The sequence below is a fragment of the Miscanthus floridulus genome, chromosome 10 (assembly GCF_019320115.1).
Source record: "Miscanthus floridulus cultivar M001 chromosome 10, ASM1932011v1, whole genome shotgun sequence".
NCBI lineage: Eukaryota > Viridiplantae > Streptophyta > Magnoliopsida > Poales > Poaceae > Miscanthus > Miscanthus floridulus.
In genome coordinates this window covers 34,102,921-34,175,009 of record NC_089589.1, presented here as the reverse complement: position 1 = coordinate 34,175,009, position 72,089 = coordinate 34,102,921, and the positions used below count along the sequence as shown (strand labels likewise).

The following is a 72,089-nucleotide window of genomic DNA, read 5'->3' as shown; positions in this document are numbered from 1 at the left end:
GTCAAGCTGGATCGCACAGGTCGCTCACAAAAAAGGCGGTGTAAACGACAGGGAAGGAAGTGGATCGAGCAGTTCCGCATTGTCTGCTGACTGCTGCTTCAGTCAGAACTCAGAAAAGGATCGCTCACCAAACTGCTTGGAGCTTATGAACTGAGCCACAGAGCCAGAGTGCAAGAACACAATCATTGGAGATCCATGAGACAGCAACAGCAAAAGTTGAAAAGTCAACTGATGAAGGTGCTGGTGCCCAGATCAAACATCTCCTTAGCAGGGGCGGACACAGCGGTGGGGCAGGGGGCTCAAGCCCCCCGACCCATACCGGAGCAGTGGAACCCTGTGGAGCCCGCATAAATTTTTAGGTAAAGTTTTATAGTGTAGGGGGTTGAGACTTAAAATCGAGCAGCAGTAGTTTTTTAGCCCCCCCTGAAATATTTTCTGGATCCGCCGCTGCTCCTTAGGTTTTGAGGCTCAAACCCGGAAACCAATTCACCTACAATTTTAAGGTTCAAAGTCACCAAACCCCCAGGACCGCATAGACAGTATGCAACCCCTCCCATATCGATCGTGTGTCCTCCGTGTCTTCATCCCGGTAGTCCACCAAATGCTTGAGATGTCTCGACTTGAATTGTTTCAACCCTGGTCATGACTTCGGCCAACAACGTCTTCATTATCATCTCGCATGTGCTTCTGCTCACCGTTGTGTTAGATGCTAACCATCCTGTGTTAGATGCTAGCTAGCCATCCTATAGTTTGCCCTCTGGCCTCTTGGTCCTTTGGTCTAAGCCTCATATTTGGTCGTCACCATCCATGGTCCATCGACCTGAACTCACCACTTGACATTTTCCATTGCTACTGACCGGCCACCATGATGAACTTAACACTTGCACATTCATAAGCCAAGAAATATATAGCATAATACACACCAACTCAACTTCCAAATCGCGCTGGAGAACCAACTCAAGCAAAACTCGGTCATCTTGCATTGACGATCACTCTATTGTCTAGGACATGGGCACATATCCACCATTTTATCTCAGTTATTTGGTAAAAGTACCGATCCATCCTACCATCCAGCTGTGGCACACTGAGCCTGCTGCATGCAGAGCTTCTCCAGCACTTTTTTTTTTAAAAAAAAAAACAAAGAATCCAGAGACGTGCTAGAGTACTAGTAGTACACAATTGTAGCTAGAATAACTTGTCAGGTGAGTTCTATTTTCAGTGCCCATGCCACACTAATCTAGCTTTTTCCTTCCTTTCCCGTTTCAGTTTGTTCTTTCGGAGAGTTCAGTGATCGAGCTTTAGCTCTGCATGAAAGCTGGACATGGCAATGGCAGTCACTAATCCCACAACTTACTTATTATTTCTATGACAGGGACAAAGGATCTACCGCGGGCAGTTCCAGTGTTCCATTTCATGAGCTAGCTAGCTAGTGTGACATGCATGCTGGTGGTAGAGACGACGCTCTCTTGGATTCTACGCAGCAGTATCATCGTTTAGTGGCGATAAGAATTCTTTTTTGATTTACGTTTTTTGAATTCCAGGCCCAGGAGAGGAGATTCAGTTCGCGTGCTGGTTTTGGCAACCAAGAGTATACAATGATCGTAACGTAGTGGCGGTCAGTTTCAGGTTCAGTAGTCGAGATCAGCAACAGGAATGCAGTAGTGAGTCCAAAATCAAGCTGGATCGACCAGTTCCGCATATATTGTCTGCTGACTGCTGCCTCATTCAGAAAAGGATCGCTCACCAAACTCCTTGGAGCTTACTTACGTGCTGAGCCAGAGTGCAATAAGACAATCATTGGAGATCCATGAGACAATAACAGTACTAGCAAGTAATCAAAAGTCAACTGATCTCCAATAGCAGTTTAGCGCAGCCTGCCTGATGTGAGCATGAGTGCATGAGCATGCATGCTTCCAAATGAAGGTAGCCCAGTCGGCCAGATCGCATGATCTTCAGAGGGCGTAAGGATGAGTAGCAGAAGTTGGTTAGGAGTTGCTCGATCTGGTCAGGTCAGCTGATGGTATAGTAGTAGTAATAAAAACATTTTGTGTCCCTGTTTATCCGTGCAACCAACCAATCACAAGCAGGGTAGTGGTTCGCCTAACACTAACAGAGGATCGGAAACCGTTTCTCGTGCGTCGAATTAAGATGGCTGCTCTGCTCCTGCTCTGATCCGATCCCATGGTCTGCAGGAGCCGTTCGTTACATTACAACCTAGACCTACGCATGGGCCAGGGGACAGACAGGACAGGAGCACGAAGAGTGCTCCCGTGCCAATCCAGCACCTGCTCGCCGCCGGCTGACGCCTGACGACGGGGACTCCCGGGCTGCGGCGGCGACTGCGACTGCGACGGGAGAGCAAGAAGAACGTACAGACGATCATCAGCGACAGCGCGCGTTGAGGACTCAGGAGACTGGAGAGTGAGTGAGTAGTAGTGTCGACCGAGCTGTCGCTGACTGCAAAAACCGCAACGGGAACACGGTAGCGATTCCAAAATCAAGCTGCATCGCAGTGAGGCACCCCAGATGGAGGACGAGGACCCGACGACAGTGGTCTCCCGTTCGTTGCGGACACCACCTCCGTGCTCTATTCACTGGGCAGTGGACCCACCAAACCTTACGGTGGATGTTGGCCCTCCTAGTTCATCGTCGGTGGATACCCATCCGACCGAGAACAATGACGACTCCGCCAAACGTCGTCTCGATAGTTTCATCAACGAAGTGATGCGTAAGAGGGACTCTCCACTAATTCGTGAGCCTCCAAAGCAGCCTCCTGCTAAGCCAGTGATGCCGTGGCGAAGCAGGCGGCTGGCGCCTCAGCCCCTCTCTCGAGGACCTGCTTTCAAGCGAGGTGAGGTGCTAATCATGCAGCATATGTGCTTCACCAAGGGTCTATCGTCATTGGAGCTAGAGGCCTATGACAGGCTCTTCGGCGACGACCTGACTGCGTCTGAAGCCGAAGCGCTGGACAAGCTCTTTCCGGCTGGACGAGTACATCCTAGGTCACACCATTGTGTCGGTATTGGTTGTTTTCCTGTAATGTAATATCGAATCTAAATATCTCTAGCTAGGATGGTCCAGCTATGGTTGTGTTAGGTGGTTGACCTCCTTTGGCGCTCGATGCAAGCGCGTTGAATGTTTGTCTAAACTCTTCTACTTAATACAATAATACGTAAAGCTTTTATGTATTTGAGAAAAAAAAAAGTTGCATCGCACACATCGCCTAAAAAAAGCCGGTGCAAGTGCGATGCAGACGACAGGAACGAAGTGGATCGCGAGAAGCTCCGCATTGCCTGCTGAGTGCTGACTGCTGCCTCAGTCAGAAAAGGATCGTTCACCAAACTTCTTGGAGCTTACTCCCTCAGTCCCAAAATATTTGCACATCTGGCATTCAAAAATTGTCCCAAATTAAAGTGCCATATAGGGTACCTAGGGTACAACATCTACTGACTACAGCAGCCACAGCAGGTACGACCGTGAAATAAAAAGAAAAACTGGACAAAAGAGAAAGCAACGTAGGATCCAGAAGTTTCCCCATCCACTCGTTTGGTTAACCCGTTTGGACTGCCGTACAACGCCACCAAGGCTCCAAATCAAGTCAGATGGATGTTTCTAGGGATAGCAGCGTCATTTTACGCTAGTCTTGATTTGCGTGTCTAAACCTAGATGTGCCAAAATACTGTTCCGGTCGATTGTTGGGAGAGAAAAATAATGTTCTGTCTAGAAACACTGTTCGCATGAACAGTGAAAGTATGAGTGGCCAGAGCAAACATCCCACTGTTGTTTGGAGTCGCAATTAGGCAATCAGCAAAGACTGCGTGATGCAGTGTCGTGAGGATGAGCACGAGCATGCATGCTGCCAAATGAAGTAGCTCAATCCGCAGGTATAGATAACGTAAGGATGGATGAGTAGCAGAAGTAGGTAAGGAGTTGGTCGATCCGGTCAGCTCAGCTGATGTTTTATATACCACTGACAGAAACATTTAGGGCCTGCTCATCAAAATTTGACATGCCTAAGATTTGACAACCAAAAATTGGGCAAAACAATATCGTAGATTTGGCAAGCCAAATATAGAAGGTTGATAAGTTTTTATAGCAAATTAAATAGTAGCCAAAATCATGGCTTAGCGAATCTTTGACATGGTAAATTTTGAAAGGGAACAAAGCAGGTCCTTTGTGTCCCTGTTCAAGTGTTTATTATCCGTGCATCCAAACAGGGTGGTTCGCCTAACGCTTCCAGAGGAATCGGAGCCGTTTCTCGTCCCGTGCGTCGAATTAAGATGGCTGCTGCTGCTGCTGCTCCTGCTCCGATGTCCGATTCCACCCCCCATGGTCGTCTGCAGGAGCCGTTCGTTGGATTACAACCTACGCAGGGGCCCCGCCGAGGCGCCCAGGCGGCCAGGGGACAGACAGGACAGGAACACGAAGAATCGTCCGGTGGAAGCCGAGCACCTGCTCGCCGGCCTACGCCTGACAACGGGGACTCCCGGACTGTCGTTAGAAAATAGCCGCTGCGGCTGCCGCAGCGCCCCTGCTACTGCTGACTGCGACGGGAGCGCAAGAAGAACGTACGGACGTCATCAGTGACAGAGGTGAGGAAGGCCATCAGCAAGCGGCGTCCACGTGATGGATACGCTAGCTCTACATTCTGTGCGTGGCCTCCGGTCCATGCGATGCGCCTGCGTGCCATCCGTCGGTGAGTCATGAGTGCGCGCGGTGCGGTGCGGTGTGGTGTACCGATCGAGGTGAACGGCACTCAACAAACACAGCGTACACACCTGCCAGGCGGGAACGGCATCTTGTAATATATACTCTCTATCTTACATGCACACTCGTACGTATTCGAGAAAAAAGAGTAGGAGTAATGTAGCTACGGAGAAAACGAACGGAAAAAGGAAGCAGTAAGCGCCCTGCTGCGTCATCTCCGATCCGTCCATTCAGATTTCAGGCTGCTGTTCTCTTTCGCGCGGCAATCAATCCGCAAATACAGCAACTCCGACCCGATCCAATGGCGGGGGCCGGCGCCTGTCCGGTCCGGCTCCGGCCGTCCCCACAGCAGGCCCTACCACTAACACGCGTGTGGCCCTGGCCGGCCGGCCGCCGCATCAGCAGGCTGTGCTGCTATGGCACCACAGTGCCACTACCACAGGCACCAACAACCGCGCGCCTCACCTCACCACCAACTAGGCGCATCGTACGCCGCGTACGATGCCAGCAAATCGTCAGGCGGCGGGCTCACTCTGTCCAGCTTCCTTAGGATTCAGGAAGAAGACGAGCGAGCGAGAAATTTCCAGGGCCTGTTTAGATGCCGAAATTTTTAGCAAAATGATATTGCAGCAGTTTTCGTTGTTATTTGTCAATTAGTGTCTAATCATAGTCTAATTAGACTTAAAAGATTCGTCTCGTGGATTTTGTCTAAACTGTGTAATTAGTTTTATTTTTTATTTATATTTAATACTTCATGCATGCGTCTAAAGATTCGATGTGAAGAGAAATCTAAAATTTGGCATTTTGGGAGGGAACTCAACGGTATCCAAGAAGAAAGGCCAACGCATCAGAGTAGCTCGGTGATGAATAATAACCGCTCCACTTGCTTCTACTCTTTGTTTGTTCCCCGAAAGTAAACAGATATACTCCCTCCGTCCAAAAAAAAATACAATTCTAGCTTTAAATTTGGACACGACTTGTGTTCAGATTCGAAGCTAAAATTTTGTTTTTTTTACAGAGGAAGTATGTTGCTTCTACTTCTACTTCTACGTCTACTCATCCTACTCTCTGCATACGCCATTGCCGCAACTGCAAGCTATCTAGTATGGTCAGTACATATGCATACGACTACTACGTATACGACTACTACTTATGACTGAGCACGGCAGCAAGAAGCTAAGGCCTGGTTTAGTTCCACCCCAAAATCCAAAAAGTTGCTACAGTACCTGTCACATCGAATGTTTGCGGCCCGTGCATGGAGCATTAAATGTAGACGAAAAGAAAAACTAATTGCACAGTTTGGTGGGAAATTGCGAGACGAACGTTTTAAGCCTAATTAGTCAATGTTTGGACACTATTTGCCAAATAAAAACGAAGGTGCTACAGTAGTCCCAAAATCCAAATTTCGCGAACTAAACAAGGCCTAAGCAAGCCGGCCTTGCGTCCCACTCGTCCTGCCTTCTACGGACAATACTATGGCCTTGTTTAGATTGAGAAAAATTTCAACCCGATGAATAGTAGCACTTTCGTCTTATTTGGTAAATATTGTCCAATCGTGGACCAACTAAGTTCAAAAGATTCATCTCGTGATTTCCAACTAAACTGTGCAATTAGTTTTTTTTTTTACCTACATTTAATGCTCCATGCAAATGGCTAAAAATTGATGTGATGGAGAGAGAGTGAAAAAACTTGGAATTTTGGGGTAATCTAAACAAGGCCTATATACAGGGCCGGCCACACGTCCCCATTGGGGTGCATGTATGTAGTATGTACCACACTGCCGCACACTGGAGGTCCTTAATACTGTATTACTACAGTACAAATTACAATAACGATTGTTCAAACAGTGCAGTGCAGTGCAGTGCAAATAAAGTAGTATAACAAAGACGACCTTACAGCCCTGTTCGGATGGTATGGTTCTGGAGGAATTTGAATGGTTTGGAGGAATTCTGGAGGAATTTGTAAGAGAAAAACACTGTTCCGGATGAAAAAAGAAACGGATTAAACCGAGTTTAAGGACACGCGAACGGGGCAACTAATTAAGGCTCTATTTGGATCCTCATCTTTAGAGTCTAGAGGTCTAAACTTTAGAGCTAAACCTCCAAACCGGTACTCTAGAATTAGAGCTAAACTTTAGTCCATCCCCTAAAAGTCCATTAGAGCATGAGACCAAAAATCTGAGCTAAAGCACGTGCTCTAAACTTTCCTTCTCCCTCGCTACAAGACACCGGTGCCCCTCTCTTTGACGCACATGAGCGACGGCTCCGTCCCTATTCGCGTGAAAACAAAAAAAAATCTCGACGCCACCTCACTCCGACGCTGCAACCCCGCGCATCGGTGCCATGGAATATTGTTTGAACCCTTTTCAGGTCTGTACGGTGCCATGGCTAACGGCTATACACAGGGGCAGATATGTCCTTGAGTTCAGTTAGCTCTAAAGTTTAACTTTAAATCCAAACAGCTTTATGGTCTAAAATTTAGTGGTTAAAGTTTAAAGGTCTAAAATTTAGTCCTAAACTTTGGAGCTCTAAAGTTTGGAGCTGAGAATTCAAACAGACCCTAAGTAACACGTGGTATTGCTAGATTAAGACCACGTACGCTATGGAACTGTACAAAGCAAGCCACACTTTAGTAACGACATTGTGCAACTGTATTAATTCCTCAAGTGGAAGTATATGTACCTGGAGACTATATGATAGAGGGAAGTCCATTTATTTTACAACATCAATATATAGCTCGAGTTCAGTTTTCATCTCTTATCTATGATAATTACAACAAGATTGACCTTTTCAGCCTTTGACTGTATAAACAGTTCACTTTCCAAACCTTCACTCAGATTTATAGTTATTTTGGGTGACATGGTATTGATGACGTGGTAACAGCTAACATAGCCAAAAATGTATTTGTATACATAATTGCTACGCGACAACCGAGTGTTTTGCCTTCAGCTGGCAACCAATTTTTTATTCCAAAATAGAAAAATATTTTTAAATTCAAATATATAAATAATACATTTCAGTCGTAGGATGCTGCATATAGTGTGTGTCCAAAAGGTTACATGTTTTTGGTACTCCTAACTTAGAAAAAGAACGAAAAGTGTTATAAACTTGATCTCTCGCCACATCAACGACGCCATGTCAACCAGCACCAACCTAATATATAGATTTCAGCCATAGTTGAAAAGGGAATGGCTTTGATAGTTAAGAGTTGACAAGTAAATGGTTTCATGGATAATAGTTGAAAAATGAACTCAGTCATCGTTGGTGATTGTAACTTGTAAGATCAACGTTTCTCTATATATTATCAGTATATAACACACGAGGTACATTTGTCGAAAATGCCTCGCTTCCAGCAGAAGAGATATAATAGAGACCAAAAACCTCCAAAGTCTCAACTGATCTAACGTACAGTGATTTTGCAAACGGAGAATGTAGTACACCCTTTTTGTTTTTGAAAGATATGGCATGATGAGCTTTGTCCGTCAGTTAAGATAGGAAAGAGAGTTTTATGTACAGCAGGCCAAGTGTTTTTCAGAGACATGGCAAAAAAATAAAAGACTTTAGGAGGAACACGCAGATCCTCCCCCAAGAAGTGCCAAAGGAGGAAAACGCACCCAAAAGGCACTATCTGTTGATGCTAGAGCCCTGTTTCTTCTTGAGGCAACTTGTTGCACTGTTTGGTAAGTATTTATTATAAAAAAAACTATAAACTATTGATTCCTTTTCTTCCAAGGTTCCACATTATGTATATGTTTGAAGCTCCATAAGAAGAGGCTACATATCTGTTTTTGTATATGTGTAACTGTTGGGTTCATAAACCTGGGGTCTCTAATGGGCCCACTTTCCAGCAAAAGCTCGGCCCGGCAGACGGCATTACGAACGACGCGCAACTCCTGGGCCGGCCCAGATACCTAACGACAAGCCGGAAGAGCGATCCAGTCTCCGACCGGAAGGCCTGGCCAAGGAGGGGACGGCACTCGCTTCTGACTCCAACCCGCTTCTTCGACCAGGAATATACCGAACCTCTGCTTACGGCTCCTCTCCGACAGACGCGGTCGGAGCCGACTAGGAACGACAGACCGGGGACGCCTGCTCGGTGAGGACCCAAGAATCACAGAGCAGATAAGGCAAGGCGATCAAGTCAACCGCAAAACCGAGGACCATACCTTGCACACCTGCAGGACAGTACCGCCAGACCATGCCAGAGGGTACTTTGCGACCTTTCAGACATGTCAGAAACAAACAGTGTTGTGGGCGTCGGCATTTGACCTACAGTATGGTAGGCGCTGACATTTGCCATACCAGAAGAACATGATGGAGCCTGCCACATGGATCTGGACGTCAACAATATTGTGGGCGCCGACAAACTGTCTTGTACCCGACGACGTGAGCAACAAGACTAGGAAACACACACTCTCTCTCCTAACTTGTAAGGCCGTCCCCTTCGCCTATAAAAGGGGATGCGCTCTCTCCTAGGAGGAGGTCAAACTGGTCATTCCGACTCCCTCTCTGCTAGCTTTAGATATTCTGAGCACTCGAACAGCTTCACAGCTCTAGAACTCTAAAGCTACACAGAGCATACGTTCTGATACTTAGCGCATGTAGGAACTCCCATCACTCTTGGCCCTTCAGTTCAGAGTCCGACCAGACCTCTAACACCCCCATCTTATTCCCACTCGTTTGTAACCCCAGAACAAACTTCGAGCACCTGGGCTCAGGAATAAAGTCACCGACCGATTGAAACTGGACGTAGGGCACGTTGCCTGAACCAGTATAAACCCTGTGTCATTGAGTGCTAGGCCACATGCGATCACAACGTACGACAAAACTATAAACATTTACTTGTTGGTCACTTTTCGCATCAACAGTTGGTGTCGTCCATGGGGAGGACGCCATACGTTCACGCTTTTGGTCATCGGATGGCCCACCTTTCTGCCATCTTTGTCATGACGAGCTCAAGCGATACGATTCACTTTGGCTCACTGGAGTTTCCCACGCTCCCACCTGTTGGGATGTGGGTTCCTCTCATCTTCGAGCCATCCTAGACCTTCCTCTTCGGAAGCCTGGACTTCATCGCCGACCAGCTCGGCATGCTTCGCCTTCGCTAGGAGGCACTTGTCCCGGCGCCCGTCGGAGGAGGAGCACCCTCCGTCGGCTCCGAGCCACTCGGCGACCTCAACGATGAGACACCTACGCTTCGCTCCAAGCCCACACTGGGCTCAAACCCCATTGTGAGTAACGTACATATTGTTCTTTACTCGCTATTTAATATCTTCCGCCAACTCCCTGGAGGGACCTCGTTGTCCCCACCGCGACCTCCATGCAACTGGTTCCCCTACGGCCTCGCATCGCCCACAGACGCGTACGCACGGGGGCTCCAAAAGATGCTGACGCCACCCCCTCTCACATCTAAATTTGTGGGGATGGCGGGGTACGCTCCTGCCTCTTTCCACGACCTCGTGGACGACGAGGTTGAAAGTGATGGCTCCAGCATCGTCGACGTCGTGGCACCTAGCCACCCTCTGTCCTAGGAGTGCACTATGGCAGACGCTCCGGGACAACCGCTGGTGGTAGCGGAGTCTCTATAGACTCACACCCCTTTGGACCCTCATGCGGAGGCCCTCACGCGCGCGCAGGAGCACGACGAAGAGTTACGACAAAGGCGGCAGAGACAACCACCACCTGCGCCGGCGCGCTCGGCGTAGCACATTGTGCCACACGTGCGTAACCCGGTGAGCGGCGCCCGGGGTCACGCCCATCAGGCCCAGTGCAACATCATGGACGGGGGGAATGATCCCCCACAGTTCGCTCGGACTGGCCAGAACATCGTCGCTGTGGCGATGCTTCTGATTGGCCTTCTAGATCCTATCGACCCTTAGGAGCAGGCAATCCACCGAAACCTCTGGGCGCTGGTGGAAATCGTCGCTGTTCAACAGGCAGAGAGCTTCGTGTCACGACACCGACTCATGGCCTCTCTCCCCACCAGGGAATGGGGGCGCACTAGTCAAATCGCTCCATCCGCTCACCACTATAGTCGTCGGACATGGAACAAGAGGTCGTGGCTACACCACGGCCTGACCCGGTGCCCGCTCCACACCAATCACCTGTGCGTGAACGCCTCGGGCCGAACCGAGATGCTCGCAGCATCAACAACAATCGGTGTCAAGCCCAGCGTGATGATGACATCCATCAAGGGGCGGTGAGAGTAGGCCACATGGGCCCCGGCCGGACCATCGAGGGGAGCGGGGAAACGCACCCCAGGCATGGTCGCCGATCGGACCACTAGAGTCCCAACCCAGATGGCCCAAGACCATGGGCCTTTGGCCATAGCATCTAGAAAGCATCGTTCCCACAGTGCTTCCAAACACCTACCAACATCGCCAAATACACTAGGGAAATGAATCCTGGTATATGGCTCAAAGACTTCTGGCTCGCCTGTCGAGCCGGAGGAGTGGATGATGACCACTTCATCATTCAATACCTCCCCATCTACATGTGGGAGCATGTTCATGCATGGCTCAAATTCCTCCCACCTGACAGCATCCGTGACTGGGCGGATCTCAAGAGGCTCTTCATTGGGAATTTCTAGGGGACATATGTCCGCCCTGAGAATTCCTGTGACCTCAAGAGCTGCCTGTAGGAGCCCAATGAGTCCTTGCGGGATTGCATCCGTAGGTTCTTAAAATGATGCAACTCCCTTCTTGATGTCATTGACGCGAACATCATCAGGGCATTCCTCTCTGGGACAACCTGTGAGTCCTTGATCCACAAGCTTGGATGTCTGAAGCCCCATACCACTCGTGACCTACTCAACGTCGCCACGAACCACGCCTCTGGTGAGCGGGCGGTCGGAGCAGTCTTTAGTGGAGGCCGGGACAAGGGAAAGGCCAAGCGCGAGAACCAAGACAAGGGCCCCTCCACACAAAGGGGCAAAAAGAACACGAAGGATCAGCGCCGACCGGCCAACTCCGCTTTGGTCGCTGTGGCCAATCGCGTAGGCAAGCAGACCCAGTAGGGCCAGTTCGACCACTTTGACAAGCTCATGGAGAGTCAATGCACCAACCACGCCTACCCCATCAAGCACCTCTACAAGGACTATGAACTCCTCAAGCGCTTTCTGCGACAAGCCAGTGGACCGAAAGAAGGAAAGGGCAAGGAGGCAGCGCCCAAGAAAGGAGGTGGGGTGGGCAAGGATGGGGATGGCTTTCCTAATCCTGAGGAATACCTCATGATCTTCAGGGGATCTGATGCCATCTACTCCAAGTGTCAGCACAAAGTGCGCTACAGAGAGGCATGTGTCGCTGAAATGGCCGTCCCCTCCTTCCTTAGCTGGTCAGAATCTCCGATCACTTTTGATTTGAGGGACCATCCTTCCCACGTCGCCAGACAGGGTCGCTACCCGCTCATCGTCGACCCCATTGTCCGCAAGAAGCGCCTCACCAAGGTGCTGATGGACGGAGGCAGTGGCCTCAACATCCTCTACGTCGACACCCTCGATGCCATGCGCATCCATCGGTCGGAGCTCCACCCAGTGAGCTCTCCCTTCCACGGCATGATCCTAGGAACGCAGGCATACCTGCTCGGGTAGATTGACCTGCCAATCATGTTTGGCCACCGAGCCAACTTTCGCTCGGAGGTCCTCTACCTTCGAGGTGGTGGACTTCCTAGGGTCCTACCACGCCATCTTGGGGCGGCCATGCTACGCCAAGTTCATGGCGATCCCCAACTACACCTACCTTAAGTGGAAGATGCCAAGACCAAACAGCGTCATCACTGTGGGTAGCACCTTTTCGCATGCCTACACGTGCGACCGCGAGCATTACGAGCTCGCCACTGCCATCATCAACTCAGTTGAGCTCCCTCAGCTTGAAGAATCATCGACTCCAGCAGTCCTAGGCTGCAACAAGCCAACCTCCTCGACTGCCTTCCACCCACTCGAGGAAACAAAGGCGGTAGGGATCAACCCCACCGACCCAACCAAGATGGTACAGATCGGGGCCCAGCTCCTAGCCAAATAGCAATGCGAGCTCACCGACTTTCTATGCACCAATCGTGATGTCTTCACATGGAAACCTTCTAACATGTCGGGCATATCGTGGGAGGTCGCCGAGCATGCATTACGCGTCATCCTGGGCTCAAAGCCCGCCAAGCAACGATTGCATCGCTTTGACGACGAGAGGCGTAGGGCCATAGGTGAGGAGATCGCCAAACTCCTAGTAGCTGGGTTCATCAAGGAGGTATACCACTCCGACTAGCTCGCTAATCCTGTTCTTGTTAAAAAGAAGACCGAGAAATGAAGAATGTGCATTGATTATACCGGCCTCAATAAGGCCTGTCCGAAGGACCATTTTCCTTTGCCACACATAGACTAGATAGTCAACTCCACCTCAGGATGCGAAATCCTCTCCTTTCTGGATGCCTACTCAGGCTACCACCAGATCGTGATGAAAGAGTCTGACCAGCTCGCAACTTCATTCATCACCTCATATGGTTTGTATTGCTATGTAACCATGCCTTTCGGTCTAAAGAACGCTGGCGCCACCTATCAATGGTGCATGCAGCGATGCTTCACCGACCAAATTGACCCGCTCGACAAGCCTGACCAAGTCGAGCAGCCAAAACAAACAATCGCCATCTAAGTTGATGACATAGTGGTCAAAACGGCTCAAGCTTGCGTCCTGATCGCAAACTTGGTCGCAACGTTCGCAAACCTCTAAAGGTTCAACATCAAATTGAATCTCAAAAAATGTGTTTTCGAGGTTTTGAAGGGGAAGCTGCCTAGATACATCGTGTTCGAACGCGGCATCGAGGCCAACCCTAAAAAAATCACGGTCATCTCCAACATGGGCCCTATACGCAATGTCAAGGGCATACAAAGGCTCACTAGCTGTTTGGCTGCCCTGAGCCGGTTCATCTCCTAGCTAGGCGAGCGGAGGATGCCTCTCTATAAGCTTCTCAAAAATATAGACGTGTTCGTCTAGACTGAGGAAGCACAGCAGGCTTTAGAGAGCCTCAAAGCGTCACTAACATTGGCCCCAATCCTCGTTGCTCCTGAACAGTTAGAAGCCCTCCTCCTCTATGTCGTGGTAAGCAACCACATGGTGAGCGCCGCCCTGGTCATTGAAAGGGAAGAGCCGGGACACCACCTTAAGGTCCAACGACCCATATACTTCATCGGGGAGGTACTCACCGACTCCAAGGTTCGGTAACCTCAGATACAGAAACTTCTATACGCCGTGCTAATGGTGACCTAGAAGCTCCTACACTACTTCACCAACCATGAAGTCATGGTCGTCACTTCATTCCTACTGGGAGACACCATCCGCAACCATGACGCTGCAGGATGGATCTCTAAGTGGGCACTCGAGCTAATGGGACATGACATCAGGTATATCTCCTGCACCGCTATTAAGTCTCAAGCTCTCACGGACTTTATCACCAAATGGACGGAGGTCCAGCTCCTGACCCCAGACGTCACCCACGAGTACTGGATGATGTACTTCAACGGGTCCATAATGGCACCTGGCTTGGGGCTTGGAGTGGTTCTGATCTCCCCAAATGGGAGCAGGCTATGCTACGTGATCTGCCTCCATTTTTTGGCTTCAAACAAAGCCACAGAATACGAGGCCCTCATCAACGGACTGTGCATTGCCATCGAGCTTGGCGCTATGCGGCTGTACGTCCACAGCGACTTAGAGTTAGTCGTTGATCAAGTCATGAAGGAATCCTCCTACAAAACCCCCCCTCATGGCAGCATACTACCAAGAGGTGCGCAAGCTCAAAGACAAATTCCATGGGATCGAACTGCATCATGTCCCTCGAAAGGATAACGATGCCACCGATTTTCTCACAAAATTGGCTGCCAGGCGGGTTCTGTCTCTAGATGGGATCTTCATCAACGACCTTCATGAGCCGTCCACCAGCATCCTGGAAGGTCTGATCTAGACTCACCCTGATGCCAACCTAGCATTCGAGGGCTCCGAGCTCGGTGCCTCCGTGACGACGTCGCCTACCGACGTCGCCGATGTAGCACTTGATCAAGCCGACTAGCGAGCACCGCTACTCGCCTACCTCCTCGAGGAGATTCTCTCACCTAAAAGGACTAAAGCACGATGGATCGCTTGATGCGCCAAGACGTTTGTCACATTCGGTAATGAACTTTACAAGCGAAGTTTGTCAGGAATACTCATGAAGTGCATCCCTACCGACCAAGGGAAATAGCTCCACCTCAAGGTCCATGCTGGAATCTACGGACATCAAGCGGCCCCGAGGTCGCTATTCAAAAAAGCTTTTCGACAAGGTTTTTACTGGCCCACTACACTACGAGAGGCAGAGGAGGTCGTCCGCAAGTGTGAGGGATGCCAGTTCTACGCTCGACAAACTGATTTGGCAGCACAGGAGTTCCAAACCATCCCCATCACCTGGCCATTCGTGGTCTTGGGCCTTGACATGGTAGGACCCCTCAAAAAGGGCCTAGGTAGCTTCACTCACCTACTCGTAGCGGTGGACAAATTCACCAAGTGGATAGAGGCGAAGCCCATCACCAACATTCGCTCAAAAGAGGCGGTCAAGTTCTTCCTTGACATTATCTACCATTTTGGTGTTCCTAACTGCATCATCTCTGACCACGGAACTAACTTCACTGGGAAAAGTTCATGGACTTCTGTGATGGATATGGCATCAGGATCGATTGGGCCTCGGTCAGACATCCACGTACTTACGATTAGGTCGAGCGGGCTAATGGCATGGTCCTCCAAGGACTCAAGCCACGCATCTTCAACCAACTCAATAAGTACGTCGGGCGATGGGTTGTAGATGTCCCAGCAATCCTCTAGAGCCTAAGAATGACCCCAAACCAATCCACAGGGTTCACATCCTTCTTCCTGGCCTATGGAGCTAAAGCAGTGTTGCCCTCTGACCTCGATCATGGCGTCCCAAGAGTGAAGGCCTTCAACCAAGACTGAGCCATGGAGGCTCAACCAGACGTGGTCGACCTACTCGAGGAGGCTCATGAGACTACCATCATCCGCTCTGCTCGCTACCAGCAAACTCTCTGCAGGTAGCATGAAAGAAAAATCAGAGGGGGATCCATGAGGTCAGAGACCTCATGCTCCAAAGAACCCAATCAACCAAGGAGAAACATAAACTCTCTCCACCATGGGAAGGTCCCTATACGGTGACCGAGGTGATCTAACCTGGCGCCTACCGACTGAAGGACGACAACGGCAATGTTCTCACCAACACTTGAAACATCGAACAGTTATGTCGTTTCTTCCCCTAAAACTTGGTCTTACCATTTTTTCTTCATTCAATGTTTGCTCCTACAAGCACCCCAACCCGAGCACTCTCGGCCTGGGTCACTCGATTGCTCCACGAGGGCACGATACAACTCCTCTTTTTTACTATCATATAGTAATGCTTTTTACCCAAATGAAAGGGTAGTCTGTTCATTTATTTACCCTACGTAACTTATGTTTGAAACTCCCGACTGATCACACCCTGCCATGACCTACGGTTACGAGCAGCTGAGCCTCACAGGCCATGCCTGGGTTCTTAAAGTTGTAGCCTATGGGTCAAACGAGCGGGTGCGAAAAAGAAAGGATAAAAACAAAGCTATGCTAGGGTAAAACAAAGAACGGATGGGACATGCTTCCCCTTATGAGTGATTCCATCACAAAATAAAACTGAAGTATTCATGAATTCAAAAAATTGTTCACACGGGGGCTCCCCCACGAACTTATCCTTTACATTTACTAACTTTTTCTACTCTAAATTCTATTGTGGCCACCCGGCGGCATTGGTTGACGGCGCGGTTGAAAGCTCTAGTTTGGTTTTGGTGAATTGATGAAACCCTAAGTGCTAACCTAGTTTATTAAGTAATCATGAGATAGGTAGCACACTCCAAGTGATGAAGCAAATGAAGATCATAGCATGATGATGATGATACCATGATGATGATCAAGTGCTTGGACTAGGAAAGAAGAAAGAGAAAAACAAAAAGCTCAAGGCAAAGGTATAAACCATATGAGCTATTTTGTTTTAGTAATCAAGACACTTAGAGAGTGTGATCACATTTAGGATTGATAGCTGCACTATTAAGAGGGGTGAAACTCGTATCGGAATGCGGTTATCAAAGTGCCACTAGATGCTCTAACTCATTGCATATGCATTTATGATCTAGTGGAGTGCTAACACCCTTGAAAATGTTTGTGAAAATATGCTAACACATGTGCACAAGGTGATACACTTGTGGTTGGCACATTTGATCAAGGGTGGTGAAGTTTGGGAGCAAGGGTAAGAAACTCCACTGATGCCCTAGACAGAAAAGACGGAGGTCACTAGGAGTGACCGGACACTGGCCACGGTTGGACTGCGCACGTTCGGTCAGATGTATCAGCAAAGATGCTGGCGTCGGTCAAACGACCGGACGCTAGTAGGGTGTGTCCGGTCAGTGCTGACGTACGCTGGCGTGAGACGCGTAGAGGAGACGTTGAATGACCGGATGCTAGGTGAGTCCGATCGAGCATGACCGGACATGTCTGGTCGTCAAAATCTGCGTTTGGAACCTTACTGGAAACGACCGAACGATGAGGTCCAGCGTCCGATCACTTTCTAACTGACGCGTCCAGTCATCTCTTGACCGTTGGGATCGGGAGAACAGTATTTGAAGCAGGGGACACGTGGCATGAATCACGTGACCGGACGTTGAAGGCCAGCGTCCGGTCGATCGGACCGGAGTGTCCGGTCACCCCGCGCTGTTCCCAGTGAAGGGGTACAACGGCTCTATTTTGTGGGGGCTTCTATTTAAGCCCCATGGCCAGCTCAAGCTCACTCTCTTGGCCATTTGCATTGACATAGCAACCTTGTGAGCTTAGCCAAAGCCCTCCCATTCATCTCCATCATTGATTCATCATCTTTGTGAGATTGGGAGAGAATCCAAGTGCATTGCTTGAGTGATTGCATCTAGAGGCACTTAGCATTCATGTTTCACTATGGGATTCACTTGTTACTCTTGGTGGTTGCCGCCACCTAGATGGCTTGGAGCAGCGAAGATCGTTGAGCGGAGGTTGGTGATTGTCTCTGGCTCCGATCATGGTGATTGTGAGGGGTCTTGTGCCTTCCTCGATGAAGAGCCGAAAGGTAACTCTAGTGGATTGCTCGTGTCATTGAGTTACCTCACTTGTGGGTAGGTTCTTGAGATGTCCAATTGTGTGGACGATGTTTGTGCAACACCTCTTAGCCACCGAACCACCAAGTGTTGGTCGACACAACGGGGACTAGCATGCCGGCAAGCACGTGAACCTCGGGAGAAAAATTGGTTGTCTCTTGCCCTTTGGTATTCTCCCAGTGATTGATTTAGTATTCATCTTATGATTGGTTCACTCCTCTACACGGCGGTATAATCACCCTACTCACTCATTTATATTCTTGCAAACTAGTTGTGGCAAGCTCTTTAGTGTAATTAGAATTGAGAGCTTGCTTTGTTATTTTAAGTTCATCTAGTGGAGCTCTTTAGAGTAGCAAGTTTGAGAGCTCTTAGTGAGTAGTAACATTGCAAGTTGTGTGACTAGTAATCATTGCAACTAGAATTGCTGGATAGGTGGCTTGCAACCCCTGTAGAGCTAGAGCAAGTTTGCATTTCGCTATTTGTCATACTAATCAAATTGCTCTAGTTGATTTGTAGATTTTTAAATAGGCTATTCACCCCCCTCTAGCCATATTAGGACCTTTCCACGGCCGACAAGGATAAGGGCTGCTCGCTTGCCGACGGGACGACGTTCGGCTCGGTCAGAGGTGGGACGATGCTCGTTTCAGACCCGATCTCCACTACATCCACAGGCTAGATGATGTCTTCCTAGCGCATGCCTTCAGCCATGCTCGCACGGTGAGCCTCCATCACCCACTGCGTGGAGACTTGCTCGGCAACCATCTATGCATATGGCACAAAGCTCTCCACGAGCACATTGATGGCATCCGCGCTCCAGCCATCGTCGTACCCTCTGCAGATGGCGGCGAAGTCTAGGTCTAGGTGGTGTGTCACCACTAAGGTCAGCACCCCCGACGTCCCATAGAACATCCCATCGGAGATGAGCGCCCGAACCTCATTCAGGACCTCCGCCAGCTGGATGGTGGGCGTGCTGGTGCTCGGCGCTGACCCGAACACCTCAGAAACGACCACCTAGGCGATGTTGCGGATCTAGTCAAGCTCCCCCTCGAGAGCACATCGCTCTTCAAGGGACTTGACTAGCACCTCCGCACTCCGACTGATCAACGTCTTGGCTGTCTCCAGCTCTCGCTCCAGAGAATCAACTTTTCCACCCAGCTCTAGAAAAAGGATGGCAAGTTCAGAAGTGAAGGAAAGAAAAAACCAAGGCATCAACCAAAGGCGGAACAGATACATACCAAGGCAGGAGCTTTCGAGGATGGAGAGCCCTTCCTCTTGCTGGGTGACCTTCTCGAGCAGTTGGGCGTTCAACTCCTCCACCCCTAGCACCTACCCCTAGAGCGTGAGCACTTATTAACCAGCCTCCGACTAGGCCTTCTACTCCATCTCCAGAGCCTCCAAGGACTTCTGGACCATCGCCTCGGTCTCCACCAGGTGGACCTTCGCTACATCGAGTCCTCGCTTGGCAGCAATCGCCCATTCCGCCGTGAGCAGTTCCATCGCCCACGCTCCCATCGCCTCGGCCACCCGGTCTTGGGACTCGCAGCGGGCAGATTCTAGCTAGCGCTCAAGCTCATCGACACGTCGCGACATCGTGGCTTCCCACTCCATCCGACCATGTTCCCCCCGAAGGAAATGGGATTTGTGGATCGACGTCGCCTCTAACTCTTGTAAAGAGAGAAGCAAGCACGCTGACACAACTAGTGGAAGACCAAGGACTCAAGGACAAACACTAAAAATGCAGAAAGCTTACCTCGGCGATGCGTGGTAGGTCGGCTGAGACCGCCTGATGGACGAGCTCAACCCGCTCCAAGGCCTCTTAAGCTTCACCTTGGTTTGGGCAAGATCGGACTCCATCGACAATCCTCTCTCCTCCAGCAAGTGCTAGAGCATCACCTCCTCCTCATCGCGAAGGACGAACGGAGCCTTCCTTGGGTCACCGGGGCAGGGCCACACTAGCTCATGGGTCGCCCCCAACCTGCTGGAAGATCCAGCCATCGCAATATCATGCGACGACCGGACCATCACCAACTCCTTCGGTGGTGGGATGGCTGGCGGCTCCACTCTAGTGCCTGCCTCACCAAAGAAGGGGATCTCCACTATCTCGACTCCATGGGCCACTAGCGGATGTTCTACCTCTGGCCTGGCCACGTCTCCTCCTGACCCCTCTAGCTCCGACTAGGAGGGCGAGCTGTGTGTTCCTCTACTAGGCGAGGCAGGGAGCCCGGTCTCCCTCCTCTGTTTCACCATCGCTATTGGGGGAGGGATTGCAAGGGTCACCTCTGACCCAACCTCTGCCATCACCATGTGGATCGCCGCCATCACCGCCATCACCACTAACGTTGTACTCATGACCGACTGGGAGGACGCAACCCCCAAAAGGGAAGGTCACACCACCGCTAGTCTGCTTCCCCCGTCGCTCGTCGTGACTCACTACAGGCTAGGTCTCCACTCCTCCTGCATGAGAGGTAGGGCGATGCCCAGTCTCGTCAGTCCCTGGCCTCTGTCAAATAAGTACAGGTCAGTCGTGTTAAAAAAACTCAACTGTGACATCAAAAGTAACATAGGTACATACCTAGATGAAAGGGGCAGGGCCCTAAAGCCCCGACCCACTGGCGATAAGCCCACGGAACAAGGACTGCTCATGGGTCGCAACCCGCACCCCCTTGTATCGACCGAGGGAGGAGCCGACCCGACCGGTTCTCGATTGACCCGCGAATCACTGTGACCGGCGACTTGTTGTGCACCCGCTGAGGCAACTAACGGGGCATCTCCCCATTGTGGGTCATGCGCACACACTGACCCCGAAGATGCGAGGGTATGAGCACGCTCCTTTGATCGGCCGACGTGCCCTGCCATGCTCGGAGCAGGGAGGGCGAAGCCGGGCATGGCGACCGCGCTCGCTTTGCCTCTCGCTCGACGGCGGCATCCGAGCTCACGGCGCGCTTCATTGATACGGTAACATCATCGCACCACTCTGCATCACGCCCAACGCTGATGGATGCGGCCACAGGCTCACGATGCTCCTCCGAGGTCGCAACAACGCCCCGGTCTCCTTCGTGCTCGGAGGTGCTCGCATCACCACCCATCTCCATGGGCTCCTCCGACTCGAGCTCCACCTCCACGTCACTCCTGTTTTCACTGGCCCGCACCCACCGGGTGATCAGCTTCTTCTCATGCCTCCTCCGGGCCTTCTCAGCTCTCTTCTTCTTTTTGGCAATCGCTGCCTCTTTCAGAGCGGCTTGCCGAGCTGCGCCCTCTGGCCCCCTCGGAAGATGAGACTGAGACTTGTAACGTGCGAGTCCCTATGAAATGGACGACTCGAAGTCAAAATACAGGAGAGCAAAAGGGAAAAAGACACGGAATAAGAAGAGGGGAGCATACCAGATTGGATAGCTTTGCGGCGTGAAGACGTCTGGGCTTTCCTTCAAGGGACTCTTTGTCCCTCAGTTACAGCTCCTGGTCGAGCTGACTCTAGACTTCATCCTTCGCTAACTCCTCCGGCGATGTGCGGTCGGGATCCGTTGGGCTAGAGTAGGCCCACATCAGTCGTCTCCTCTCCACCAGCGGGGCGACTCAACGGTGGAAGAAGGTGTGGAACACCCATAGCCCATCGAGGCCGTGCTGCACCAGCTTCTGGAGCTCCGCCTCGATGACCTCCAGCTTGTTCTATCGACTAGAGGGACCGCACGACTAGCTCTCCCGCCTCTCCGGCCTTCTTTCGGTGAATGGCGGGAATGGTGTCTCCGCTAGGTTCCTGATGTAGAACCACTCTCCATGCCACCCCCGATTGGAGTCATAGGGGGAGTATGCAGGGTAGGAGCCCGATGGCCTTAGCTTCTTCTACAAGGTGAAGCCCCCAACCGGCGTGGTTCTGGGTGGCTTCCCCTTCGATAAGGCTCGCCCGATGAAGATCTACAGGAAGAGGTCCACGTGCGGCTCCACATCGAGGAAGGCCTCACAGATGGTGATGAAACCAGCAATGTGCAGCACCCCAGTCGGATTGAGGTGCTGCAGCTCCAGGCCCCACTCCTTGAGGAGCCCGCGCAAGAACCAGTGCATAGGATATCCTAGCCCGCGCTCGTGGAAGGCAAGGAAGGAGACAACCCCGTTGCCCCGAGGTCGTGGAACGACTTCCCCTAGCGCAGGAGCCCTCCAATGCGCCACCTCCTTCGGCGGGAGCAGCCCCTTCTCGACGAAGGCGGCCAGCACCGCCTCATCTATGTTGGATGGCCTCCAATTCGACATCGCGCTCCGGATTCACGAACGGATCTGTGAGTTCTCCTCTCCCTCGCTTTACCCTCTTTCCCCTAGGAACCGCCGCGGCACACGAACGGGCTTGGCGAGAAGGAAGAAGGAGAAGCGGGACACGAACGGGCTTGGCGAGCATGATTTTCCACTGTTGATCTCAACTCTTGCCATACCTTTGAATTTATCCAGAAGCTTCAAAATGTTTCTCCACGAAAATGAACCTTTTTTAGTACTCCCAGGCAACTTTCCTGAATCATAATATTTTTTCCCAGATTAGAGAGACCCAAGGGGAAGGGCGGGCCTGGTGCAAGTATAGAGTCTTACCGCTTATGGCCGGAAGGTCCCGGGTTCGAGTCGCGGTCTCCTCGCATTGCACAGGAGAGGATAAGGCTTGCCACTGACACCCTTTTCTAGACCCCGCATAGAGCGGGAGCTCTCTTCACTGGATACGTCCTTTAGAGAGACCCAAGGGTGTTGTCTCTATTAAAGAATTTGTGAAGATGTTTAATCAGGAGGGCCTCATTTTAAAAAGGAGTATGTAGTGCCATCGTCCACACGGATTTGTATTCAATTCTAAAAGTTCAGTTTAAAGTTTTCATTTCTCAAATGGGCTCGTACCTTCGTGACAAAATCGTCAGAGAATAAACTAGGACTCGTTTGGAAAAAAGAAATTGCACAAAAGGCCTTCAGAAATAGAAAAATCTTCAAAACTTCATTTTAGGGCACGGAAGTTCATCTCGAATAATCTTAATAACACAACTCATTTTTTGTGTGGGAAGAGTGCACACTGTGTAAATTTCCAAGTGATCTAATACAAGTATACAACGCTCACTTGGGTCTTGACATCTTGGGTGGGGGTGGTGTTTGAAACGTCAATGGTAAATTAGAAGAGTCAAACTTTGTTTTTTTTTTATACAAAACAAACACATGGATTGAAGGGTGTGTATTCTACAAAATCTTAAGTATCGTACATGCCGATAGCTTCATTCGAAGAGCTGGATTCGAAAACAAGAAATACACAAGAACCAGTACTAACATTCTTAGTATAATAGGGAAGTCTCTGTTATGTTGAAAATGAGAAAATCAAATGATTTCTTAAGAAAAATTGCATCTTGATTCTAGATAGAAACAAAAGAAAATACAGAGGGTAACAAAGAGAAATCCAGCTAAACATCCAGATTTCGATAAAATACAGGGACTGACGCGCAAATCCGGTCACCGTATTTATGTACCGTCTTCCCCACATGGCCACACCTCGACTTCACCCACCGCCACCCGGCCATCACCGCACGCGCGCGCTCCTCTCCCACCCATGCCGACCGGCGAGACGCTAGCGGAAGCGACTCCATCACCAGAGCCGCCGCCGACTCTGACACGGACGGCGACAGCCTCGTCCTCCCCAGCGTCGACCCACCGACACCGACCCCGACGCCACCGCACCTTCTCATCCTCGTCCTCCTCGTCGTCCCACTCCACGGTGTCCTCGGCGGCATCCTCGCCGTCGCCGTCCCCGCGCGGCCGCGGCAGCACCACCAGCACCACCTCCGTGCCCTTCTCCTGGGAGCACCACCCGGGCATCCCCAAGATGCGCCTTACCCCCGCCAGCACGCCCTCCTCCTCCTCCGCGCCGACGCCACTCCCGCTCCCGCCGCCGCTGCGGGCGCCGACGACGACGTCAAGGCCGCGCCACCACCATCACGCCCGGCGCCGGCACACCAGCGGCAAGCCGCGGCCGCCGGCAGACGACTCGGCGGACCCCTTCGCCGCGGCGCTCGCGGAGTGCACCAGGGAGCGCGGCGGCGGCACGGGATCGGACGACGCCGGGCTCATGGACGCGCTCTTCCCCACGCGGGCGCCGCCAGCGCCCACCACCCGGCGGTGGTCGTCCACCAGCGGGGTCGTCGGGCTCCTGGACCTGTACGGCTGCAAGAGCGCCATGGGCATGGGCGGCGTCGCGGAGGGCGCCTTCGTCGTGCGCCGCCCGGTGGCGGTGGTCCGCGCCGTGCCAGCTGGCCGCGCGGGACCGGGCCGGGCCGGGCGCAGATGAGGGCCGTGGTGATGGGTCGCATCGATCGCATCATGGACCCATGGTGACGGGCTCAGTTATTATAGGTACATAAATAAATCGATCGTTGTGCACAAATGTTGGGATCGAAAATGAGGTGCAATCTTTTTCTTTTTTCAGTTTTATATTTATGTTTATTTTTTATTGGAGCTTTTTGGGTGGATGTGATGGATACCAATATATGAATGTTTGCAATAACCATCCACAAAACGATGTTGCGATGTAGATTGCTATATGGTAGTATATGATGCTGATGGTACTGTATTATAAGGATAATTAATAAGTATAATAATGCAGCATATTATATTGGCATCTACTTGTACTATTCTAGTTTAATTGCAAGAAAATTAAAGCTTTTCTTATTGTAGGCTAGTGCCCCAATCCTTTTTTCTTTAAAAATGGAGCATTGAGAGAAAGATAATTAATTTAAAATAAGTTGATTAGCTTCTTTCTAAAGATCATATATTTTTAAAGAAGAAGATATTAAACAATACTTGCTCCATGCATCCAAAAAGACTTGCAATTCTAGATTTGAACTAAGTCAATTTAATTTGTTTAAGTTGATAGAACAGTATTAGCATTTATATCTCTAAATAGATTTATTATGAAAATACATTCCAAAGTTAATCTAATGATTATTTATTTGCTTCTACAAATATCAGTATTTTTTTTGTATTGATTAGATCAAATTATGACTACTCGTACAGCGAGCGTTACGTGAGACGGAGAGGATTGGAGCCTAGTGAGAGTGATTTCTACTACCACCATGGCCAAGTGTGAAGCCTGTACCTATTCAAATACGACCAATATGCGCCGTCCAATTGACACTTTTTTCAAAATGCGTACGATATGAATGAATTTAAAAAGTGTGAAGCCACTAGCTTTTGGAATACGACCAAATGTGCACCATCCAATTGACGTTTTTTTCAAAACACGTACGGTATTACGAATTTAAAATTGCGGCCGATGGATGGATGGATCGGAAGGAGGGGTTTGTTAATTTAATTGGTGGGGACGTACGTAGGTGCATGTCGAGTAGTAGTTAGTTGTGGGCTGCTCGCACCATATATTGTATATTTGTAATAAGGTGAGAGTGGGCAGACAAGCCTATAATTTTAGCAATATAAACCCAATCGAGATCGATGGATGGATGGATAAAGATCACTCACCCGATCGATGGTGGAGTACGTGGCCAGTCAGGTAGCAGATGCATCTCTGATCGTCTGACGTCCCTACCAGCTAGCTGCTGAATGGGTACGAGTACGAATTTGATTCGATTCTCACATGGCCAAAGTCAGCAATTTCAGGTGTTTGCTTCCGATCCCGTCCGAGCTCTTCTCGGCTCGTATAAACTGTCAGTGGCATCCGTTTGGCTCCTACTGTCCTGTAGGTTGGATTGGCTTTTTACTCCTCTTCTGCAGAGGTCGAACTGCATGCAACTATGCGAGTTTAATACCACCGTTAATCACGGCCTTCATTTGTACTACTGCCATGCTGTGTTGGACTGTGGCAGGCACTCGATCAGAACAGCTTCAACAGTTTTACTGAGGAGCAACTGAGCAAGGCCCTGCCTGGTGGATCCATCTGTCTGTCTGTCTGTCCCCGAGGCTAGGTAGCTGCTTCAGAGTGACTGAGATGCATGGCACCTGAGTGAGATGCATGCATGCATGCGGATGGGGCCTGCAGGAATCGAAGTGGCAGCAGTGGAGGTGGGTGAGAGTGGATATACTATGCGCTCAAACTATTCAGATCTGGGAGCAGGGATGACCGACGAGGGGATCGAGATTTATGCAGGATAGTCCTTGGATCAGATGGATTGTACGCTGCCACAGTGCAGTTGCAGTGCAGTGATGCTCTGATTTGCTTCATTAAACCAAAGCCTCGCTACTTCGCTAGCGTGCTCAACGAAATGGACAGGTAGATCATTATTATCAAGAGAAGGAAAAGGGACAGAGGGTGATGGATGATGGATCCCCCCCTGAGCTGTCCTCGTCGACTGTTACGTGTGCCTCAAGCCGCCTGTTCATCAGCTCATCACTCGCATTAGATAGTTTCTTCGATCATGACACAATCAAGCACCTTTCGTGCATCTGGCTCACCTGATCCATCACATCTGCGTCTAGTCATTATAGTCAACAACATGTCTGAAAGCTGGAAGATATCAGCAGCTAGCTCTCTTGATGATGGTCTGCTGAGAGTAGAGTGTGCAATGGCTGCTCGGTGCTCCTAATTCACTGGCCAAGGGAACGTATTATTAACGTTAGTGCGAGTGCCCGGACGTTCGGATGGGCGCCCGTACCTGCACCTCGTTCCCACATGTTGCACCATACGTACCGCTCAACCCACTCGACGTCTACGCCCCCACCTGACCCCACACAGCATTTGCGCCTTTGCCCGACCCCACGCGACGTCTGCGCCTTGCCTGACCCCTCGCGACCCTCCAGCAGCTGCAGCAGGCGAGTCACATTACAACATGTGCAACACTCCGATCTACATTTGAAACATTTTGATGCAAGACTTGCACACATACGTCTGGATATAGATGAAACATTAAAACATGAGTCTGAAACACTAAACACTTGAAAACCTTTATAAACCTACGCAATATCCAGATAAAATACTCGCAACATATGTGTGAAACATATGCAACATCCAGATAAACAACATAAGTCTAAAACACTTGCAAAAACACCTGAAAATACTTGAAAACCATTGCAAATGTACGCAACATATGTGTGAAACATATGCAACATCCAGATAAACACACTTGCAACGTACGTCTATAAAACAGATGAAACATTCGGAATAGACGTTTGCAACATGCGTGTATAACCATTGCAACATATGCAATATCCCGATCTATTTTTGCAACAATCTTACGAAAATACTTGTAACATACTGTCGGTGTTTCGGACTGGGGGATCCTCAACCAACTAGTGAATTTATGCTGCGTGTTCCCAATCCCGGATGGTGATGCAAAGAGACACAAGGCTTATACTGGTTCAGGCAATTGGTGCCCTACGTCCAGTCTGAGAGATCGATCTTGTATTCCTTGCACCGAAGTGCTTGTAGTAGGGGGTTACAAGCACGGTGAGAGAGGGAGCTAGTCCCAGGTCTCGACGGAGAGTGATGTGGGCTGCTTGAGACGTTGCTCTCAGGCGGCAGGGAAGTGTGCGTGTTACAGGGTGTTGTTCTTCGTGAGTACCTCTGTCCCCCCTAGAAATGGCCCAAGTCCTTTCCTTTTATAGTTTGAAGGGAGGACAAGGGTAGTACATGTGCTAACTATATGGCGTCGTGCGAACAGAGGTGGCGTGTCCGAGCCCTGTAGCCTGTTCCTGTGGCGGCGTGGTCGTCGGAGTGGTCCGTCCTTGGAGCGCTGGGGCGGCGTGCTGGTCACATCCGATCCTGTGCGTCATGGGAGCTCCAGGGCTGCCTCGGAGCGGGCGCGGCGGTCAGCGTGCGGGTCGCTGTGGACTGACTGTGCGCGAGGTCGAGGCTCGGTTGGTGCCAAGGCCGAACCGAGGTGGGGGGTCTCGGCAGACGTGAATCCCGAGATAGCCGAGACCCTTGGTGTAGAGTGCCAAGGCCCGGAGGGAGCGGTTGATCTGGTATACTGGTTCGGAGGCGATGATGACCCGGGCCAGGCTTCCCATGTCGCGTTGTTTTTGGGGCGGGGATTGCGGGGCACAGTGTAGTGCGGGCGCTGATCATGGGCACAGCGCCAGAATACAGTGGCCGGTAATCCCCGCCGTGCCCTGTCTCAGCCGGTATGGCGCTGATGCGACCTCATGTCCCGGCGGCCACTCCGCGGTGTCGAGCTGTCGTCCGGCTGAGATTGCGGGAGTGGTTGACGCATTAATGGGACATGACATGCTGTCGGGAAGGCTGGTCGAGGCGAGAGCGACGGGTTATTGTCGAGCCAGCCTCGAGCGATATGGAGAATAGCTGTCTCATTCGGGGCTGTACGCACGGGGCCTCGGGCGAGACGGAGATTGGGCTCCTTGCCGAGGCCTTTCGCGAGAGGCCTCGCGCGAGGCGGAGATTTCGTCAGGGCGCCGAGACCTCCCGTGCGAGGCCTTAGGCGAGGCGGAGAGCCGGTGGGCTCGGACGGGGCCGGTGATGAACCCATGGCTTACCTTCTGGCTTCGTTGCTGATGAGATTTAAGTGACTCTTTTGGTGTACGCTCGGGGTACCCCGTTCTATGGTACCCGACACATACCTCTAAAACATTTAAAACACTTGAAATATACGCTTGCAACATATGTTTTAGCGCAACATCTACTTGCTGCTTGGACGATTAGAGACTCGTCGACGCGGAGCTCGATACCGCGGAGAGGCTCGTAGCTCCGATGGAGAAGGCGGCCGACGCGGTGGAGAACGCCGTGGCGGGCGGATGGCCCGGTGGAGAGGAAGGATGGTGGACGGCGGTGCTGGAGCGTGGTGGAGAGAGAGGACGGTGGCCGATCAGGCATGGTTGCGCTGGAGCATGCGCGCGGTGGAGAGCGTCGTGGTGGTGTGGTCGCGCTGGAGCGCGTTTGGCTATGCGCGGACATGACAACGGCGCGGTGAATGGATAGGAACGACGACGGGCTCACAAGCAGATAAGGTTGGGCACTGTTCGGCTTACCCCATATTCGGCTTGTTCGGCTTCTTTTTTCAGCTGAAACAGTATTTTTCTCTCACAATGATTCAGCCGGAACAGTGTTTTTCAGCCAGTTTTAGCCAAGTTTCAGACCAGCGAACGGGACCATACAAGTGGAGAGTTGGGTCGTTGGGCTAATGTCGTGGTCCATCAACGGAGCGTCCGGACGGATGGACGTCCTTAGCACAGCATTACCTACAAATTAAAGGCCCCAAAGCATGCATGCCAATTAGGCTCACTAGCGGATCAGCACTACTCCAGCAAGGTCTAGAATTAATGTTACGTGAGTTGAGTATTATTCAAAATTCGTGAATAAATTTAGTACGTACGACCAATTAAAATTTTTCCAAGATGATACCCATCTCGGTGATAAATATCTGTCCAGTTCTGATAAATTTACGAATTACTCTTTGACCGCGTTTGGATCCTTAGAATTGAATTCATTTTAATAATTATGATTTAGATATAGATTAATTAAGCTAATATAGTTGTATATGGAATATATTTGTATATTATTATTGGCCATATGAGAGAGATACTTATATGTTGCATTTCTTCCGTAGAGGAGCGAGTTGAAGAGTGTCTTATAAATTGCAAAGTAGATATATAGCATGGTGATTTAGAGAATGAATTTCTATCCTCTCAACTATGAATTTGAGATAAGTTTATATGTGAACTTTGAAAAGTTGTGGAATGTCAAACTTCAAACCAAATAGCCTAATTATTAAGTAGATTCCAATTCCTCCAAAATGAGAGAATCCAAACAGCCCCAAATGGATTTTTATCCTTTGTATTGGTCCTCCGTTGAGTTTTATTTTGTATTTAGTTAAATCATCACTATAAGATATATATCAATTCTTGTTGCATGTTTTTCTGACGTCACGTATCTACTACACAAACCATTTTTAGAGGTACTTTCGTTTTAGTGAAAAGCAGCCGTTTTGATGGTGTTATATTTTCTGGATATATTCATGGGTGTGGATGTAGCATAGGTCATGACTGTGGAGCAGACATTTATTGTGTAGCTATAAATTTATTTTAACTGGTGTATTATAGGGGTAGATTCGAGCTCAGGAGAATACTCGGCTAAATCAGCGTATGCAGTACAATTTGCATGACAAATCAGCTCCAATTACCCGGCTTTGATTTGGAATGTATGGGCACCGTCGAAATGCAAATTCTTCATATGGCTGCTCCTCCATGACAGGCTGTGGATAGCGGCGCGATTATAGCTGCGGGGATGGAAGAACAACTACTTTTGTGCGCTATGCGCGCGAAAGAAACTTGGAGACGGCACAACATCTGTTCTTTGAGTGCCCCTACTCTCGGTTGGTCCGGCAGTTTGTGGCCTCCTGGAGCTCCTGCAACAGCCTTAACCCGGCTAGCTGGAGGGATGAGCGCGACTTAGAAGACCGGTACAGTCAGGCGTTGGGAATAGGGGGAAAGAGAGGAAAAACTCTGGTAATACTGACGTTGTGGATCATGTGGAACCGGAGAAATGCTGTCATTTTTAGGGGATGCTGGAAGACACCGCAAGCAGCGGTCACGGAGATAAAGGACACTGCGCAGCAATGGTCCCTAGCAGGATGCAAGGCCTTCAGGCCAGCCACGGTCGTTCAAGTCGTTAGTGAGTAATTAGCTAGGTAAACAAACCCCACGCAGCCTAGGTTGTGGAGGGGAGCGTCGCTCGCGCATGTAAACTCGGATGTTTGCTTCTCCACTTATTATTAATCAAAGCCGGTTCGTGCGGATCTTTCAAAAAAAAAAAAACCGCGACACACAGGAAGGTGCCTTTGTGAGTTAGAGCGTGTTTACTTCCAGCAAGTTGGAATTTTAGGTTACTGTAGGACTTTCGTTTTTATTTGGCAATTAGGGTTCAAACATGGACTAATTAGGCTCAAAACGTTCGTCTCGTAATTTCCCACCAAACTATACAATTAGTTTTTTTTTCGTCTACATTTAATGCTCCATGCACGGGCCGCAAACATTCGATGTGGTAGGTACTGTAGCACTTTTTGGAATTTTTGGGTGGAACTGAACACGCGCTTAGAGAAAATAGGTCAAGTTTTGACAACATGATTACATGATGATGGGTGCACGCATGATTGTGGTGCAAATTAAATTGCATTGTCAAAGAGCAGCAGCATCTACCAGTTCTCTCCAAATAAAGTATTAAAAAGATATTCTCTCCTTTTATGAATTGTTATGATGTGGTTATCTGAATCCATTCCCCCACACGTACGCCTTGAGTGAGCGCGCGTGCATATATCAGCACGCCCGTGGTATCATTGCAACACTGCCTGCCGTTCTTTGCTTACCGTGCACTGCACTCCCTGTGGTGCACTCTTTCTGGGTGTGCGTGTGTGTGCCGCACCTACAGTAAGGGATTAGAATGGCGCGCGGTACACGTAATTGAAGTACATGCATGATGTACATAGTACATATCCCGTTAGGGTTGCACTGTACCTGTCCACTGGAACAGTAGCTGCTTGTGGCGTCCGGTAGGCAGGCGGTGGATCGGACGTGTTTGTATTATTATGCGGATTGACTAGCGCCCGGACGTCTGGACGCCTGCGTTCGTCCGTATGCCCGCGGCTGCTCCGCCTCATCCACTTGGATTCGCGCACCAGCTCCATTTCCTGCGCTCGCATCTGAACTGCCCGCTTCAGATCCGCAGCCCACGCTGCTCGGATGACTTGCCCCTGCCTCTTCCACACCGGTCCGGCGCACGTCTCATCCAGGCCGTCCAGAAGACTCGCCCTCGCCTCTTCCATAGCAACACCGCGCGGCCTGTGTGCCTCTTACCCACACCAACGGCAGCGGCCTGCGCCTCCTCCACGCGTCAGTGGCCGCGACTTGGGCCTACCCACCCTCATGGATACCGACGCGGGCGGTCTGCACTTGCAACATGAAACACTTGAATGCAACTAAAATAGATGAAACATTTAGGACATACGCTTGCAATATGTGTGTGAAACATATAAAACATCCAGATAAAACAATTGCAACATAAAAAAACACTTCCTGCAACATAATACTAAAACATCTCAAACATTTAGAACATATTGTTGCAACATATGTGTGAAAACATGCAACATCCAGATAAAAAACGATTGTAACATACGTCTGGAATCAGATGAAACATTTTGAACAAACGCTTGCAACATGTTTCCGAAACTGTCGGTGCGAAAAGTGACCAACAAGTAAATATTTATAGTTTTGCCGTGCGTTTTGATCGGATGTGGCCTAGCACGCGATAACACAGGATTTATACTGGTTCAGGCAATGTGCTCTACGTTCAGTTTCAGTCGGTCGGTGACTTTATTCCTGAGCCAAAATGCTCGAAGTTTACTGTGGGGTGGAATGAGATGAGAGAGATTAGTATACCGTACAGAAGAACTGAAGAAGGGCGCGGTCGCCGGTCCTTTTAGGAAAATGATTTTATAACTTTATATAGAAACATGAATATGATAATCGATTAGTGTAGGGGCAGGGCGGCATGCAGCATCGATTCCTATCACCATCCAAAAATAGTACAACCTACTCTACCATAATTCTAAGCCAAAAGCTACATACTTAGTTTTGACCAAATTTATACAAACAAATTTACGATACAGATATGACAATAGGTGACTTGTATCGTATACTATCATATTTATATGGGAAAAAGTCTACTTAACCCCCCACCTATTATACTTGGTCTACTTCACCCTCCACTATGAAACCGTCTGTTTTACCCCCTGAACTATTTAAAACCGTCTGTTTTACCCCTGGGCGGGTTTTCAGCGGCGGCTTTGCTACAGTTTTTTGAATTCCCTCCACTATGAAACCGTCTGTTGCTACATTGCCCGTGTTTTGAATTCCCTTTTTTTATTTATTTTCGGTGAATTTTTAAAAAATCATAGTAAATCATAGAAAAATCATAAACAGTGAATATATAATACGGTATGCTTTAGTATAATTTTTTTTGTAGCTTTAGATTAATTGAAAAATCCAATTTTGTCTGTAATTAATTAGAATTTATCTATAACTAAGTTATACATAATCCAATGAGTACGAAATTTTTACTATAGTTCAAGCATACAATAATTAGCGTATCATAAAAATTTCACCACAATTCACTGGTACAGAAAACGTTTTCACAGGCGGTGGTAGAGGCATTTATACAGGCGGCCAAGTCCACCGCCTGTACTAGGGGTCAGTACTAATCGGCCCACAGTACAGGCGGCGGGCTGTAAGCCGCCTGTGAAAAAAGGGTTTTCACAGGCGGCTCACTTTGTCAACCGCCTGTGTAAATAGTTATTTACACAGGCGGCTCACTTTGTCAGCCGCCTGTGAAAACCCATTTTTCACAGGTGGCTCACTCTGTGTGCCGCCTGTGTAATTATTATTTTTTATTTCAAATTTTAATATTTGCCTCCACACTGTACTATATTTGTCACACACATATATATATATATAAGATATGCAAACATGAACCATAAAATTGCATCATACATACAACACATATAAATATTACAGATGTGTACACATGAAATCAAACATCAAGCATAAAATTACATATAATACACGTCATTTCATGTTATGAGTTCAACCATTTGGTGTTTACATGTCATTTCGTTTCAAGTTTAGACCTGCTAGGTCTGTCAGCGCTCTAAATCTTTCACTTGCTAAATCACCGGCTTCATCAAAATATGATCCGATACTTGGAATTATTTCTCTCATAATAAAACCGCACAAGTCTGCTACTATATCTTCCATAGTTTTTGGAGTGAATGGCACGTCCTTTCCTTTGCTTCTCGGCTGGAAACAAAGTTTAAAAGCATCATTGACACATGTCCAATATTAATATTTCCAACTTTAATGAGAAAACTTCATACATAGATATTTTTTACCATATTTTTGTCCCTGACGTATCGTCCCCGCTGCCTTATGAACTCACACACATAGTATCCACAGTAGACCGATCCAGGTGGTTGCTTGTGGCACTATGTAATTAATGAGCAAAAGATTAAACTAAAATTGTCATGCCTTGTGTATTATTTATATGATGATATGTGTTCGGACAACTTACCGGATAATGGTGTTGTATCGTCAATGGCACACTAGGATCTGAGCGGGCGACGTCGACCGGTCCTTTTTGCTTCTTATAAAACCGCCATGCCCTGTAGATATCGAATATAAAACACTATAGTTATTTAGAAACTCTAATTCATATAAGTACGGATGTGGTTGCATGTTGGCTCACCTTTCTAAATGAATCAGGAATGTTTGATACGACTGAGGAGGATAATGTAAGGAGTCTAGGACAAGCACCTTCCCTTCGAATGGATAAATATAAAAAACAATCCAATGGTCACTGCATGAATAAACGAGTGAGCGACACATGTACTTAGGGTTAACACGATAATTTGAAGTACGTATACGAGGTCACGCTTACCCAAAGTTGTAGGGTGCCAATATAAAATCCCTGTACTTATATCTCAGCATTGCTCTACCGAGATAGAGGGCATATTTGTCCTCGTATTTTCGTTGCAATTCCTTTACAGCTTCTGCAACTTGTTCTGGTGTTTTGTCCTTCTCTATCTTTGCTCTATCTTCATTTGTAAGTACAAATTTGTGCATATTTTCTTGTAACCTGATTGGACTCAGGTAACCGACCATCGATCCTATAGTTAACGATCTTTGCTCGTGGTCTTGCAAACTACATACAACATCCACATATTAGAGTTTATCACATTCCAAATTTAATAATAACAATGTGTGTGCATGAGTGATACTTACAGGCACCAGATTGTAATGAGTTGGACGTCAAGTTTCCTATAGTTCAACAGCAGGTGCATGTCCTCGAAGGTAACAAATGCCCTGCTTTTATCCTTGCCAGTAGCAAACACGTCTGCTGGTATGTCAACACTAACTGCATGCAGGTCAGCATTCACTGCTCTCATGTACCAGTCATGAAACCTTTTTATCGTCCATGGACCCTTTTCAAGCACCGTCCATTGCAGCATAGGCCTTCCGGGCACATAGTTACTGGGGACATTGACATAATCATCAACCGTTGGCTTTCTTATATCCTTAAGGGTCAATGGTGTATTTGATGGCGGTTCGACATGTACATCGCCACTTGGGGCTTCCTTTGTTGGTGGCACGGCTTCAGTTGCTTGGCCGGTGGCTTCCTTATTCTGTGACGGTTCGAGCTCAACGACTCGTGCCGTCCGCTGCTTTCCAAGCCCTTTCAGAAATAGAACTGTGCCTGCTGCTTTCCCCTTTTTTGGCTCATAGGGAGAAACCAATTTTGGAATTGGAAATTTCTTTGCCTTCTTGGAGGCCGGTGCTTGTGGGGGAGTTTGCTCTGCTTCCTTATGCTTTGGTGGTGGCGGGGGAGTTTGCTCATCTTCATTCTGCTTTGGTGGTGGCGGGGGAGTTTGCTCTACCTCCTTCTCTGGTGTTGTGTCCTTCTTGGCTGGCGGAGTCTGCTGCTCAGGCATGTTCTTGGCTGGCCCCTCGAGCTCATCCAACGAGAATGACATATCATGTATTAGGGGATGACGACGGTGGCTCATAAATATACGGGGATGCTGGGGCATGCATTGGCGATGCTGGCTGTTGACTTGTTTCGGCCTCTTGGGATGCTTGATGCACTGGTGGAGAGGGTGCCGTTGGTGGATCAATCAACCTTACGTACCGTCTCGGCCATTGTATGAAGTTCTTGATTGCTTGTCCAAGCTTCTCTATACCCTCAGAGGTCGGGATGTCGATGAAGTCGTCTTCATATCCACTCTCGACCGTCAACACTTCCACCCTACAGTATGCATCTTGCATCTCGACACCATGGAACCTACGTCCAGGGATGGCATTGCCTGTGGCCACTTGCTTTGTATGCTGATTCCTAAGGCCATATCCAATTAACAATGAGCAAGGCCAAGGTTTATCAATATCGTCAACTGGATAATGGTCCTGATTTGATGTTGACGCTATACTGCTTGGAAAGGGCATAGATTGTGTGGCCATCTCCTGGCTACCCAAGGGTTGAGCTGGGACATGCTGCATATATGAAGGAGCTTGTGATGACATCTGTTGAGCAGACACTGCTCCCGCCAACCGCTTCATCACTTCAGGATCAGGGTTTTTAACGAAGTCTTCCATCAAATCCCTAAATTTTTTGGCAGCCTGCTGCTCAAAAAAATCCTTCATGTGCTCCTTATGTCGTTCTCTTTTCTTATACATGCCTTTCCACTCTTCACCAAACCCTTCTTTCCAGGTGGTTCTGGATGAGACGCCCCGTACACGACCTGGATGCTCGGGGTTACCTACAACATGATATTTAATGTCAGTGTCGATTTCTATTTTACTCGAACAAAATGGAAAATATAATTTTGTTACCTAGAGCATGGGAAAGGCTGTCCCTCTCCCTCTGTGACTTGAAGGCACCTGTCTTTTCTAGGTTTGTTGCTTCCAAAACCTTCTCGGCAACTGGCTTGATCTCATCGGGACAGGAGATCTCATCGCTCTCAGTGTTTGCCTTCCGAGCGCGAAGCCAATTCGCACTTCGTTCTGGCACTATATCTGTCAATGCCAACTTGCCCTCTCTCCTCTTTGCTTCGTCTTCTGCCCTCCATTTAGGAATCTTGGTCTTGTAACCACCAGTGCCGAGGTGGTGGTGGTACTTGTTCTTCTTCGCAAGTCTTGAGGCGGCTTGGCTCTTAGCCTTGGAGTCGTCGGAGTTTTTTATGACACTAAAATGTGCCCACTGTTCTGCTGTGATAGGGTACCGCTTCGTTGGGTCCCGCCCCTTCTGCAGCCACTTTTTATTCATATCGTGCCTATAGCCCCGGAATGATATTGCTAACTGCTTCATGACATGACCCTTGACCAAACCTTCTGTTCCCTCCGGGAAAATAAACTTAGTGCACAATCGAGTCCAACAATTCTTCCTCTTTCCTTCAGGCACCATACTCCAATCACTCCAGGTGATATCAAATTCTTCCTTTACTAACCATCCAATGGCGGCCCTAAATTTGGGTAGCGCCTCTAGAGGTGCTAAGGGCTCTCCGCTCGGGCTAATCTCTGTAATCCTATAAACTTCTTCTGGAAATCTATTCCTTCCTCTATCTCCTCGTGCCCGATCACTCTTTTTCTTTGTACTTCTTTGCTCGGAGGATGTCCCGGTCGTTTGAGGCGCCGTGTCCTTATGAACATCTTGTGACTCTACCTCCATTTCGGCAACAACTTGAGAGAACACCTCCTGTCAATTCAATTGTTAGGTACATACATACACATGCATTATTCTCTCGTATAGACAATCTACGAGCATATATACCTCATCATCATTTGGCTCATCTTCAGGCTTGTAATTAGGGTCACGTTCCAACTCAAGACGGGCCTTCTTAGCTCTAGGAGATTCACGTGGTGATACGCTCGGGCTCCTATAAGGTTCGGATCCAGAGGAGTCAGATCCCCGTGTACCTATCTGGGCATCGGCCTGCTCAGCATTTGATGGAGTACTCATCTGCATGAAATATAAGTATAACCACGGAATATAAGTATAAACATGGAATACAAGTATTAACATGGATTACATAGCCTAATCAATTAGCGAACCTATTATTAACAAACCTAATTAACTAACACTAATTTGCAAACCCTAAATAATGAATATTAAATAGGAAACCCTATTTAACAAACTAATTATTATTTCACAAACCCTAATTATGCATGAAATATAAGTATTAACATGGAAAAAACATAGCTAAATTATGGAAAAAACCCTAACAAAAAACATAGTAAGCCCTAACAAAAAAATTAGCTAATTACTAACAAAATTACCTAACAAACACTAATAAAACATTACTAATTAATTAAAAAAAAGGAAAGGCGGCCTGCCAGGCCCAGCAGGCCCAGCAAGGGCCTGCCAGGCCCAGCAGGCAACGCCGCCGGCGCTGGAGGGGCGTGCGCGCGGCGGCGCACATGGCAGCCGCCGCCGCATCGATCGGAGCCACCTCGGAGCGGAGCTCGGCGGTGGCGGGTGTGCACGGCCTACCTCTCGGCGTTCCGGCGAGGTCGCGGCGGCGGCGCGTAGGCCGTGCACGGTGCGGCAGCTGCTGGCGGCGGCGGCTCGCTGCGCGGAGCGGAGCTCCCTCGGCGGCGGCGTGGAGGCGTGCCGGCGGAGTGGAGGTCCCTCGGCGGCGTGGCGGCGGCAGCTCACGACGGTGGCGGTCCGGCGAGCGGTGGAGGAGCGGCGGCGGATTTCGGCAGCCTGACGGCGTCCAATTTCTGAACTCGCGCCTCCGGGACTTAGAAATTTTCGCGGGCCACGCGCGGGAACTTATATTGGAGCACATTAGTACAGGCGGGCCATATTGACCACCGCCTGTAAAAATCTTTTCACAGGCGGGCGTCATTGACCGCCGCCTGTACTAATATATTAGTACAGGCGGCTGTTGATGAGGGCCGCCTGTACTAAGTACAGGCGGCCCTCATCAACAGCCGCCTGTACTAATATATTAGTACAGGCGGCGGTCAATGACGCCCGCCTGTGAAAAGATTTTTAATTAAAGGTTTGTTAATTAGGGTTAGTTAATATTTCATGTACCTAGGGTTAGTAAATAATATAGAATCCAAAGGTATACAAGAAGGGGAAAGAAGTTTTAATTAAGATTTGTTTAATTAAGTTAGAAAATAATATCATAGTCCAAAGGTATACAACAAGGGGAAATGTAAACATCTTGCTTAATAAGAAAGAGTAGCATTAGGTACAAATGATAAGTGATACATTAGTTACATGATAAACAATCTAGCGTGCTACAGTCCTTCCTTGTCCATCATGGCGCACCCAGGGCAAAGAGGTTTGCGGGATACTTTTCTCCACATTTTTTATCTTTTCTTCAAACTTTGTAAAAAGAGACATCTCGCTGAACTGGTTAACATCCTCTAAATCCATTACACCATCAACTCCTACAATTTGTTGCTTTCCAGGGATTGCTACGTGCTTTGGCTTTTGGGTACTTTTCTTTTCATTCGTAGATAGAATTTGTTCCACATAGAACACCTGTGCAGCACGGTTAGCAAGGATCCACGGATCATCTTTGTAACCTACTTTACTTAGATCAAGAACTCTTTGGCCATAGTTATCCACAGTGACATGTTTATCTTGAACCCATCGACATCGGAACACTGGAATCTGCAGGCGTGGACCATATTCAACCTCCCATATGTCATCAATGAATCCAAAGTATGTAGTTTCTTCACCAGTTGTTTCATCTACAGCCTCACATCGAACGCCACTATTCTGTGCCATGCGCTTGGTGTCCCTAAAACTGGTGGAAAATGTGAAGCCACTAATGTCATAGCTCTGCCATGATATGACCTGGCTTGATGGTCCAGATGCTAAAATCTTGATGGTTTCTGATTCATCTGTCATGTCCAAATTCTTTAGCCATGCGGTGAACCGACGCTTGTGTTCCTTGTGTACCCAATCATTTGTGCATCCTGGATTCTCCTCATGAAGCTCTTTCATGTGCTGCTTGGTGAATGGGTCCATTATTATGAGTTGTTGTAGTATGCTGTAATGTACCTCTAGGACTATGTTGTAATCTGGCGGGATGAATGATTTCCGTCCCATCCTCCCTCGTCCACCAAGCCTTCCCTCATGTCGCAACGGAGGCAAACCAATTGATACCTGGTCTTTTAGGAGATTATTACATAATGGTCCTCCAGACTCAATGGCCTCTTCTGTAGTGTATGCCTCTATCATGGAACCCTCCGGATGAGCACGATTTGACATATAGCCATTCAATATTGACATGAAACGCTCATACGTCCACATTTCATGGAAATACATGGGGCCCAATGCCTCAATTTGAGGCACCAAATGAACAATAAGGTGTACCATGATATCAAAGAACGATGGGGGAAAGCACATCTCCAACTGGCTCAATGTCTCTGCAGCAAATTTCTGTAGGGACTCTAACTCATCACCGATAATTACCTTCTCAGATATCTTATTGAAGAAGTAGCACAACCGTGTGATTGCCATCTTTAAGAACACTGGATTTATAGCCCTGATGGCAATAGGAAGAAAAGTGGTCAGCATTACATGACAATCATGTGAGTTGTAGTTGGTGAGTGTAAGGTCTTTCATCGAAACAAGACTCCTTATGTTGGAGCAGAAACCAGATGGAACTTTTAAATTCTTCAACCACACACACATTGCATGTTTCTCCTCTCTGTTCAGGTTATAGCTTGCTGCCGGTAGATGGTACTTCCCATTCTCTAGGAGTACAGGGTGAAGTTCTTTTTTGATCTTTAAATGTTGCATGTCCAAACGTGAATTGAGACCTTCCTTTGTCTTGCTCTTTATGTCTAGCAAAGTTCCAACTACGCTGTCAAACACATTCTTCTGAACATGCATACCATCGATCGCATGTCGTACGTCTAAGTCTTTCCAGTACGATAAGTACTTAAAGAAAATAGACTTCTTCTTGAATGTGTCCCCCTCATTTGCCTTCACAACCTTTCTTGGTTTCCCATCTTTGGTCTTTTTTCCAAACACAAACTTGACATTCTCAACTATCTTATACACTCTGTGCCCTTTACTATAACCTGATGGAGCAGTAGATTTTGATTCATCCATATTGTCAAAGTACTTATTCATCTTTTGTAAGCGGTACTTATGGCCTGCCGGTAGCCACCTCCTATGCCTCATGTACACTATCTTGTTAGATGGAGGAAGAGACACGTGCCATGTTCCATCTATGCACTCTACACAACCAACCTTTCCCTTGAACTGGCCTGATAATGAGAAGAGAGCAGGATAATCATTAATTGTGACAATAATAATTGCTCTCAGTGTGAATGTCTCTTTGCGGAACGCATCGATCATTTTCACACCCACTTCCCATAGTATTTGCATCTCTTGCATTAAGGGCTCTAGAAATACATCCATATCAACTCCAGGTTGTGTAGGTCCAGAAATAAGAATGGTTAGCAAAAGATATTTTCTTTTTTGACACAACCATGAAGGAAGGTTGTATATTGTCATGATCACTGGCCATGTGCTGTGCGTGCTGCTCCTCTCGGCAAATGGATTCATTCCATCAGTACTCAGAGCAAACCTTACATTTCGTGGATCCTCGGCAAAGTCTGGATATTTCTTATCGAATTCTTGCCATTGCTTTGCATCGGCTGGATGTCGTAACTTTCCATCATCTTTCCTTTCATCAGAAGCATGCCAGGTCATAAGTTCCGCATCATCAGGGTTTGCAAACAAACACCTCAAACGATCAACCACAGGGAGATACCATATCACCAATGCAGGAATTCTTCTCAACGCATAATAGTCCACTTCGATATTGCTAGTGGGCTTTGAACGTTTGTCTTGTTGAGTCTTTGTTTGCGTCTTCTTTCGCTTCCTCCCTGAAGAAACAGAGGCTGCATTCTCTTCCTCTCGATAATCTTTATTCGTCTTGTACCTACTAGCACCACAGTTTGGACAACTGTCTAAGTCTTTATACTGATCACCCCGATATAGAATACAATGATTTCTACATGCGTGGATCTTCTCAACACCCATCGTAAGTGGACTGACTAGCTTCTTTGCATAGTACGTGTTAGCAGGCACTTTGTTCTCCTTAGGAAGAAGGTCTCCAAGTACACGCAATAAATCATTGAAACTAGCATCGGACCAACCATATCTAGCCTTAATCGTCAAAAACTGAAGAACAGCCCGTAGTGTCGACCACTCTTTGGTACAACCTTTCGACTCGTCGTACAAAGGCTCTTCTGCTGCCTTCTTCAAGGCTTCCATTCGCTTCATGAAGAATATTGATGGATCCGCACAACGGTTCATTATTGCCTCTAAGAAATCTGCATCTTCAATGGCATCAGTGTTAACATGCTGAGTTTCATTAACATCGGACGTAGAATTATGAGTTTGATTGACATCTGGCATAGCATGATGGGTTTCATTGATATCTGGCATAGCATCACATTCATTGAGATATGGCATTGGACCCTCCACATTGATGTTACTTGCAGTGTTGTCAGTTGTCCGCATATAAGGTGTAGAACTACCCTCACCATGTTTTGTCCAAATCAAGTAGTCCTCCACAAATCCTCTGCAAACCAGATGAGAAGTGATTGCTTCCACATTGTCAAATACCACAATATTTTTACAGTCTGCGCATGGACAACATATGTGCTTCGCCTTTGTTCTCTGAGCATGTATCTTCATGGCATCAATAAATTTTTGGACCTCCACTACATAAGATGGGTCTACTCTTGATAAGTTGTACATCCATAATGACCTCTCCATATTTATCTGTAATTAGTTAGGAAAATATTGTATGTCACTCTAAAAACAAAACGAAAATAACCCCTCATAACTAAGATTCTATCCTCCATCAATTAAATAGATATGAAAACCTACCTCTTACAGAATTTACAAAATAAAAAATTTAAATAATTATTTAAACTCATTTTTATAATTATAAGAATTAATTAAACGGAGATGGCATCTTGATTAACAAACCCTAAGTATAAGCAAAAATAACAAACCCTAATTAACAAACCCTAAGTACATGAAATACTAACTAACCCTAATTAATAAACCATTAATTACTAACTAAATTAATTAACTAACCCTAAGTACATGAAATATCTAACCCTAAATAATAAACCATCAATTACTAACAAAAATTATTGAAAAACCTAAGGTACATGAAATAATAACTAACCCTATTTAACAAACCCTAAGTATAGACAATAATAACTAACCCTAATTAACAAAACATTAACTACTAAATTAATTCATAAACCCTAAGTACGTAGATTAAAAAACTAAATTAATTCACAGTTTATAATTACAGGAAATAAGTATAACAATTGACAAGACTTTATAAAGTGTTAATCATTATTCTATTACATAGATCTACTCACAAGAATTCTAAAAAGTATTTATTTTCTATAATCCGAGCAAGATACAATTTACTATGAATTTACAAAAAAAAAGCTAAAACTCTCTCCCTTGCCCTAGCTATGAACCCTAACCCTAACCCTAGATTTAGAGCACCTCCAATACAAGAATTGAACCAAAGAATCACTAAAAAAATGGCGGCAACGACACTAACTAACCTTTTGGAAGTTTCTCACCAAAGAAATGAAGTTCAAAACCTCCCCCCTTGGAATCGCCACTTCTCTGTCCGCCACTGTGCACACAGCACGCGAGTAACTGTTCTTGTCTGGAGGTGGACGAAGGGAATTTATAGCAGCATTAACACAGGCGGTTGGTAAGGAGGAACCGCCTGTGTAAAACAATTTACACAGGCGGCTCTCCTATCTCTACCGCCTGTGTAAATACGTGTATTTACACAGGCGGTTTATAATGTCAGCCGCCTGTGTAAATGGTATTTACACAGGCGGTTGTCATTTTAAACCGCCTGTGAAAATACACGTATTTACACAGGCGGTAGAGATAGGAGAGCCGCCTGTGTAAATTGTTTTACACAGGCGGTTCTCTTGCTGGGCCCACCCTATTTTTTGTACTGGCGTCATGAAATTGTGAACCGCCTGTGAAAAAAAAACAACGTGCCAGCAAAAATGATTTCTGTAGTAGTGATTGGACCATAGAAGCTGCAGCTATGAATTATTCCAATTAATTACAGACAAAATTAGATTTTCCAATTAATCTAAGGCTACAGTAAAAATTTTGTACTAAAGTATACCGTATTATATATTCACTATGTAGATCTACTCATGTGGAGTCCAATAAAATTAGATTTTTCATTTTATGATTTTTCTATGATTTACTATGATTTTTCAAAAATTCACCGAAAATAAAAAAAAGGAAATTCAAAACCGCAGGCACTGTAGCAAACCCACCGATTCTGTAGCAAACACGCTGTTACTGTAGCAAAACCGCCGCTGGAAAACCGCCCAGGGGTTAAAACAGACGGTTTTAGATAGTTCAGGGGGTAAAACAGACGGTTTCATAGTTGGGGGGTGAAGTAGACCAAGTATGATAGGTGGGGGGTTAAGTAAACTTTTTCCTATTTATATGACATGGAAGCTTTTGAGAGATACATGATGCAATGCAATAGGACTACAAATCCTATAAAAATAAAGTTGTAGTAGTACTCTAGCTACGGGAGTTTTGGGCTTTGATCCAAAGGAAAGGATTGTGGTGCTGTCGGAGTTTCCAAGTAGGCCATAGGCCCAATATTTAGATCGGCCCATAAAGATACACGGTGAGAGGGGGGCTATGTGGCATCCCAGCTGGGCCAGCAGCGGCGCCGGTCCTCCCACACCGGCCACACGCTCCCGTGGTGGATGGCAAAAGGCCGCCGGAGCTTCACCGGGATGGATCTCCCGGCCGTTTTGTGATTTGCATTGGGGGGAGATAAGAGATGACGCACGGATTCCAGTCTGGATCATCTAGTAATCCTACGCGGGGCACTGCTTCTCCGGTAGCACATCCTCTGCTGATTGCTGAATTTTAACATTTTTTTTATTGGAAAACAAATGAAGAACTCATGTACATCAGTTGTAATCGTAGCGAAATCGAAATATATTTATACACATAACTATGTCACAGCCTCATAAACACATATTTTATGTGGGCCTCCACTCACAAAGGCTTGCACTGCAAATAGAACGGTTAATCCCCCAGCTAAACCTGAGCAGCAAGGCAATGGGAAATTGAACTCCATCTACCTAAGCATGATTGTCGGTATATCTTTGGCCTTTGGGTGGTATTATGCATTATGCTACATAAGGGACTTGAGGTACTCCTATTACATCCTCATTGATTACTTGTACCACAAGGTGTGTGTTCATACCAATGACACTTGGAACTTACGGGTGAGAAAGAGTCTAATGGTTTGGACACACACCTTGTGGAAGAAGTAATAAGAGTACCTCAGTCCCGTATCTAGCATAATGCAGAATACCACCCAAAGGCCAAAGATGAACCTGACAATCATGCTCGGGTAGATGGAGTTCGATATCCCATTGTCTCGCTGCTCAAGCATAGCTACCATATATTGCTACATAACCAGTGTTGGTTGAATGATGTTTCCTGGATTTTGCAGCTCTAGATCCTTTCCCCTCTCCACAGCAGCATCGGCTATTGGTAGACGCCATGGGCCATACCACCTTCCATCAAATATAATGCACATACATCCAATTCTTGAATTGTTTGCTGGGCTGTGCTCTCACATTGTAGTCATCCTAAAACAGAGTACCGAAATGCTAAGCATGAATGAAACAAGTGCATCACAAAATTAGCATATATTATTCATGGGTAAGTTTATGAAATAGCTAGAAACAACATGGATTACATACCAAACGCTTTTGAGCTTTCTAGCTAGGGATGGGAGCACTTTTTCCACTGTCGTCCACCTTTTAAACCCAGGCTTCATTATAGCATATGTATTCAAAGTGCCTGCCTTCTCAGGACCAAATTCATATTCCTACCAAATCATCCAACTTAGAGTTAAGTCATGCTTGAATCAATCACATTGAATAGAAGCGAATGAGAGTATTACGACATTCAAGGAAATCACAAGGATTTTGATACCAGCAATTGTTGTGTCTTTAAATCCAAATCTACACAAACGAATCTCTATGGTAAATCTTTTATGCCTAACACAGTTCTGACACTTTGCACAAGCACACTTAATGGTGCCATCTTCAACAAGATTAGGCATAGAAAAAGGACGGTCTATAAATCTGTTAGTGTTTTCAATCCAATCACTAGACAGGAGCCTGTGTAGTACATCCACCCCCGTTCTGCCATTGTTTTTGGTTCTGTCATAAAAATATTATATTTGATACCAAATATTTTTGCATATCCATTAACCATATCATAACATTAGTTTCTATAGATTTATCAATAATTCAACATCATAACAAGATATTCAAATATATATGTGCAAAAAAGAAAAAAAGCTGGCAATAAACTAGTTTACTAGTAGCCTACTGATATGCAAAGCACATTATCTATCTTTGGATCATCACAAAATTGATAATAGGTAGCCTGTAAAACTGAATGCACTGAACTGGATAGAAAAAAAATTCACTATCTTTGCTCGGTTTTAGTAGTCAGCAGATCGACATCAACATACCAAAATCGCACAATTTCATTAACATACCAAGAGCAAAAACAATATCAGACTATACAAGTGAATTCACTGAACTGAACAAAGAAAATATCACTAACTTTGTACAGCTTCAGTAGTCACCGGATCAACATCAACATATCAAGATCAATTTCAGTAACATACCAAGGACAAAAAAAAAGGGTACCCGTGCATGCATGCCTAATTATGCATCTATCACGACCATAATGCAAAATTTAACTGGCGAAATAGAACATGTGAATATGGCATCATTACCTCAACTGGACTGGAGACAGCAGCAGTATTGCGAAAAAGTCACTGTTGCAGGGCCTTGAAGAGGGCTGCCTGCTTTGGCATCGGAGATGTGGCCTCCAACATCGATGTGGGAGCTTCCAAGCAAGTCAGCCCCTCTGAGGCTCTTCCAGATTCAGCGCTGCAGCAAATTAAACTCCTTCAAGGCTTCAACGGAGAGAAACTTCACAGACGACTCTTTGGGAACGGGCGTGAAGATTTGGGCGGCGCTGTGTCCGCCCGACGTCCAGGGTCCGTGAGGATTTGAAAAGATGGGACTCGAAACATATGTCGTTTGCAGATTTGATATTCAATCCACATTTATATATATAGATTGACCCACTTGTCATCCACCCGAGTGTCATCATAATCAAGGAGTCGATCTTTCGAGCGCTATTTTTGTAATTTTTTCGTGAGGGAGCGATGTTTTGGGTAAGAAAATGCGTGGCTAGGGTGTGCAGGATTTATAAGCAGCAAGAAGCGGGTGTTTGATAAAAAAAAGGAGGTGTTTGATTGGGTGCCCATTCATTGTCCTATGTTCTAGAAAGTCATTGTAGAGAGTCAGAGTCTTTGGTTGGGTGTCTAACCTGCTCTAGAAAGTTAGTTTTGGGTTGTTTGGTTAAGCTCAGCCAGGTCCTAGTCGACCACCGACCAGTCCGTAGCCTGGCTCGCTAAGAAAGCGAAGGGCGCTCGTTTTTCGTAAGCCAGGTCTAGCCGGCGCTTGCATCACCTCTTGCCCATCAATGCCCGTCGTCTCACCTCGCGTCACTCCTCGCGACCTCTCCTGCTGCTTTGTCGATCACTATGTCGAGCCGGCGAGCTCCTTTGGGCCACCCAGTGCCCGTTGCACCACGACGTGGGCTAGGATGCAGCGTAGGGCGCATCGGGCAGGGCACGTCGAGCCGCCGAGGTTGCCGTCCGCGTCAAGGTTGCCCTCTACGCCAGGCAAGTCACCAGGCCATGCCGGGGTTGCGCCGTGCCGTCATGCCGGCACTGGTTGCGCCACCACCGGCTGCCACTGCCAGTAGCGGAGGAAAGGGCACGGCGAGCCGTCAGGGAAGCCGGACTTGCCCGTCCGCGCAACGAGGGTCGTGCATCCTCCGGGGAGGCCGCTCGTGCCATGCCACCACCTCGCTGCCTCCGTCCTTTATGACCCTACCACATGTGCGCGGCACTACCGGACCACGCTCGATGCACCACACCTTACGGAGGAGCATGAATCTGCTGGTCGAAGCCATTTTCGTTGGGCTCAGCATTCAAAGTCTTGGTCTTCTATTTGCAAACATATATCGAGATGGATTTTGTGCAATGTATGAATGCAGTATCAGCGTAACATTCAGTTCAGTATTTGTGTTTTTAGTGGTACGCGACGTTCCCATCGACAACGAGGCGTTAGTGGTGACTTCGTCAAATCTCAAGGATTTGCCGTCCCAGTCTTCGAAAATGCTTATAGGGGTAGGCCGGGTTTCCGTACGTGCGTTTATAGGAGTGAGTGTCTAAGTTGTACTATGTGATCGTAAAAAATAATTATGAATGCCAGATCTAATTTCAGCGTTGAAAGTCTTGGTCGTATTCTCTGAGGATATGGAAACACAGGATCCGAGACGAAATTTCTTACTGTTGTGATTGAACGTGTAGACCGGGCCATTTGGGAGTTGGGACCCAAATACAGTGCTATCGCCTACCGTGCTGGGGATGGCAAGGCTCGCTGAGTCGCGGTCGTTGTGTAGTGGAGAATTCCGGGGTGAGTACTGCCAAATGGCGACTCGTTACTGTCACCGATTGTAGACGAATGGGTGCGTCTCAGCATGCGGCAAGTAATTCAGACATGCAGCGACAGTAAGAAAAAATGATAATAAAAGGGATTAATCAGCGATATGTGATAGATTAATCTGTGAGAAAGATTGTGGATGTCGACAAATCAACGTCAAAGAAACTACAACTCCTGAAGAAACAATTCCCTTTTCTCCTAAAAGAAACATTCTGTAGGAGAAGCCATGTGGTGCTTCGGGCCTCTTGGGATCCAATTCTCAGGACCGAAACGGATCGGATTCGCATGGAATCGAATCTGGATATCACACTTTTTACCACATTTTAGTTTGAATACGAATACAGGATACGGATTTTTTCGAATATGAATACAAAACAGATGTCTCGAATTTGGATTTTTATTTGGATATTTACTCAATTGAACTCAAAGTGTATACTGTTAAATTCAACATATATGAATAAAAATTTACTACTAGTTCATCGTTAACTGAAGTTAACTAAAATGCACTTCTAATAATCTCCTAATATCGAAGTAAAATAAATTATAATAGATAATATTTAATAAAATAATAGGTCCAGTTAAGAAATTCAAATAAAAATTGTAGAAAACAAATAGCCATTTTGTTTTATCAATATTCTTGGAATTACAAAATTTCTACACAAGTAGAGGTTAAATTATTTGTGTATATAATAGACAAGGATAGCTCATAAAATAAATATAGTTATTATTAAATATTTAATAATTAAAAATGTCAATTAATCAATCAATATTATATTTATATAAATATATAAATATTTATCATAAAATATAAAATATATAAAATAATTTACATCAAAAAATAAATGAACTAAAGTATTAAAATAATTTTAAAGAACAAATATATTAAGTTTAAACTAAATTAGAAAATTACTAAAATCAATTCAATTTTTATGTATCCTAATAATTTAAAATTATAATACTAAAAGTTATTTATAGATATACTATTAAATGGTTTGAATGCATCATTATTAACAATAAAATTAAATAACTGGTTACTTGTGATGAAGGCTGTTGGATAAAAGCAGAGCGACTTCGTGGCGGTGGGGAGTCTAATGAGCAGGTAATGGACAATGCCAAGGCTTTCTATGAGGAAGAGTGTAACACTCTAAAAATTTCCATCGTTTTTAAATAGGGGAATATGATTTAATTATGTATTTTTTGAGCATTTAAATTTAGAAAAGTAATAACTTTTGTTAACTTAAAATCAATTATAGGGTTTACCTACATGTTTATGCATTCATGCTGCTGCATATTATTTTTGTATTGTGTGGTTTGAAATCAAACTTCAAATTGATTTAAATTTGGATTTGAAAATTGCTTTGGAAATTTAGAAAAGGAAAATAAAAAAATTCTTTCTCTCCCTTAGTCTCTCTCTCTTTCGGCCTGCTCGGCCTTGCCTTTTCCACGGTCCAGCTTCCCCATCCCCGTAGCCCATCTCTCACTCTCTTCCCCCGCAGGGCCAGCTCTCCCGAGCTCCCGCTCTTGGGTCGGCCCAGCAAGCTAGGCCGCAGCCAGCGCGCCACCGCAGGCCAGCTTGGCCTCGCACTCCACCGCGGGCCCGTCGACTGAGCCACTGCCATCCCGAGCCCACACGACGGTCGTCTCCTACCTGGAGTTGGCTTCGAGCCGGACTCCCGTTGATGGGGAGTCCGCCTCCGCCCGCTGAAAGGTCCTCATGGCTAGAGGGGGGTGAATAGCCTATTAAAAATTTCTACAACAACACTTAGCAATCCGGTTAGATAAATATGAGGCAAAGCGAGTGTTGTGCTAGCCTACTAAAAATGCAAGCCACCTACCATAATTCTAGTTTATATAATCTCTATCCACATAATAGTCTATGTCACTGCACTAAAGTAAGTGTGCTCTCAAAGGCTAACTAAAGTAGCCACACTCACCAAAATAACAAGCTCTCACGACTAGCTACACTAAAGAGCTTGACAACTAGTTTGCAGGTAATGTAAAGAGAGAGAGAGCAAGATGATTATACCGCCGAGTCGAGGAATGAACCAATCAATCACAAGAATGAATAACAATGAAGACCAATCACCTCGGAATCAAATGATGACACAATAATTTTTACCGAGGTTCACTTGCTTGCCGGCAAGCTAGTCCTCGTTGTGGCGATTCACTCACTTGGAGGTTCACGCGCTAATTGGCATCACATGCCAAACCCTCAATAGGGTGCCACACAACCAACACAAGATGAGGATCACACAAGCCACGAGAAATTTACTAGAGTACCTTTTGGCTCTCCACCGGGAAAGGTCAAGAACCCCTTACAATCACCACGATCGGAGCCGAAGACAATCACCAACCTCCGCTCGATGATTCTCGCTGCTCCAAGCCATCTAGGTGGCGGCAACCACCAAGAGTAACAAGTGAATCTCGTAGCAAAACACAAACACCAAGTGCCTTTAGATGCAAACACTCAAGCAATGCACTTGGATTCTCTCCCAATCTCACAAAGATGATGAATCAATGATGGAGATGAGTATAATGGCTTTGGCTAAGCTCACAAGGTTGCTATGTCAATACAAATGGCCAAGAAAGTGAGCTAGAGCTGGCCAAATGATATTTATAGACACCCCCAAACAATAGAGTCGTTGGCTCAATTATTGGGCTGACCTGCGAGATGACCGAACGCACCAGGTCGTGTGCACCGGACGCGTCCGGTGGGTGATCGGATGCGTTCGGTCACAGCCAGACCGCCACGTGTCCCTTTCAAATTGTTTAGCCATTCGTGCCCAATGGCTATCTCTATGTACAGTAATGGTAGTGACCGAACGCACCATTAGAAATTGACCAGACACGGGAGACTCAGCGTTCGGTCGAGTCCAGAGAACTCCTAGAGCCGCTCTAGGCCGATCGGACGCGTCCGGTCACACCGGACCGGACGCTTCTAGCGTCCGATCAATTATAGCGCTGAAAACCCAAGACCTGCTGGTTCATACCGGACGCGTTGGGTCACAGCGTCCGGTTGCTGCGTCCGGTCGAGTCCGAAGAGCTCCCAGAGTCGCTCTGGGCCAACCGGACGCACCCCTGCATCTGGTCCACTTTGGACCAATCACACGCACTCCACGTCACCTCGACCGAATGCTAAACAATGATTTTTCAGTGTCCGGTCACTGCTACGACTGGAGTCCGGTCGCAAGTTAACTCAGTCACGCCTAGCCAGAATACCGAACGCGTTCGATAAGGATATCGTACGCGTTCGATCATGTCGGGAAGATACCGAACGCGTCCAGTCCTCACGTTGGATGCGTTCGGTCACCCCGTGACCAGTGCATTCAACTCCTTTTCAACTCTATCTTCTTTACCCTTACTCAAATGTGCCAACCACCAAGTGTATTACCTTGTGCACATGTGTTAGTATATTTTCACAAATGTTTTCAAGGGTGTTAGCACTCCACTAGATCCTAAAAGCATATGCAATGAGTTAGAGCATCTAGTGGCACTTTGATAACCGTGTTTCGATACGAGTTTCACCCCTTTTAATAGTACGGCTATCGATCCTAAATGTGATCACACTCACTAAGTGTCTCGATCACCAAAGCAAAAAAAACTCCTTAAGCTTTTTATTTTTCTTTCTTCTTTTCCAAGTCCAAGCACTTGACCATCACCATGGCATCACCATCATCAAGTCATGATCTTCATTTGCTTCACCACTTGGAATGTGCCACCTATCTCATAATCACTTTGATAAACTAGGTTAGCACTTAGGGTTTCATCAATTAACCAAAACCAAACTAGAGCTTTCAATCTCCCCCTTTTTGTAATTAATGATAACCCTTTCACAAAGATATAAATTGAAATTCAATTGAATCCATGTTGCTTGCCCAAGCATATTTACCATGTGTAAAAGGATATGAACAAGTTTCATGAACCCCAAATGGTAGCAATTGCTCTCCCTACATATGTGCTAAGAGTTTGGATTGTAACTTGCATATATGCTTAGATAGGAAATATAGGAGACAATATCTACCAAATGATGCTAAGGTATAAAAGATGGACCTTTGAAGCGTAATACCAATCAGAGTGCACCAATATACCATCCTTAGCACCATGAGTAACTAGACATACATAAAAACTAGAATACCCCATGAGATCAACATTAGAAGTAAGGGTCTAGTTTTCATAATATGAGCATGAGTCTAGTTACTTAACCTATGCATGCTAGTTTTTCATTTTATCATTCAAACCTACATCTATCATACATCACACAAGCATGGATATTGAAATTTAAAACTTGTGCCATGCAAGCAAACATATGAAATGCACATTCAAATGCATCAATCAAGTTTATGAGCTTGCTCCCCCTACTTGTGTGCTTTAAAATTTTAATTGACCCCCTTTCTTTGTCATATCTCTCCCCCTATGTCAATTTCTTAATTTCTCTCAATTTCTCTCCCTATCACTTATATCTTTGTACTTACACTACTTATATCTATTTCTCCCACTATCACTTATATCTTTGTACTTACACTACTTATATCTTTGTACACTATTTCTCCCCCTTTGTCATCAATGACCACAAATGTAGATAGGTTGAGATTATCAATATCAATCAATGGGGTGAGGATCATTTTCCCAAATATGGTCCAATCTAGATCTTTTGCCAAAGATATTTAACTCGGTTTGATCCAAGGACAAGCTTCTTCACACCTCAAAATAAGGGTTATCTTGTACCATGTTGAGTTAACACACTTAGAGATCATTTTCTAGATCAAACACTAGGTTTACAAGCCCACAAACATGTCATATGCTACCACTAGACCAAATTAAGCATAGAAGCAATGGTGGTACCATACAAACATCAAATTCATTTGATTTTCATGAATGAGCCTATTAGATGTAAAAGATGACTAGATGCACTAATCATGTCCTTAGTAAGGATGTATGCCATGCCAATCAACTTTTACCTTGGATTGCCAAAGACCGGCAGTTTCATCCCCACCAATGTCATCCGAGGCCTATGCTTCCCAAGAGGCTAGAAGTTGGACAAAACCATCTCTTCGACAAAGTCACGGCCTCTAGAAAAATAGCAGGCCTCCCCAAAAGCAGCGTCGCACGCTGCTCTCTCCTCATCGACCTCCGAAGGGGGCCTCATGTGGTTCGAAGGCTTCATCTCTCCTGACCTTCAGCCCAGTCTTCGGAACAACGCCAGGGGTCTTCATGTAGTACCAGTACCAGGGCCAGTCCTTCTCCCACTTGTTCTTCTGGGCAAAAGATATCTCCAAGCCACCCTCCTTCTACGCCCTCTTCGCCATAAATGCACAGCTGGCGAACTGGTACTCCACCTCCATGTCGTCGACCTTCACCTTCTTGGGCTGGCGCTGAAGCTCATAATATGTGCAGAAGGTGTCCAGGTCTAGCGGAGCCCCATACGTCTCATAGGCATAGCAAAATTTGCTCAGCGTCAAAATACCATTGGGCGTGAGATGATGGAGTTGTGCCTTGAAGGTCTCCAAGACCAACCGAAGGAAGTAGATTGGAGGGATCCAAAGGCCGCAAGCGAAAAAAATCCTTGAACACGATGGCCGCATCTACCTCCGGCCGAGGAACCATCTCACCACGAGGGAGACGGCCTTTTCCCTCCGGAAAGCAACCTTCCTCCTCCAGCGATTTTATTGCCTCCTCCATCATGAGCGAAGGCCCAAAATCCTAGGACTTGGCCATCTAAACCTTTGACTGTTTGGTAGGAGAAACAGGAACCAAGTCTCCAATGGAAGCCTCGATGCCCTCCAAACCGTCTCAAGCCTCTACCGAAACAGACATGCACTCCTCGTACCTCCGTAGCCAACCCTCCGACCTAACGCCGAGCAAGCGGGAGTAAGGACCGCTAAAGCTGGGCCAACGAAGGTCAGAACTAGCGGGCAAAGCCACTTCCGAAGGCAGCGCAAAATCAAGGAAGCAGCAGCGCGAGCAATAATCCTAAGTCCTAAGCCATTAAAGCAAAGATAGCACAGCAACGCAGCAGCGGGCTTGGAAGAGCACTAAAGCGATGAAAGCGACGGCTCGAGGAGTTTGATAGGGGCCTCCTCACCGGCCCGCCCCCTTATATAGGCCACGAGCGGACACTTCACATTTCGAGCACCAACCGTCACGGTTGTTCCCCAACAGTCGCGGCCGTTCGAAAAAGCATCGGTGTCCGAGCCATTGCAACCAATCAGAAAGCAACACGTCGCCATACCAAACAGTCCGATACGAGCGGCCCAAGGGGGAAGGGGGAAGAAAGCCTTAGCCACTCCATATCAGTGTCACATTTTGAGGCTCACGGCCCGCTCGCACTGGACCGTGCCCTCAAGGGGGGAACTGTTGGGACACTAGAACATGGATTCGCGGAGGCTAAGGCTAACATCACTCAACAACCTCAGGTTGTCTTTGGACGTTTTGCAGGAGCACCCGGTGGAGAGCCTTCGCTCGAAGGCCAAGATGGCGCGGAGACCTAGGAGGTGAAGGCGGAGGTCCACGCGGGGGACTCGAAAGGCGATCCCGTAGAGCCTTCACCGGGAACGGCGAGGCCTCCGCCTGCAACCGACGGGACAGACGAAGGCCTACCTATGAGTCCGCATAGGAGCGGTGAGAAGTCAAAGGCGGAGGCTCCGAAGCGAAGGGCGGAGACACCTGCGCCCTGAGCAAAGAACCAAGTTGTGTGGAAGACGACAGAGACAGTACGTCCCAAAAACTAGAAATGGGCCCTTGGTGGGCCTGAAATGAGGGCCCGAGGAACAAAGGCGGTGTAGGAGGACAAAGTCAGAGAGCACCCTGAGGGTTAGAACTAGTGTAGGAACATCTCGGGAATATGCCTGATTGGTTAGAGGGCAAGATTGTAATGTACAAAATTGGCAAGTGGTACCCTATAAAAAGGGGAAGGTGTCCTGTGTAAAGGGGTGGGTTTTTGGTGAGTACATTTATGGAACCCTAACTAAGCTTGGGCCCACTTTTCTCTTCTCATACCTTCGCCCGGGGCACTCGGCTAGGCGAAGGTCTTCCGTGTATTACTTGCTGAAAACCCCAGTTTTCTAACAATGAGGATTTCTGTGGAGAAGAGGAGAGTTACTGAACAAGAAAATGAGCTGTTAGAAGCTCCGTTCTCTGAAGAAGAAATTAGGATAGCCATCTTTGAATCTTATGCTAAAGGTGCCCCGGGGCCTGATGTTTTTTCTTTTATGTTCTATCATCCAGTGACGGACCCACAGGGTATGCCGGGTGGGCCACTGCATACCCTGGGGTCCAGTAGTCATACATACATAATAGAAAATTTATACGTAAAGAGAGAGAGAGAGAGAGGAAGCAACGCAACGACTCGGTTCGGCTTCTGCGCTTCTGCACGCGCGCATACCGCGGACGCGGAGTTTGCGCCGGCCTGGACTGGGCCTGGGAGTAACTGCATGCGGAGAAGTCGAGTCGTCTGTCGTCGTCTTCGTCTCTGCTCCAGCGCCCAACGGCCGGCCACGGCGGAGCTTCGGCACTTTGGCACATCATCATTTCTGGGATTTAATCAAAGAGGATTTTATGAAAGTGGTGAAAGACTTTGAGTCTGGTCACTTAAATCTGGACAGATTGAATTATGTTGTGATTACGTTAATTCCAAAAGAACCAAAGGCTAAACTTCTTAAGAAGTTTAGACCTATTAGCCTCCTAAATTGTAGTTTTAAGATCTTTGGGAAAGCTCTAAGCAATAGACTCATTAGAGTGGCTGATAGACTAATTTCTAAGAACAAGACTGCCTTCATAAAAGGTAGATTTATCCTAGAGAGTGTAGTAGCTGCACATGAGATCATTCATGTTATTCACAAAAATAAAGAAAGAGGAGTAGTCTTGAAGTTAGATTACGAGAAGGCTTATGATAGAGTGAGCTGGTCCTTTCTAGAGGATATGTTAGTTTCTAGGGGCTTTGGTGGTACTTGGGTCAAATGGATTATGAAAGTGGTCAAAGGAGGGTCCCTATGTGTTAGAATAAATGATGAAAATAGTACTTATTTCAAACCAGGGAAAGGCCTAAGGCAAGGAGACCCTCTCTCTCCTTTGATGTTTAATTTAGTTGCTGACATCTTCACCAGAATGCTTATGAAAGCTGCTGCTAATAACTTGATTTCTGGCCTACTACCTCAAGTGTTAGAGGGAGGTGTGATCAGTCTGCAATACGCAGATGACACTTTACTGTTCTTGGAGGATAACATAGAAAAAGCTAATAATTTAAAATGGCTTCTCTTATGTTATGAACAGATGACGGGTATGAGAATAAATTTTGATAAGAGTGATTTACTGACAATTGATGTGGAAGAATCTAGGGTTAATGAATATTCAAAAAAATTTTGTTGTAAGAAAGGGGATTTCCCCATCAAATACTTGGGAGTGCCACTCCACTATACAAATTTAAAGAAAGAGGACTTACAGCCGATAATTGATAAAATTATTAAAAGAATTGCAGGATGGAAAGGGAGATTGCTCTCCTATGCAGGTAGATTGACCCTTTTGAAGGCCTTTCTTGTTAGTGTTCCAATTTATCTTATGTCTGTGATCAAATTCCCTAAATGGGCAATTGCTATGATTAATTCTCAGATGGCACATTTCCTGTGGAATAATAATGAGGATTGTCACAAATATCACCTAGCTAACTGGCAGTTGGTAACTCAAAAGGAGGTGGGGGGTTTTGGTATCCCTGACATGAGGAATTTAAATCTTTCTTTGCTCAGTTCCTGGATTTTTAGATATGGGCTGCAGACTGATTCTATTTGGAGGAAAATTATAGATTATAAGTATAACACTAATAACCCAAACATGCTGTGCAGTGGTGACACTGTAGCTTATCCTTTTTGGAAAGGTGTTATGTGGGCTTTACAAGCTGCTAGGATGGGGATTAAGTGGTTAGTTGGTAATGGGAGTCAAGTTAGGTTTTGGGAAGATATTTGGTTTGGTAATTCTAGTCTGGCTATACAGTTTTGGCCTCTATATGTTATTAATAACCAACAGGGTAAAACTATAAACCAAGTGTGGGATGGTCAAGTCATGAGACTGACTTTTAGACGTACAGTTTCTGAGAATTTGATGAACATGTGGTATGAGCTTTTAAGCATAGCTGAAAATTTAAATTTGCAAGAAGATAATGATCAGATCATATGGAGCTTTAGCTCAAATGGTAAATATTCTGTCCAATCTCTTTATGCAATTTTAAATCACAGAGGTGTTGTCCCTCTGTATGTGTCAGCAGTTTGGAAACTTAAGATTCCACCGAGGGTTCAAAATTTTCTCTGGCTTGTATCCAAAAATAATGTCTTGACCAGGGACAACTTAGCTAAGAGAAGGGAAGTGTCTGATAAAACTTGTCTGTTTTGCATTGAACCAGAGACTGTGAATCATCTGTTCTTCGATTGCTGTGTAGCTAAGAGATTATGTCTTGTGATAGCTGAGCTGTTAAACCTATGAAGTGACTGGAACTTTGAATTCTTAGCCACTTTCTGGATTGCAAACAAGAAACATATTTTTACTAATATCATCAGCTCGGCGGTGATTTGGTGTTTGTGGAATTTACGTAACAAAATGTGTTTTCAGGGGCTTACTTGGACAGGAGAAAGGATGGTGTTGATCTGGATGGCAAGAACACTAAGGGCCCGTTTGGCACGGCTTCAGCTGGAGCCGGTTTATCTGACAAAAACACTGTAGCAAAAACCGGTTTTCTCTCTCGTACTTTTCTGCCTCACTGTAGCAAAAACACTGTGGCACGCCGGGAAAAGCCAAAAAAAACATCTTCTCCGTCTTCGATGAACAGTGCCGATGTCAGTGAGAGGGGGAGGGGAGGAGAGAGAAAACCGGCTTCGCGCTACAGTATTGCTAACGATTTGCTCGTGGTATCAAACATGTCCTAAAACCGTGTAAAGGTGTAAAAACAAATTGTTTTAAAAATTAAGAAATAAAAAAATAGTTTTATAGATGAAAGACCTTGATAGTTGAGGGTCAAAAGTTTTTTTTTCCCTCTAACATTACACGTGTGCGTAGGGCTTTTTTCCTTTTTTTTTAGGAAAGCGTAGTGTTTTTTTTTTCGATTACACTAACGCGGAATTCCTTCGTGGGCTAGTCCTTGGAAACAGACGAGCACAGTCGAGTCTCAATGATGGGCCGTCGTAATCACCCAGCCCGCCCTAGGATAAATGACGTGGAATGATGAACACAGCCCAGTCGCAAGCACTTATGCTGTTATGCATGCAGAGGCAGAGGTGAAGAACAAGTATCTGCCATGTCAGGAAGCTCAACTGCTGCGAGGACTTTACCAACTCAGCTGGAATCTCTCCAGCAGCTGCTCAGCACACATGTCGTCGTCAGCTCAACACTCCACTGCCTCCATCTCACCGCCTGTTTCGAACTCATGCATCAATCAAATTTCACATGGTTTTTGTTGCGAGTCCAAGCAGAGCAGCAGCTAATTTGATTCCTCTGTCAAAAGTACCTTGCAAGAATCCGGAGCGTGGTTATAAGGCCGGTCTTGGTGGGAGTTTCATGTCAGTTTCATCCGTATTTAATAAGATGCCATGTAGGCATTTTTTTTATAATGTGGCACCATATTTAAGAAGAGAGAGAAGAAATGTGTTTTATGGGGATAAAACTCTCCTGGCACAATAAACCAACTCGCAATGAGTCATGGTTAGAATGAAACTATACATTGAGAGTGGTTATTTAATTCAAGTTTCATCGCATTTCATTTGATGTGGCATTCTTAGAAACAATTCTATGAAACTCTTCACTGAGACTAACCTAGCCTTACAGCACATTCGGTTGGTGCATGGCATAGAACGTGAATTCGAGTTGGTTCTATGAATCCAGGCGTTGCAAAAAAAAAAAAAAAAAAAAGTTTGTGGCACCAAAAGCTTGATAGAACATGGTAGAAGAGAACAATGGCTTTCAGCTTTCGCACCAAACGCTGAACCAGGGTTTCTTGACGAGGCGTTCAGCTCATTTGGTTTCACGCCGGAATCGGTCGCTGTCAATCTTGTAAATTGTAATCGTTATGCATGTACATTCACTTCAATTTTAAAACTTTAAATCAAACCCATTATCAATTCATCATCGCCAGATCAAGAAGCCCAAATAAATCAGCTCTCACAGCTTGAGCTTACACTCGCTGATTGATCAATATATAATACACATGCAAACAAGGCATCTCGATTCTCGATCGATGGTACATTGTTGACCACCAAACTTGTAGGTAAGAGAGAAAGGGAAAAATAAAAAAACAAATCGCGGGAGAACGAAGAAGACGACCTCCTCGTCGATCCCCGGCGACGCCAACAACAACCGCGTCATTTGGTCAAGTCATCTCCTTCGACGCCCGCCGGCCCTCCGGAGCCACGGATCCCGGTCGGTTTGGCCGCGCGCGGCGGCCGGAGCGTTTGACGGCCGGCCAGCCGGAATAGTTAATGGACACGTCCCTAGCAAGCTACCTACAGCAGCAGCTGATGCCGGGGTCAGATCATCAGATCGATCTATCACTTCCTGACGCGGCACAGCGCGAGGTACGCCAGCAGCCGATAGCCGAAGAACATGGCAACGAGCGCGGCGACGCATGCACCCGGCCCGGCCTCGCCGTCGACGGCCTCGGGCGGGAGCAGGCGCTTGAGGTGCCCGCCGTACTGCACGGCGATGAGCAGGCGGTAGCAGTAGTAGGTGAAGGACGTGTACTTGGCCCACACCATGAACCCCGGCACGTTGTGGACGTAGAACCCGCCGGTGAGGAGGTACGCCAGCATGACCACCGTCACCAGCGTGGACGCGCGCTTGGCGTCCATCATGACAGCGCCCACGGCGAGTCCCAGGCCCTCGGCGACGAGCACATAGCCCAGTATCACGGCCAGCGTGAGCGCGAACGCGGCGGGGGAAGGGTTGAGCGCGGCCATGAGGTACACCACGACGGTGAACGCCGTGGGCAGGGCGAGCTCCATGGGCAGGTCCCCCGCCATGCGCGACATGAAGTAGGAGGAGAGCGCGTACATCCCCGACGCGCGCTCGCGGGCGAGGACCGGCCGCTCCTGCGGGAACGCGAACACGGCGTTGAAGGAGGCGAAGACACCCCAGAAGATGGAGACGAAGAAGAGCAGGCCCAGCCGGTCCTGCACCGCCAGCGGCGTGGACCGCCACCACATGGCGCCCGCGACCAGCGCGGGGGCCATGATCTGGAAGATGCGCAGCGACGTGAACGTCTCGTGCCGACGCTCCTTGAGGCTGCGCCGGAGCAGGATCGTGAACTGGTTGCACCAGCTCGTGCCGGACCCGCTGCAGCTCTCCATCGGCGGCAGCGATTCGCCGGCGCCGTTTTGTACGTGCTCTGCAGCGGCGCCGGCGTTGATGGATGCCTTCACCCTTGGGGCCAGCACCTTGTTGTAGGAGGAGATCAGCGACTGCTTCACGTTGTTGCCGCCTTCTGCTGTGACATTGTAGTCTGCTTGAGCAAAACCTGTTTAAAATAATTATTAGGAAAATATAAAACAGTCAGATATATAATGGGTAAGATCATTATCAATGAGATGATAGCTAATACACTCCTACAATATAAAATGAATCAAGAACAGGAACTAGCTAGTGCTCCCGAGAATTTGTGATGCTCGCTTTCTTGGAGTACCGAGATAATGTGATGTTACACATTCCCTTAGTCCTTTATTTATCCTTTTCTTTTCTTTTCTTTTGATATATGTGTATATACAATTGTACACGCAGCGCATCCTCTACCGTCCAATTCAGGAAAAAAAGAGAGGGGGGTATTTTTCACTGCTCCAATATGTGATTTTGAAATCCTAGATGTGTTTTAGAGAGAGAAAAAAAAAGAGCAGTCTCGGATGCATGTCTATCGCTGACCGTTCGATTTTCGAACGGGCTGTTCATCAAGAAGCCGCGTGCAGAGCCACAAGGCAGCAAAATTGGCATCGTGCAAGCTTAGCTGTGGTGAGTGCTGACACGAAGGCTAGGCCTTTGGATAGATGGGTGTGATCGATAGATGCACACAACTACACAAGCTTTGGTTCGATGTGCTGGTGCATTGAGCAAATGTATGAATTAAAAAGAGGTGAGGTGCCCCCAAGCCAAAACGGGGAGAAGAGAAAGTGGCCTCATCAGCTCCAAAGAGGGCAAGTTTGCACCAAGAAATGATTCCTCCTGTCTACTAAAGCCGGCATGATCGAGCTAGCAGGGGCAGCATATATTTCCAAGTCTAGTGAGACAGGGCACTAGCTTGGAACCATGCATACATGCATATCCATCCATCCACATCGCCTCGCCTGCATATATCTCAGATCACTCCCTAATGACCGAGCATATATCATTTGCTCGTTAATTAATTAATTAATTAATTAATGGTGCATCCACCATGCATTGTATAAAATAAAAAAGAGGCAAATAAAGGAACCAGATCCAACTAAAAGCTGCCACGAGTGTCGGAGATCCATCCACATTAGGGAATGGAAAAAACCCAAGGGCAAGCCCAAATGGCCTGTTAAATATACCAGTCTGTGTATTCAACTCGGTATGTAAAAGTTTTTGTACTAACTAACAATCAATCGCCTGTTCAATAAACCTATAAAATGGTGGTGCCTGTCGATGTTCACGAGTTGCCTATGCCCCTGGTGGTGATAGTCCGTGTGCTATAATCCACACACACATAGAAGGCACTACAAGACGCATCCTTCCAATACAAGTCTCGCTCTATATGGAACACGGGAGCTTTCAACTTTGGTGATAGTCCGCGTGATCAACACACAGAGAAGCCACTACAAGACGTCCCTTGCGGATATGAGTCTTGACATGGAACGCGGAAACTTTGTACTAAGGATCACGATGTTCAAGTCCTATCATGATTGTGAGAAACAGCATTACTCCCTTTTTCGTTCCAAATTATAAGTAATTTTATCGTTTTTAGTACATATACTCTGTTTTTTTATCAAACATAATGAATATCTAAATAAGTAGCAAAATCTATACATCGAGCTAGAAAAGCCAAAATGACTTGCAATTTTCATAACAGAGAGAGTACGTAGTAAGCATAGCCCGCACCCGCTATCATGTCAGTCCTTGTTTAGTTCGCGAAAAGTTTTCTCAAAAAGTGCTACAGTACCGATCACATCGAATCTTGCGATACGTGCATGGAGCATTAAATATAGACGAAAAAAAACTAATTATACAGTTTGATTGGAAATTGCGAGACGAACGTTTTGAGCCTAATTAGTCCATTATTGAACACTAATTGCCAAATAAAAATGAAAGTGCTACAGTAGCCAAATTTCCAACTTTCCACTAACTAAACACGGGCTCATTAGCAGGCTCAGGACCGGGCTGGGATGTAGCTTTCTGTTGGATCATGATGACGTTCAGCCACAGAGACCACAGTGGTAGTGCCCTAATTACCACCATCAGTGACAGGTGCCCCTTAGGTGTGTGATTTTTCAACCATAAAGTGCTTTGCGAAAAAAAAAGCGAGAGAACACTAGCGATGCATGGCAGGCACTACTCACCCTCTCCACTCTTTTTCCCTTCTCACTCATGCCCTCTCTGTCTCCTCTTTCTTGGGTGCACTCCACACTCACTCACCAGGTGTTTTGCTTGTCTCCGGTCTCATGATGATGAATCTAATCCTCATCACAATTGCAGAAGAAGGGGAGCAAGAACACACCAACACATACTCTACTACTTCTGACTTCAACGCCACTTGCTCAATTTTAAGACCATATATATCTCTTTCCATTCATTGGTGCCATCACTCAATTGCATGCCACACTTTGCTTTGTTGTAGTGATTTGGTCAATCTAGTAACCCTCTCTCATGTCTCTAAATGTGCGTTTTAACTCTTAATAATCTTTTTGATTAATTAAGACAGAAATATATGTATATATGTGTGTGTGCCTACCTTTCCTGTTGTAGATCAGGATCAGGGATCATGAAGAAGGTATGGTGGATAGCTCTTTCACTTGTCTTTTTGGGAATGAATAGAAACTGAAACAACAGATAGACATGCAAGGCAACAAAGTTTTGTTGCGGCCAACAAGGAAGCTAAGGTAGCCTGCAGGCGTACGTAAGACTCACCATTTGCGAGGTCGAGCATGAAGTCGGCGGGGTTGACGTGGAACCCCGGCGCGAATCCAACAGACGCGAAGTAGTCCATGGCATCCCGTCCAGCTCCAATGTAAAGGCAGCTTCCCTCAGCGAGCAGCAGCACGGAGTCGAACATGCTGTACACCCGCGACGACGGCTGGTGCACGGACAGGACCACCGTCCGCCCCTTCCTCGCCAGCGCCGACAGCGTCGCCACCAGCCTCGCCGCGGCGGTGGAGTCGAGCCCGGACGTGGGCTCGTCCAGCACCAGCAGGCTCGGGTTCACCAGCAGCTCGTGCCCGATGCTGACGCGCTTGCGCTCCCCGCCCGACACGCCCCGCACGAAGGCGTTCCCGACGATGGTGTCGGCGCACGCGCCCAGCCCGAGCTCCGCGATCACGGCCTCGGCGGCGGAGGCCTTCGCGGCGGCGGGCGCGGAGTGGGGGAGCCGCAGATTCGCGCAGAAGGTGAGCGTCTCGCGGACCGTCAGGTGCGGGTGCAGCACGTCGTCCTGCGCCACGAACCCTGTGCGGCGTTGCACGAAGCGGGACGGCGGGCGGCCGCCGGCGAGGACAGTGCCGGAGTGGCGGCCAGGAAGACGGCCGCCGAGGATCGAGAGCAGCGTCGACTTGCCGCTCCCCGATGGGCCTAGCACCGCTAGCACCTCCCCGGGGCGCGCCTCGCCGGTGATGCCCTTGAGGATCGTCCGCTCCTCTGACGCAGGGGTACCGGCGCCGGGGCCAGAGTGAGCCGATATCCGGCCTCCGGGTGTTGCCTTGGAGGACGACGCCGGCCGCTCTGTTTGCTTGACGCGGTACGACACGTCGATGAACTGCAAACAAGAGACGGCGACATGGGTGTGTAAGGATTCGGTTCAATTGAATTCCTCGGCGGCACGCGACACAACGCCGCCGCGCGTCTGGACGTGTCGCCGGCAGGCGCCTAGGTGCGTACCTGGAGGTTGAGCGGCGTGCAGACGGGGGTCAAGAAGCAGTCCATCTTGGACGCCGCCGTGGGCGTGGCCGGAGGGGGTGTCGTCATGGCGAGGCCGGCGCTGCTTCCGTGCACGTCCTCGTGGGCGTGGGGTGGCATTGCGTAGCAGCTAGTATCGAACAGCAGCTAGCTAGAACACAGGATGGGGACTGGCTGGCATGCGCTGCTGCTGGCCGCGCTGGCGATGGATGGAGTGTGAGGAGGAGGCCGGGGCAGCTAGCTAGCAGAGAAGAGAGCAGAGTGATGAGGAGGAAGGGGACGGCGAGGCGGGGCGGGGTTTATATGGACTTAGGGAGGCGCGGCCAGGCGGGTGGTGGTGAGGTCCACGTCACGGCGAGTGGGGGAGAGGGGGCACGTGGCGGGACGCCGGGCGGGCGCGGCGAGAGTGGTGCGGCGGGCCCACCTGTGGTGGACGGAACGGAACGGAGCCACTTTTGGACCCAGGTCCATCCATGTGTGACACCGGTCGTCGTTCCGTCCGGGATGGATGCAGTGCAACGGCGGAAGAGGACGGGCAGCTAGCTAGAGAGGTGTACACGTTTGCTATTGCTACACGTACGGGAAGGAAGGCCACACGAAACTGTGGCGGCGTAGTGGGGCGGCATGTGCACCACCTGTAGCACCACCCGCTGGCTGCTTCTTCCCGGCCCCGGACTTGCCAGCAGCACCACTAAAACTCGAACGTTCGGCTCATTCAAATTGAACAAACGATCTAACAGCTCCTGCAACTTTCCTTTTTAGAAAAAAAATTGTTCACGCACACGCTCAGTTTCTATTTCGACGTACGCGTAACTTAAACGTATAACTTACTATGTGATAAATTATATAAATAACTTATAAGATAACTTACTACGTGACAAAGTTATATAACATACATGTAAAAAGTTAGATTTATAAGTTTGATGTACAAGTCATATGATAACTTATATTATAATAACTTGTTTGTATAATTTATAAGTTAGATTAACAAACTTATATGTATAAGTCAACATGACAACTTATATTATAATAACTTGTTTGTATAATATAAGTTATAGATGAACAAATTTATATGTATAAGTTAACATTGATAACTTATATTATAATAACTTGTTTGTATCACTTAGATATATAACTTGATGAATAAATGAGATATAAAGTTGGACGTATAAGTTATATTCAAGAATTTAGATGTACAAATTAGCCAGAAAAGTAAAACTATGTACGATAAATAACTATTTAGTATAACATAAATATGTAACAAAAAAGGCAAAAACGGGTAGAAAAAACAAAAAAGGAAGAAAAAAACAAACGTTCGTGCAGGTGTAGCCATGCCACAGAACGAATCCGACCAGTATGCTCTAAATAAAAATGTAAAGGAAAAAGGAGAAAATAGAAAAGGATAAAGCGGAAGCATAGGCGTGTAAGAGAAAGAGGCAACGAGCAACATGTGGCTTAGGCATGTGGTGGAGAGTCTCTCGTTCGGTCGGATCTTTCGCTGGATTGAGAACCAGCGAACAACTGCGGGAATAGAATTGGGACTTGCCAGCCCCGGGCCATCTCGTATGCCTATTGTTTCCTATGGTATGTATATCACCTAGTGTTTTCTTTCTTTCTTTTTCTGAAAAACTAAATGTGTCGGGTACATAAACCCAGGGTCCCCAATGGACCCGCTTCTCTGTAAAAACTCGGCTCAGCAGACAGCGTAGCGACAACACGCGTCTCTCGGGCCGGCCCAGATACATAATGACAGGCCGAGAGAACGATTCGGTCCCCGACCGGAAGGCCTGGCCAAGGTGCGGACACAGTCCGACTCCAACCTCCTTTTCCGATTGGGAACGACGGACCGGGGACGCCCGCTCGTTGAGGGCCCGGGGATCAGGCGGAGCAGATAAGATAAGGCGCTCAAGTCAAACTGCAATACCGATGACCGTACCCTACCATACCCTGGCACCTACAGGACGGTGCCACCAAGCCATGCCAGATGGGCACTATGCAACCTTCCAGGCATGTCAGAACACAAATAGTATTGTAGGCGCCGACGTTTGCCATACCCGGCGAACACGGTAAGCCTGCCACATGCATCTGGACATAAACAGTATTATGGGTGCCGGTGACCGTCTTGTACCTGATAACGTGGGCAACAAGACTAGGTAGCACACGTATACATTCTCTCTCTTTCTCTAACCTGTAAGGCCATCCCCTTCGACAATAAAAGGGGATGAGCTCTCTCATAAAAAGCTCTCTGGCTCTCCTTAAAAAAGAGAAGCTAGACGATTCGAGCACTCGAGGACCTGAGAACTCGAATAGCTCAATAGCTCTAGAACTCTAAAGCTACACAGAGCATACGCTCTAATACTTAGCACACGTTAGAGCCCCCGTTACTCTCGGACCTTCGGTTCAGAGTCCAATCGGGCCTTTAACACTCCCCTTCTTATTCCTACTCGTTTGTAACCCCACAGCAAACTTCGAGCACCTGGGCTTACGAATAAAGTCACCGACCGACTGAAACTGGACATTGGGCATGTTGCCTAAACCAGTATAAATCCTGTGTCATTGAGTGATAGGCCACATCCGATCACAACGCACGACAAAACTACAAATATTTATTTTTTCATCACTTTTCGCACCGACAGTTGGTGCCATCCTTTTGGTCATCGGATGGCCCACCTTTCCACCATCTTCGTAATGGCGGGCTCAAGCAATACGATTCGCTTCGGCTTGCTAGAGTTCCTCACGCTCCCACCTGTTGGGATGTGGGTTCCTCCCATCTTCGTGCCACTCCAGACCTTCCTCTTCGGGAGTATGAACTTCAATGATGACCGGCTCAGCGTACTCCACCTCCGTGAGGAGGCGCTCGTCCCGACGTCCACTAGAGGAGGAGCGCCCTCCATCAGCCCCAGGCCACCCGACGACCTCAACGTCGAAACCCTCGCACTTCACCTTGAGCCCATGCTGGGCTCAAACTCCACGGTGAGTAACATATATGTTGTTCTTTACTCATTATTTAACACCTTCCGCCGACTCTTCGGAGGGACCCTGTTGTCCCCACTACGACCGCCGTGCGACCGATTCCCCTACGGCTTTGAGTCCCTCGGGGACGCATATACGAGGGGGCTCCGAAGGATGCTGATGCCGCCACCTCTCACATCCGAATTTGTGGGGATGGTGGGCTACGCTCCCGCCTCCTTTCACGACCTCGTAGATGACGTTGTCGAAAGCGACGGCTCTAGCATTGGCGACGTCGTGGCACCTTGCCAACCTCTGTCCCGGGAGTGCGCTATGGTAGATGCCCTAGGATAACCACTGGTGGTAGCGGAATCTCTATAGACTCACACCCCTCTGGACCCTCGTGCGAAGGCCCTCGCGCGTGCGTAGGAGCACGACGAGGAGTTACGACAAAGGCGGCAGAGTTAGCCACCACCTGCGCTAGCGCGCTCGGCATAGTACGTTGCGCCATGTGCGCGTAACCTGACGAGCGGCGTAACATCCTGGACAGAGGGAACAATCCCCCACAGTTTGCTCAGGCTGGCCAGAACATCGCTGCTGTGGCGATGCTTCTGCGTGGCCTTCCTGAGCCTACTGACCCCTAGGAACAGGCAATCCACCGAAACCTTCTGGCGCTGGTGGAAACCGCCGCTGTTTAATAGGCGGAGAGCTCCGCGTTGTGACACCGGCTCGTGGCCTCTTGCCCCACCGGGGGAATGGGGCCGCACCTGTCGAATCACTCCATCCACTCACCACTACAATGCTAGGCGTGGGGCAGGAGGCTGCGGCAGCACCATAGCCCGACCCGGCGCTCGCTCCACACCGTGATGCTCGTAGCATCATCAACAAACGATGCCATGCCTGGCACGATGATGACATCCATCAAGTGGCGGCGAGAGCAGACGGCTTGGGCCCCGACCTGACCATCGAGGAGTGCAGGGACACGCGTCCTAGGCATGGTGGCCGACCAAATGACTGGATCCCCAGCTCAGATGGCCTAGGGCCACAGGCCTTTGGTCATCGCATCCAGAGAGCGTCGTTCCCATAGTGCTTCCGACCACCCACCAACATCGCTAGATACACCGGGGAAACAAACCCCGGTATATGGCTCGAAGACTTTCGGCTTGCCTGCCGAGCCGGAGGAGTGGATGATGACCACTTCATCATTCAGTATCTCCCCATCCGCGTGGGGAGCATGTTCGAGTATGGCTCAAATTCCTCCCGCCCGACAGCATCCGCGACTGGGAGGATCTCAAGAGGGTCTTCGTTAGAAATTTTTAGGGGACATATATCCGTTCTGGGAATTCCTAGGACCTCAAAAGCTGTCAGTAGGAGCCTAACGAGTCCCTATAGGATTACATCAGCAGGTTCTCAAAGCGGTGCAACTCCCTTCCTGATGTCGTCGACACAGAAGTCATCAGCGCGTTCCTCTCTGGGACAACCTGTGAGTCCTTGATCCACAAGCTCGACTGTCTGAAGCTCTGTACCACTCGCGACCTGCTCGACATCACCACAAACCATGCCTCCGGTGAGGAGGCAGTCGGGGTGGTCTTCAGTGGTGGTCGGGACAGGGGCAAGGTCAAGTGTGAGGACCCAGGCGAGGGCCCCTCCATGCAAAAGGGCAAGAAGAACAAGAAGGATCGGCACCGACCGATCAACCCAGCTTTGGTCGCCGCAGTCGATTGTGCGGGCAAGTAGCCCTAGTAGGGCCAGTCCGACCACTTCGACAAGCTCATGGAGAGTCCATGCACCAACCACATCTACCCCATCAAAGCACCTCTACAAGGACTATGAGCTTCTCAAGCGCTTTCTGTGATAGGCCGGCAAGCCAAAGGAAGGGAAGGGCAAGGAGGAGGCGGCCAAGAAAGGAGGCACGATGGGCAAGGATGATGACAGCTTCCCCAACCCTGAGGAATGCCTCATGATCTTTGGGGGATCCGACGCCATCCACTCCAAGCGCCAGCACAAGTTACGCTACAGAGAGGCATGTGCCGCCGAGTCGGCCGTCCCCTCTTTCCTTAGCTGGTGGGACTCCTCGATCACTTTTGATCAGAGAGACCATCCTTCCCATGTCTCCCGACCGGGTCTCTACCCGCTCGTCATCGACCCCATGGTCCGCAAGAAGCGCCTCACCAAGGTGCTGATGGATGGAGGCAACGGCCTCAACATTCTCTACGTCGACACCCTCGACGCCATGCGCATCCCTCAGTTAGAGCTCCACCTAGTGACCTCTCCCTTCCACGGTGTGATCCCAGGGATGTAGGCCTACCCACTTAGGCAGATCGACCTGCCTGTCACATTTGGTGACCTAGCCAACTTCTGCTCGGAGGTCTTCACCTTCGAGGTGGTGGACTTTCCAAGGTCCTACCACGCCATCTTGGGGCGGTCATGCTACACCAAGTTCATGATGATCCCCAACTACACCTACCTCAAGTTGAAGATGCTAGGACCAAATGGCATCATCACCATGGGTAGCACCTTTTCGCATGCCTACACGTGCGACCGCGAGCATTACGAGCTTGCCATGGCCTTCATCAACTCCGTCGAGCTCTCGGAGCTCAGGAATTCATCGACTCCAGTAGTCCCAGACTGTAATGAGCTGACCTCCTCAAGTGCCTTCCACCCGACCGAGGAAACCAAGGTGGTGGGGACTGACCCCGCTGACCCGACCAAGACGGTGCCGATTGGGACCAAGCTCCTATTCAAATAGGAAAGCGAGCTCGCCGACTTTCTATGAGCCAATCCCGATGTCTTCATGTGGAAACCATCTGACATACTAGGCATACCAAGGGTGGTCGCTGAGCACGCATTATGCCTCGTCCTGGGCTCGAAGCCCACCAAGCAACACTTGCGTTGCTTTGATGATGAGAGGCGCATGGCCATAGGCGAGGAGATCGCCAAACTCCTAGCAGCCAGGTTCATCGAAGATGTATACCACTCCGACTGGCTAGCTAATCCTATTCTTGTGAAAAAGAAGACTAGGAAATGGAGAATGTGTGTTGATTATACTGGCCTCAACAAGGCATGTCCAAAGGACCATTTTCCTTTGCCACACATAGACCAGATAGTTGACTCCACCTCAGGATGCGAAATCCTCTCATTTCTGGATGCCTACTCAGGTTACCACCAGATCGCAATGAAAGAGTCCGACCAGGTCATGACTTCATTCATCACCCCATATGGTTCGTACTACTACGTAACCATGTCTTTTGGTCTAAAGAACGCTGGAGCCACCTATCAACGGTGCATGCAGCGATGCTTCGTCGACCAAATCAACCCGCCCGACCAGCCTGACCAAGTTGAGTGGCCAAAACCAACAATCACCGTCTATGTAGATGACGTAGTGGTGAAAACGGCTCAAGCTAGCGACCTGATAGCAAATTTGGCCGCAACATTCACAAACCTCCAAAGGTTCAATATCCAATTGAATCCTAAAAAATATGTTTTCAGAGTTCCGAAGGGGAAGCTCCTTGGATACATCGTGTCTGAGTGTAGCATCGAAGCCAACCCCGAAAAAAACCATGGCCATCACCAACATGGGCCCTATACGCAACGTCAAGGGCATACAGAGGCTCACCGACTGTTTGGCCACCCTAAGCCGGTTCATCTCCCAACTAGGGGAATGGGGGATGCCTCTCTATAAACTTCTCAAGAAGATAGACATATTTGTCTAGATAGAGGAGGAACAACATGCGTTAGAAAGCCTCAAAGCATCACTAACGTCGTCTCTAGTCCTCTCGCTCCTGAATGGGGAGAAGCCCTCCTCCTCTATATCATGGCAAACAACCACGTTGTGAGCGCTGCCCACCTCATCGAAAGGAAGGAGTCGGGGTGCCCCCTGAAGGTTCAACGACCGGTGTACTTCGTCAGTGAGGTACTCACCAATGCCAAGCCTTGATACCCCCAGGTGTAGAAGCTTCTATACGCCATGCTAATGGTGACTCGAAAGCTCCTGCACTACTTCACCGACCACGAGGTCATGGCCATGACCTCGTACCCGCTGGGAGACATCATCCGCAACTACGATGCCACGGGACGTATCTCCAAGTGAGCTCTCGAGCTCATGGGTCATGACATCAGGTATGTCCCTCGCACCGCTATCAAGTCTCAGGCTCTCGCTGACTTCATCACCGAATGGATGGAAGTCCGGCTCCTAACCCCGGACGTCACCCATGAGTATTGGATAATGTACTTCGATGGGTCAGTTGTGGCACCCGGCTCGGGGGCTGGAGTGGTTTTGATCTCCCGGGATGGGAGCAGGCTCCGCTACATGATCCATCTCCATTTTTCGGCCTCAAACAACTCCACGGAGTACGAGGCCCTCATCAACAGACTGCGCATCATCGTCGAGCTTGGCGCTATGTGGTCGTACGTCCGCGGCGACTCAGAGTTGGACATCGACCAAGTTATGAAGGAGTCCTCCTGCAAGAGCCGTCTCATGGCAGCATACTACTAGGAGGTGCGCAAGATCGAGGACAAGTTCTAAGGGATCGAACTGCATCATGTCCCCCGAAAGGACAACGATCCCGCCGATTTTGTCACAAAATTGGCTGCCAGGCGGGTTCCGTCTCTAGATGGGGTCTTCATCAATGATCTCCACGAGCCGTCTGCCCGCATTCTGGAGGATCCAATCTAGACACACTCTGACACTAATCTGGCACTCAGGGGCTCTGACCTCCCGACTTGCCCCGACCCTAGCCAAGTGCTCGGGGGCTCCGACCTTGGCGCCTCCATGACAACGTTGCCCACCGACATCGCCGTGGTGGCACTCGATCAGGTTGACTAGAGAGCACCACTACTCGCCTACCTCCTTGAGGAGGTTCTCCCACCGAAAAGAACTGAAGCATGATGAATCACTCGATGCATCAAGACATTCGTCGCCATCGGTGATGAACTTTACAAGCGAAGTCCGCTAGGAGTACTCATGAAGTGCATCCTGACCGACCAAGGGAAACATCTCCTCCTCGAGGTCCATGCCAGAATCTACGGACATCACGCGGCCCCGAGGT

General features: G+C 47.9%; 3 protein-coding genes and 2 long non-coding RNA genes across 5 annotated transcripts; 1 reads left to right on the top strand and 4 right to left on the bottom strand.

The window, feature by feature from the left end:
* The first annotated feature begins 23,371 nt into the window (after positions 1–23,371).
* Positions 23,372–24,493, top strand: LOC136489982 (uncharacterized). The gene has a single exon (XM_066486485.1). It carries the CDS (start codon positions 23,435–23,437, stop codon positions 24,167–24,169), a length of 735 nt encoding a protein of 244 aa, XP_066342582.1. The 5' UTR covers positions 23,372–23,434; the 3' UTR covers positions 24,170–24,493.
* Positions 24,494–33,584: 9,091 nt separating this feature from the next.
* LOC136486516 (uncharacterized) lies at positions 33,585–33,951 on the bottom strand. Its single transcript, XR_010766849.1, has 3 exons — positions 33,905–33,951; positions 33,726–33,818; positions 33,585–33,633 (listed from the first exon to the last, which is right to left on the bottom strand). It is a non-coding gene; the product is annotated as an uncharacterized lncRNA (long non-coding RNA).
* Positions 33,952–38,626: 4,675 nt separating this feature from the next.
* On the bottom strand, positions 38,627–42,996 carry LOC136488380 (uncharacterized). The gene is made up of 2 exons (XM_066485333.1): positions 42,964–42,996; positions 38,627–42,151 (listed from the first exon to the last, which is right to left on the bottom strand). Exon 2 carries the CDS (start codon positions 42,143–42,145, stop codon positions 38,627–38,629), a length of 3,519 nt encoding a protein of 1,172 aa, XP_066341430.1. The 5' UTR covers positions 42,146–42,151; positions 42,964–42,996.
* Positions 42,997–44,823: 1,827 nt separating this feature from the next.
* On the bottom strand, positions 44,824–45,254 carry LOC136484820 (uncharacterized). The gene is made up of 2 exons (XR_010766227.1): positions 45,172–45,254; positions 44,824–45,057 (listed from the first exon to the last, which is right to left on the bottom strand). It is a non-coding gene; the product is annotated as an uncharacterized lncRNA (long non-coding RNA).
* Positions 45,255–59,389: 14,135 nt separating this feature from the next.
* On the bottom strand, positions 59,390–64,358 carry LOC136486477 (ABC transporter G family member 25-like). The gene is made up of 3 exons (XM_066483380.1): positions 64,075–64,358; positions 63,112–63,952; positions 59,390–60,496 (listed from the first exon to the last, which is right to left on the bottom strand). The coding sequence occupies exons 1-3, from the start codon at positions 64,210–64,212 to the stop codon at positions 59,532–59,534; spliced, it is 1,944 nt and encodes a 647-aa protein (XP_066339477.1). The 5' UTR covers positions 64,213–64,358; the 3' UTR covers positions 59,390–59,531.
* Between the last annotated feature and the right edge of the window lie 7,731 nt (positions 64,359–72,089).

Excerpts from the sequence above, each read along its gene's own strand:
- LOC136488380 (XM_066485333.1), bottom strand. The coding sequence starts at position 42,145 with ATGGAGAGGTCATTATGGATGTACAACTTATCAAGAGTAGACCCATCT.
- LOC136489982 (XM_066486485.1), top strand. The coding sequence starts at position 23,435 with ATGCCGACCGGCGAGACGCTAGCGGAAGCGACTCCATCACCAGAGCCG.
- LOC136486477 (XM_066483380.1), bottom strand. The coding sequence starts at position 64,212 with ATGCCACCCCACGCCCACGAGGACGTGCACGGAAGCAGCGCCGGCCTC. Across the intron at positions 63,953-64,074 it reads GCACGCCGCTCAACCTCCAG|TTCATCGACGTGTCGTACCG; the intron begins GTACGCACCTAG and ends TCTTGTTTGCAG. Across the intron at positions 60,497-63,111 it reads CATGCTCGACCTCGCAAATG|GTTTTGCTCAAGCAGACTAC; the intron begins GTGAGTCTTACG and ends TATTTTAAACAG.